The sequence below is a fragment of the Dermacentor albipictus genome, chromosome 8, assembly GCF_038994185.2.
Source record: "Dermacentor albipictus isolate Rhodes 1998 colony chromosome 8, USDA_Dalb.pri_finalv2, whole genome shotgun sequence".
Taxonomy (NCBI): Eukaryota; Metazoa; Arthropoda; class Arachnida; order Ixodida; family Ixodidae; genus Dermacentor; species Dermacentor albipictus.
The window spans coordinates 34,128,085-34,200,173 of record NC_091828.1 but is presented as its reverse complement, the minus strand read 5'-3'; the positions used below and the strand labels follow the sequence as shown (position 1 = coordinate 34,200,173).

General features: G+C 46.4%; 1 long non-coding RNA gene across 1 annotated transcript; it reads left to right on the top strand.

The window, feature by feature from the left end:
* The first annotated feature begins 12,770 nt into the window (after positions 1–12,770).
* Positions 12,771–42,708, top strand: LOC135901540 (uncharacterized). Its single transcript, XR_011507674.1, has 3 exons — positions 12,771–12,843; positions 34,242–34,332; positions 42,614–42,708. It is a non-coding gene; the product is annotated as an uncharacterized lncRNA (long non-coding RNA).
* Positions 42,709–72,089: the final 29,381 nt, after the last annotated feature.

Below are 72,089 nucleotides of genomic sequence, written 5' to 3'. Positions count from 1 at the left end.
TACTGATGCGAAAAACAACGCAGTCCCAAAACATTGAATCACGAATCCAACTCAATATTTGGTTTACTTGAGCTGCGTTAGAAATAACACTCAAAGCAAAACGATGGCTGTGATTACATATTACCCAGCCAAACGATTCTAAGATATTAACTTCATCTGAAGTACTTTTAGGGCTCAGTTTCCAATTCCCTAAATCAGACGAGGACATGTGTGACTCGTCCGCCGTCGGAATCTCAATTATGGATTGAGGCATCACTGCATCAGATTAAAATCCTCCTATTTGCAGTATTTTCATATATGCAGGTATTTTCAAACATTGGTGAAGAATACGTGACATACAAGCAAATAACGCATGCAACTTCATAACATTTGCAAGCATTTTCAAACATTGATAAGGAATTCTGGGTAACAGTATCAGAATTAAGATTATTCCAATCTGTTATTGTCCTAGGAAAAAAATTAATATTTCAAACAGTTAATCCGTCTTTTCTTAGCGGTTATTGATAAAGCACGCCTTCGTCTCGTGTTATAACCTGATGAGCAAGTAAAGAACTTGGAAGTGTTAACCTTATAATGGCCGTTTACAATTTCAAAGAGGAACTTTAATCGACAGATACGATTGCGCACAGTCACCGGGAGTAATCCACTGCCTTTTACGAGCTCGCCAACAAACGCATGGCCGTATGAATTAAAAACAAACCTAACTACCCTATACTGTACTCGTTCCAGTCTTTTAATATTCGTTAAAGTGAATTGGTCCCAAATAATTACGGCATATTCCAAGAGCGAACGAATGTAGGAATTGTACGCCAGTAAACGAACATTAGTCGTAGATTATTTCAGTGAGCGCCTCAAGAAAAACAGTTTACGCAAAGAATTTACAACAGTATCGATGTGCTTTGTCCAGGAAAGTTCATTGGTTATCCATAGGCGCAAATATTTGTACTCTCTTAGTTCTGATAGAGATCCGTTGTCAACGTTATATGCAAATTGAAGAGGTTTTTTCTTATCTGTTATTGTAATAAAAACAGTTTTTTTTTCGAAATTAATAGACATTTGCCATTGTTCGCACCAAGCAGTGACCATTGCCAGGTCATTATTTAGACGCACTTGATCATCAACAAAAGATATCTTCTCATACAAAATACAGTCATCTGCGTAAAGTTTCACGGAAACTGAAAGTTCTGCGACTATGACATTTAAAAATAATAGCAATAAAAGTGGTCCCAAAACGGATCCCTGGGGGACCTCAGAAGCGACCTGTGTATTTTTAGAAGAAGTATTGTATAAGGTGATGAATTGATGTCTGTTAGTAAGATGGTGGTCTGTTAGTAAAATGTTGTCTGTTAGTAACTTAGGCGCAGCTGATATTTAAGATGACTGTAGGTGTGTCAACATTGAGCGTCATTGCCCGTACCTATAGAAAAATAATGACCACCAGTTTACTACGACTGAAGTCGAACATGCTATGTCCTTAGGTAACTCTCGTGCAGCATCGGGGATCGATGGACTTACCGGAATGTCTCGCAAACATATGTTACAGTCATACCCTCACTTCTTTCTGTCGATATTTAATGGCGCTCTGAACTTGGGCCACCTCCCTACCTGTTGGAAAGTCGAAAGAATCATCTTTATTCCAAAGCGTGGCGGTCTTACTTACCCTCTGCTTGCAGACCCATTGTGATTAATTCTTTTTTTGGCAAGCTTCATGCGTGATTAATAAATTCCCGGCTGAATCATTTTTGCACTCCTGCTATCTTATTTATTATTATTTATTATTATTACCCATGCACATAGTGCCCTCCTGGCGCTCTATGCCCTGCGGCAGCGGTTGCACGAGCTCAAATCTACAGACTCTCCCTGTATTGATTTCGCTTGATGATACAGGGCGCTTTAATCACGTATGCCATGGCGCGGTTCTCTTTTTCTTCCGAAAACATCGGTGCGCTTTCAACCTTTTTTTTTTCCTGCTTCAAGCATTGCTGACGGGTCGAAAAGTCCGGTTTCGCTCACATGCAGGAGAGGTGTCAGTATGTCAATCGATTAGCAGTCCTCACCGCTCACCTGTCACTCCTCTCCTGTGGAATGCCATTATTCATTCCCTGCTCGATCTCGACTTACCAGAAGGCGTCCGCATACAAGCACATGCGGACGACACCATTCTTCTTATTGCTGGCACTTCGCGTTGGCAACCTCAGGCTTTAGCTGAATCGCTCCTTCTGTGGTTTACATGTGGACACAGCAGAACAAGCTCAAAACCAGTCATCAAAAATTGTTTGTTGACTTTTTCAAGAATGGCCACATTGGTGCGTCAAAATGGCGGCCGTCCATGCGATTGGGTGGCGCTTTTCTAAAGTGCGAAGGCCACATAAAATTACTTGGTGTGGTTTTTTTATCACAAGCTTAGCTTTTTCGCCAACGTCGACAGTATTAAAACTGAACCTGAGATATTGGTCGCTATACTATTAAATTTCATCCGTTTACATGAATCAGTGGCATAAAACCAGTGGCATCAATCCTGGCACAGGGAGGGGAAAAGCACCTGCCTTTACAAATAGGTGCATAGTGTCCATCCAGTACCCTGTTGTTTTCCCCCAAACCGATTACTGGTACATGTGCTCCCCGGGCATAGGCACTTCCCCTATTACCTGCACAGACTCAACCTTAGTGCCACGAATCTGTGTACGTCCGGTGCAGAGTGCAAGGGCGAGGACCATTATTTCTCCTCGCGCCCGCGTGCTGCGCAAATCGTGGCTCTGCTGTGTGCGGCCTCCCGCATTCACACTGTGACACCATCGGCATATCCCATTTTTCTTGAAAACAAAAGCCAGAGAGCCTTGCTGTTGCAGCTGGTTCACGCCTTAATAACAACTGTGCCGTTTAACCCTAACAATTCTGTATTTCCTGATGCACATTAATTCTATCTGGTCTCTCATGCCTTTTTTTTTGACTCGCCTTTTCTCGCTTCATTCATATTATTCATGTTATTTTTTCATGTCTGTTAGTCGCCATCTGCCCTGATTTAGCCTACCGTGGCAGAGTATGGGGGCATGTTCCGCCATTGGAAAAGCAGGCGCCACCGTTGGCGAGACGTGGCATGAGGGATCACGTAGACAAAGCGGCCGCGTCGTCTCCTTCGGAAGCGCCGAAGCGATCTGAAAAGAAAAGTTTAAAGTGCTACCGGCGCTACGCTTCTGATTAAGTGGTGAGGCTGGCCCGCCTTGGGTGCCTGCTTGACAACATTTGAAATCTCTATAATAGGTAGTGGCTGCCCTTGGAGGCGTGCAGCCTAATAGGCTACTGCTCGTTGCCGCAGTGCCGGACGTAGGCAACGGAGCCCGGTGTCAGCCTTGTTCACACGTAGCCGCAGGATAAGAAGCTCCGTGAAGCTTGGCTCTCGAAACTTAGAACCGGCAAACAGCCATCGTCTACAACTCGGGTATGCAGCAAGCACAGGCGCGAGGAATATTTCTGCTACGGCACCGGGACTGCGATGTTCGGTGAGTAGCAAAAAAACGTGCACTGAGACGTTTGGCCGCGCTCCCTGCCCGGCTTATGTCACCACTTATGAACTTCTTGATGCTAGACACTGCAAGTTCACTGGAAAAGAAAGGGAATGATAATAAGCACATTAAATAAAGCATGGCCAACGGTCATGTTTATGTTATGAATTAACGCACTGGATTACGAAAGAAAGGCAGTGCGAAATCGGCCGCTGACTGCATACAGTACGACGCAACTTTATAAATAATATAAACACATCATAAATTTAGAAGAAAAAAGAATATTGAATCGTCGCGACGGCACATCACCGTCGCCGTAGTCGTCGAAATCCCTTGTTAAAACGAAATTGTTTCAACAGCTTTGATAACGTCCACGCAACAATGGTTGCTTGTGGACTCTTAAATGCTTATATGCTGCCGCCTAAAGTTCACAGCGCGGTGCGACAACGCTCTCAGTGACAGCGGAAAATTGTGCGCGGACATGCATGCAGACGCGCAGTCAATCGGCGCAAACCCATGTGATCACTGCATGCATTATTGCTTCGTTCGGTTATGGGTCATTTGGCTATACAGACCGCCCACTGTAAGAACATATTTCACATAGTTTGCGCTCAGCGATTGTTCACCTTTCAGGCAAGAAGCCGGTTCGGGAGACCCCATCGCGGAGACATCGCGCAGTGGCTTTCACTGTGCGTATTCTGTAAAGAGATAGCGTCTGTAAACGATTCTGTGCTTTTAGTCTACCCAGGATTAATATTTCGATAGTACAAAGATCATTCGTTTTGAGAGTACTTACGGAAATGTACAGGAGGGCTGCCGCATGGTGTTTTTATTAGGCGTCGTAAGCCAAACTAATGAGGAGCACGCCGCCTAATCTTTCATACAACGCAGGGGAGGCGTTTCCGACAGATGGCGAGTTCTTAAGTCCTCGACCCCAACACCCCGCGCCTCATGGAGTTAACTGCATGCTTCATCTCCATATGTTACCCTCTCTTCACTGCTCTCTTTATCAGTTGCCCTCACCCAATCCGATTACTGCCATTTTCCGGTTTGCAACAGCCCGTAACCACACTGTCCATCCGCTATGAGTTTGCATTTGGCACTCGCGCTCTCGGCGCTTGCAGGCCTGCTGCCCGCAACTTCTCTTTCCGACCGGTTCACTTCACCCTGCTGCCTGGACACTGTTCACGGACCAATACGGAATGGAGCGTGGGCCCTCTCTTCTTCCTGTAATGGCGCCGGCAACTCCTCATCTTGCCTATAAGGAAATGAAAATACAGAATCAAGATGAATGGAACTCACTGCTGAAAGAATGCTTTATATTTAATCTAGAGAAGCGCGAATCTCGGTGACGTCGTGTCCCGTTTTACTTATTTTACTTTATGCTCGTAAGTTCTCCTTCTTACCGGTTCACATCACCCTGCTGCCTGGACACTGTTCACGGACCAATACGGAATGGAGCGTGGGCCCTTTCTTCTTCCTGTAATGGCGCCGGCAACTCCTCATCTTCCCTATAAGGAAATGAAAATGGAGAATCAAGATGAATGCTAATCACTGCTGAAAGATAGCTTTATATTTATTCTAGAAAAGTGGGAATCTCGGTGATTCTGCGCGGCCGTTATGTCCTCTTTTACTTATTCTCCCATCACTTCGTCATCAATCATTGGCTTTGGTTCCGGTCCATTTTATTTTACTTATATTGGCTTATGTTACTAAATTTCTTTGGTATTGTTGGTAACGACGACCTTTTTTCTGTTATCTGTAATTTGCCTTCTATTCCCGTTAAACCCATACGGTGGTGCGGGCTTATCCCGACAATTTGTTTTTTGCATTATTTTGTATCGGGGGAGAAAGCTAAGCTATGAACATCACCTAGAGCACTGCGTATGTCCGAGGATCCGAGCCCCGCATGTGGTTGAGCAGCTTAGCCTTGTGTGTTGCGTGTACCCGAAGCGGACGGTCCTTTGGTCTCTACTGGGAGCGACGCAGAGCGACGCAAGGAGAAGACCCAGAGTACAAGGAAAGTGTTTATTCGACGACTACCTTTGGGTTGACTGTAAGAGCTACACTAGTATCGGCGCGGGGCTCACTAGCCGAAACTCCTCGCAAATCATGCGTGGCACTCAGTGTCACAGAACTGTAAGACGTCGGGACACGCGAGAATGGCTCCTAACGACAGTGCTACCAGATGAACGTTGCTTCAGCTAGGTGTAGCCTCCGAGCGCCAGCCGAGGCTGAAAGACCATGCAGATACCGGGAGCCGCATCTCTTTAGCGCAGCCTCCCGAACAGCAGCAGCAAATAGGTGTGCACCAACCTCGGGTCGAAGACGTTCGCCAAGACCGGCCAACAAAAAAGTGACAGGGAAAATCCGTATTCAGTATGCACCGCTTCACTCTCAAAGAGCTCCTCCCACGTTCCCGCTGCCCGGTCGGCTGGAGCCGAAGGGAGAGAGGGAACTCGACTTCCCACCCGAACATGCCAATCGGGTGAGCCCATGGAAGCGATATTCTAAGTTCGAGCGCGAAGTTCGAAACCAACGTATCCGCAATTCGCTCCCTATGCCCAATGCCCAAAACGTGCTACGCTATGGCATCGCAGTGAAATCGATAATGCAATCGCCACTACCACCACAATTCTAACACACGAAGAGCACATGCCAATACGCTTGAACACAAGACACTAATCGTAGGAAGGTCTGTGCAATGCGACAACGCCGTCCAACAGCTTAGAACGCAGAAATGCTTAGATTATTTTCGCTCGGATATAGAACAAGCACTTGGGAAGCATGTTCTTAATATCAGTAATGTGAACGTGGGTGCCAACGCTTTCATGTTCCCTTTCTTATCGATTTACACAAGGGTATTTACCAGAAATGACTGTAATAAAAACAAAAAAATATGGCAACATGTCTAGCTTTTTGGGACTAGAACTTACAGCGCCGCAAGCCGCCTCCGCGAGATGTTTCCGAGTTTTCAATAGAACGAGTGAGTTTTTCGCCAACAAATACAACTGCAGGTCGTGTGCTCAAAAAAAGGGAGGTGGCACAGATCTTGTAGAAGACAATCTGCACGGCGAAAATGTAATGATTAAGCTGTTGAAAGTTTGAATTTTGTTCGCAAAGCGGTTCAGCAATGGAAGCTTATGGAAACGACGAAAATTTGTACTCGATTTTCGAGGCAAAACGGTGGCTCTGATAAAACAACGGCAGCTAGCGTAATGCACGCTACGCTGTATGTATTCAGGAAAGACAGGTTTCGACTGATTTCAATCTGGACTTTCTACACATGGCGTAAGAGTGTTTTCAAAAGCGTTTTTTTTTTAAACGCAGTTGTGCCAATTAACGCGGTATCTTCAAAAACCCATGCGTTTCACCACGAAAGCTTTGGAAGCCGCGGCCCAATGCTTTAACAGCTCGCATCTATTATTCAGTGGTTTTAATGCCATGCTCCTTCATTTTTTAACGCCCATAGCACTCAGTTCCATGGTTTCCCACCCCATAGCAGAAACCAAAAACTCAAGATTTAGTTTCGGTTTTGGCTTCATCAGTAGTGCTTTTCAAATATTACATTTTACGTTTTTACTTCCTTAAACGTAGTAGTGTGTTGCTCGTTTCCTAAGTCATCGCTTTTATCAACAGATATTGTTCCTTGGACTCCATATCTACAAGCATGCACATGTCTTTCTGTTACGTGAAAAACAAAACTGCCATGCCTTATAGCATCGATATTATTATAGCCTGTGCTTAAACGGTAATTGCAAAGTGACTGTCTATCAATTTCATTGCATGGTTAAGTTTTTAGAGGCAGCAGAGAGGGCGAGGGTGTGTATATGCATGTGCGCATTATGAGCATGCGTGCGTGCGTACTTACATTTGTATGGCCGCGTGTATTTCCATCCTACGCATTTGGATTTGCGTGCACACGAGTGCATGTATGCGTGTGCTAGCAAACGAGTGTTTCTGTGCATATGCGTGTGCACGTCATCAGCATGCGTCCGTACTTACATTTGCATGCACGCGCGTATTTGCATCTACGATTTTGAATTTGCGTGCCAACGAGTGCATGTATGCGTTTGCTTGCAAAAGCGTGTTTGTGCGCATTTCTGTGTGCGTGCGTGCGTAAATTTCAAGGAGAAAACCTCATATGCCCCATGAAGCGGAAACTCCGGCGAGCGTCCGACGTTAGCATCTGATGACCAGGAAACCACGTGACCAAGTGACGACGTCAGGTTCCCGGCGCTAGCCCTGCTGCATCTGCTACTGCAGAGTCCCACGGTGAACCGCAGACGCCGTGGCAGTCTGGTCGTACGGATGGCGTCCGTCGGACACCGTGGTTCAGTCCCAAAATTGACTTTGCCTGATTCGAAAATTGAGTTAACCATGCTCAAAATCGACTTGGCCCAAACCCAAAATCGACTCGGACCGCCGCAAAAATTTCAGTGACCCATCCCCAAAACTGATTTCGCCTAATTAAACTAGTGAGTTGACGCACGCTCAAAACCGACTTGGCACACTCTCAAAATTGACTTGGCCCACCCCCAAACTTTCGGAGGCCCACACTCAAAATTGGCTTTGCCCAGCGCGAGCAGATGAACACGCGATCACATAGTCCCATCACCAACAATGAGGCTTAAGTTGCAAGACCACATGAGCAAGTGATGAAGTGATGTGGCAATGTCACGTGAGATGGTTGTCGGAATATTACACTCTTAAAAATGTTTACACCATATAGTCTTATCGTCACCGAAAACGATCATTTTAATCTATTTTACTGGCGCTTCCTTTCTTACAACCCCTGTGCTCGCTACTTTCCTGTCGAGGATACTTTGTCACGCTGATAACGCTTACGCCGTACGTGAACTGGAGGTACTGGGCTTGGAGCCTTGAAGAGAGGAAATGCAGGCAGAGTGTATGGACGTTGATATAGTCGACACGCCCAGAATACTTTCGTATTTAGTGCGTGTTAGGAGACTTAAGTGCCGCTGTAAATTTTGTGCACGTGTGTAGGCGTGGGCGCATGTAAATTTGTATGTGGGCGAACACGTGCGTGTGCGCGTGCGCGCGCGCGCGTGTGTGTGTGTGAAAGAGAGAGAGAGAGACAGAGAGAACGAACGAGCGCGCATTTGCTTGCTTACGCCTACCCTCGGGGACGAATGATATATCGAGTTTATTGAAACCCATATTTAAGTACGCGAGACATGGACCAATGACTACATTTATAGCATTAATTATTTGAACGCGAACCCCACGAAAAAAAGCACTGGGCTCGTCAAGATTACCGGCCCATATTTCGTCGCGATGGCACCATCACAATTTACACGCTCCGCAAGGAGGTACCTAGCTGTTCACCATCGTTACCTGACGGCAACTAAATAGGGAATTGCAGCTCAGCGAATACAACTGGCCAAGCCGGCCAGCGTAGAGGCCACTGCGCTGTTGCGGTACGCTGGGGCGGCCAGCATTTTTACGGATCGCGTCGCTCGCTCGCTATCTCGTCTCATCAGCGTAGCGCGTGCAGCGAACCAGCGTTTTTTTGCGAAGCGAATGGCGAGCATGCGCACGAACAGCCGTGGGATCTCGTCGCCGTCGGCTTCAGACCCGGCGCTGGCTCACCTGCAGGGGAAGAAGCCTCGGAGGTGTTCCACCGTTTAAGAGGACCTATGCATCTTGCGAGAGGTTGCTGCAACGGGGGCATTTGGTGGCGATTTGAAGCGGAAGACCGCGGTTGAGAACCTGAAGTCAGCGTACTGATCTTTTCTCAGAAAATATAATCTTGTTCGACAGGTGGAGCAGCCAAGCGCTCCGCTCTAGTCTCCCAGTATGTGCTCCCGCAGAGAGTAGAGTTGCGCATAGGTCCGCTAGTATATACTAGCTACGCTTTGAATCCACTCCTCGCGCGCCCAGGAGGCTAATGCCGTGCGGTGTTCCATTCGCTTTTCTTTTCCTCTGCAGGGGCATGATCAGAGATATTTTGTTCGATACGCGTTCTGTTCGGTTGCTGCAACGTCACAAAGTGGCAGTATGCAAAATGTCTAACAGCGAGGTGGAGAGAGCACCCAATCAGGAAGCGGTGACCTCCCGGGAAGTTTACTTCCGTCCTTTGTCGTCTGCTTGCAGACAGTATACTACAAAACTGAATGTTTCTCGTCATCCAAATGAATGAAATCTTTATGTAAAAAAATTTATTTTTTCTTCTCAAGCCCAAACACGTTTTCAAGTAGTAGTACGTGTGACTACTGCAATTTATAACTATTAGTTTCTTTGTGTCGTCCCTAGGTGGTGTCGCGCACAGCGAAAAGAAAAGCCAAAAAGAAACGACGGGAAGAGTGGCGCATTATTCAAGAGGCAGCGACAACATTCCAGTGGCTCGCTGGCACCGAGGATGCGATCGATTTCTCTGTACAACCAACGAATTATTTGTTTTGAGAAACAAAAAAAAACGGCTGTGGCTTAGGTAAGGTTAAGCCCAGGATGCGAAGCATACTAGCCTTTATTTTAGTTGTTGAACCACTGTTTAGCCTGGTGAACTGCTGTTGCTTGGCTATATTTGGTTCGGCTAGACGAAGAAACAACTCATGCATTACTGCTTCGCCTTCAACAGTGGAACGCGACAGCGTTCCCGTCGACCCGCCAAGGGGTGTAAGACAATGGGCTACAGGGCAGCGACCATGCGCCCCACACCGGACGCGGTGAGCGTCGAGCAAAGCAGCGTTCGGCGCGGCAACGAAATGTGCGCCTGGGCAAGAGACGCACGCCTTAGAAACAGCTCGTTTCTAAGGCAACACCGCATTCACTAGAGGCGCTTTTGTACCGCTTTGAAGCATCGTACTCGTGGCTCAGTGGTAGCGTCTCCGTCCCACACTCCGGAGACCCTGGTTCGATACCCACCCAGCCCGTCTTGCAAGAGTTGAACCAAAGCCACTTCTCCTCTGTCGTGACGTCACGGTGTCACGTGGTTTCAAGGCGACACCACCGCCCCTGAGGAGCTGGGTTGAGCTCTCGTAATATGCTTCGCATAAAACGACGCCGGAATTCACTTTCTCCCATTTCTTCAAACGCGTTTCGCACCGCCACCCGCTGTCCTCCTTCCTCTAGAAACGCCAGCGCAACAACCTAATGGCGTTTTTCACTGGTCAATTCGGAGCAGGATTTTTCGCTCCGCGGCAACGAATCCGAATTTCACTGGTCGATCTGGAGCGGGTTCGCGCGTTCCACTGGTCGTTTCGGATCAAATCGATCCGCGCCGGATCGCTCTCACTTGCTCCGCCGCCGAAACACGGATTCGGGCGGAAATAGAACGCGTCACATGGCGTCACTTCCGTCTTCAAGCGAAATCGGTACCCGGTCGGTACGCACAACCAACGTTACTAGTGCGCACAATATTGTGTTGGCCATAGTTTGCGGAACCGGATTGTGTCACGTGCACGCAGACTTCCTGTGTGATCTCCCGCGGATATACCGCGGAGCGTTCGTGCGCTCCACTGGCAGACTCGGATTGGTGAAAGCCGAGCGCTCGCTCGAGGATTCAGGCGGCTGCTCCAGATCGACCAGTGAAAAACGCCATAAGTTCCCAACGGAAGCGCCATTTTCTCGAATTAAACTACGGATTGCATCCAAACGTGCCATGCCGCAGCCGCTGGTGGGTTCCATTCGAATCCACGAGACGCGCCATGCGAAGACGTATCATCGCTCCAAACTTCCCAGCTCCCGTCGGGTTTTGGCGCCTAGCAGACGAAATGCTCGGTGGGAAGATGATTGACAGGAGCGTGTCGTCATTTTGACGTCACCAAAAACGTGGCCGCGCCCCGCGGCTGGCGACGTCGGCGCGGAGTAGGCCAGTCGCGCGCGCCGGTAACCGAACGAACTCGCCGAACAACCATCTCCGATCGCGCCCCAGGTCGTGAGCTACATGCGCCATCGTTCGCAAGCGCTGAGCAAGGTAGCACTTTTTAATGTAAGCTACATTCGAGCCATTGACGTAGCCGTAAAGGGGCAAGGTTCTAATTCCCCGAAATTTGGTTTGTATGTACATATATGCGCACATACACATGCACGCGCACGAACGTACATATAGGGGGTGGGACCGCCCCTCGATTACCGGAAATAAGGTCCTGGCTATGCCCGTGGCAAACGTGTTGTAGTTCGTGTGCAAACGTGTTGTACCTCGCAAGAAAAGCGATGACAATGTTGACAAAAAGCGCGACAAAGTTTTCCAGCATGCATATGACATTTTCTCACCGATGGCGGAAGACAGGTAATGACTTAAAGGGTGTCTGAAGACAACTTCACATATGTAAGGTGGATAATTATGTGAGCGCATTTCGGCTGCCGAAACCAGCCGATTACTGATCGTGGCCAAGAGAACTATTGTGCCTGCAGTCATGTCAGGGACCGTCAACAGAGCGTCATTTATCCCTAACCGTCGTTCACAGCAGCTACACATTTTTCATATATGCGGTGCCAACGCGTAGATTTCAATGCATTTTAAATGTTCACATGCGCACATTTCATGCAGAGCTTATTTTTACGATTCATTTATACCGCAGACTTGCTAGCTGTTTCGTAGCAGCGTATCTTTAAGTGGAAAAACATTAAACATGGAAGAGCATCTAAATCAATTTTTTTTTTCGTCGCAGGGAATGGATGACGAATGGCTGCTGGCAGAATGGCACGAATGCTGGTTCTTGAAGCCTTGAGGGGCATAATGCAAAGCAACTGGAAAGGCAACAAGCTATGTAGAGTAACAACACTATCCCCTAATCACGTGGAGATGGCAAACATGTAAAGTAATTATTCACTCATTGCAGACTGTATTGTGACATATTTTCTTTATCTTTTCATACTTCTCGGGTCAACTTGCTCTAACGGAGCGCATATTAAACATAACGGGATAATTTTATATTGCTCAATTCGAGTAAGGCTGATCGTACAAACAATATATTGCGGTGGTAAATGCTGAAGCTATGACAGCTGTCTCGCAAGCCGTAGCGCGCGATGTTTTCGCTTACTAGAAAACAATGAACACTTACACCACAATCAACCTTACATGGAAAATCAGAATGGCGACAAAACAATTTAAGAATAATAACGGGAGGGAAAAACCAGGGAGCAGCGGGCAAATTGTATCCGCTAGTATTTACTCTGTTTTGAAAACTCTCTTCTAGAGACTCATAGTCAGAAAGGTCGTACAAGCAACGCAGCGAATTTGTATGTTGACATTTCTGGCGTATATGTGCAGCGCGACACAGACGTGTCGTTCATTCTTTGTCCCGTGTCAGCTGTCGTTGCGTTCCATATACGCGCAAGAGATCGTACAACTGAGGAACCTTTCATGCCACTGGTAAGCATCTCAGCATTAACAGGGGTGTTACTCGAGATGAATGTTTCTTTAGTGTAAACAAGGCGAACGCATCTCACATAATCTAATGCCTTTCTGAGCCGGCTGGTCTCGGCTGATACGCAGTAGCCGCACTCGTCGCCGGCTCACGTTTGCCTGCCTTCGCAGCGCCAAGTAAGAAGCTTTGCCACTTTCCGTACAGTTCGTGCAGTTTACAGCGCCGCACCCCGTCGTTCCAGAATACCAATGTAAATATGATATGTTTCGTATATCACTTCACCCAGGTTCTCGACACAATATCGTTTGACTAAAACTCTTTCCTTTCGTACGGCACTCCGCTGCCGCCTACGCTCGCCCGCTGGCCGGAAAACGCGCTCAACTGTAACTCTGTTCGTCTCGATGCTGGCGACGCACTATATGTGCAAAATCTTTGGATCATGCACCGCTGCAGTGAACAAGCGAGCTTTCGGCGGAACACGTACGTGCATAGCTTCGCAGAATACTTATCGGAAAACGCTGGCGGTGATTGGTGTGCACGAAGGAGAGCATTTTTGTAGAAACGCGACCTCTAGCCATAGCAAAGTAATGCGTTGGACTCAATCCCTAAGAAAGTTCCACATTCTAAAAATATGCGAAGCGACACGGTGCCACGAAAAGGCGAGTCAACTGCACCGGCGCAGAAGGAACTGTGCGCTACAAAATAGAAGGCACATCACAATGCTTGCCCGATGCGGAGCTTTGTGAGTGGGTTTACTGGTGCCGATCTTCGGCCGTGCACGAAATGACTCAAAGGTGTTCAAAATCTTCTTGGTCATGGAAAAGTGGTGAAACTCCAATGTTCGTGAACTCTAGAATTATATATACGCTTGCCTGGTTTTCGCTCAGACCAGTGTATGTACAACCATTTAACGCCACCACACACCACCACACAGATGCCGAGCTGGAATGGTAAACTCTGCGCATGCAGCCCTAATGCCAGCCGTCGATGTCAGAATGCCTAAGCGCTCCGGCAGCGCCAATTGAACGGAAGGTCGTGAGAATCCATCTTGATGCACAGCGTGGAAGAAAACCAAGTGTCACATTGTGGCTGAGTACGATATTGCGTGATTCACTTCGACACTGTTGTAGCTAATCCCCTCCGCTTCTCAATACACTCCTTGCCACCCTACACGCACGAGTCGCTCTAGCGCGTGGATATTCTTACAGCATGGCCGTGGCTATACTAACGCTCCTCTAGTGTTTTTATTGCTATCAAAATAATGTAAACCTTGTAAAATATACTTTCAGCAAGAAAAGCCTTCAGATTACACTAGGTGCGAAAGCACCTGGAAGTTCTAACGCGAATATCGTACCTCCGGCGGAGAGAAAATCTAAGCGGGATTTTGGCTGCTGCAGCACGGAATGAAACAAAGGCAAACCTGCGGAGATAAAAAAAAACCGTATGAAAGAATTCAGGAGGGCCAATGTCTGTGATTTGCAAAAAGCAGTGATTTGCAATTGGAAGCATGGGCTGGCTGCCTGAGGTGAAATACACCCCGGAGAAAATATACGCCACAGCATTTATCAATATTACCTCAACACGTTTGTTGCAACAAAAGCCTGAGGATGGCTCAGTACATTGTAATAGTATGCTAAGATATTGTCACGTGGTAGTGACGGTTAAGGCATCAAAACTGTGATTAACGAAATAAGCGTTTTACTGGGCGAATTTGTGCCCTCAAAAACAAGCTACGCTTAAAGAACAACGGTAGCGGCAAACATGATGGCGGTAGCCGAAATCTGATGAGTGCGGCAGGCACGTCGGCTTTTATACATCAGTCGTCGAATGTTCCAGAGTCTTCGCTGGGACCCACGTGTCTTCCACAAAGTTCAACATTATTCGCGTCGCAGACACATGCAATCAGATTACACCAGGATCGGTCACAAACAGCGGATGGAACCATCGATAACCTTGAAGAACTTCCAATACATGCAGGCGGGTCCTGCGCGGTGCGACATTTGTTAAGCGGTGAACCCTGTCGCTCGATAAAGACAAGTACACGTGTCAATATTCTCATTTGAGGTTAGTAAGGAACGTATGCCATTACGAAGCATCATCATTTAAACAAGATGAAATATTCAAGTGGTCAGCTTGACCAGGAATGGGGATGAATATGAGCTATGAAACGAAGCAGGGACAAATCGTCAGCCAGCCTGGTCGAGTTACCCAGACATGCTATCAGTGCATTTCTCTCCAGCGTTCTTTTATATATATATTTTAGAAAATCTGCGTCCCATCCTTGTCCTTACCGTGGGTGTGATTACCCCTTGCTCCTAAAATCCAGATTGAATCGCCGTGGGGGTTATTGCCGACTGCTCTTTCTAGGAACCGATGCTTCTGCCCTATTGGGGCGTCACCACTTCCACTATGCAAAACAGCTTCTACTTTTGAATAAAGCCGGCGGACTCTTGGATCTCACTTTGTAAAAGCCTGCATTCCTTGCCTCCGCCAAACATAGCTCTGAACAACCTCGTTAACCCTCGCTATCTACCACGTACCCTTGCGTATGCCTGCAATAAGTCCAGTCGTTTCAGTCTCTTTCCTCCTTATTTTTTCACCAACACTCCAAACGACCTTTGTTTATCTTGACTGCAGACCACGTGATACTTCCGGCTACTTTAAATCTGAGCCCTTCGTCTCTCTGGTGGACTCGTTCGCATTACAACACGACTTACTGAGTGGTCTCCAGAATTTCGCTGCACCTTACACATGCCTGTTATAATTGCGAATATTTACTCTCCTCGGTTTCTGTCCTTAGACAGCCAGCTCAAACCTCAAATAGCAAGGCACTTCCCCTCGCATTATCCTTGAGATTGTTCATCCTAATTTCTTTTTTCTCATTCATATAACTCTCCATGGTATTTCCGTTTGCATTCTTGCAGCTAGTTTGCTGCCTCTGTTTCTCTCACTTTCCTTCTGAATACTCCTGGCTACCTGCAGTATCAATAACCCTGTACTTGGCTGCCAACATTCTTGTCCTCTTTCTAATTGAGGGTGCAAATTTCAGGTACAGATATTTGGGCAATTTAGCCACTGATTTATTTTCATCCATGTTTGTGATTCTTTCTTCAAAACTAATCTCGCTGTGCACTTCTCTGACATTGAACGAGGCCAAACACATTTCCCTTTGCTTTACCTCATTTGTGGTTTTGCCGTCAGTTCCCAAGGCCAACCAGCTCAGGCATACTCGGTTAACTTCGATATTTCGAACGCTGATAATATTGACACGTGCACTTGCCTATCTTTATCGGACGACCGCGTTTCGCCTCCTAACAAATGTTATCGCACAGCGCGCGACGCGGCTGCATGCAACGGAAGTTTCTGGAATGTCATCGATGCTTCTATCCGCTGTATGTTGCCGCCGAACCTTGTGTTATCTGATTTCATCCCGTGACGCGAATGGTGTAGAACTTTCTGGACGACACGCGGGTTCCAGCGGTTAGCCTGGAAAATTCGACGACTGCCGTATAAAAGCCGATGCGCTTGACCCTATGTTTTTCGGCGATGCCGAGTGTGTTCACCGCTATCGTTGTTCTTTTGAGTGTAGCCTGCGTTTGAGGGCACAAGTTCGCCCAATAAAACGCTAGTTTCTAGAATCACTGTTTTGCTTTCTTCTTTACCGGCACTACTATGTGACAATACATCCAATTTTAGGCACAGAATTTCATTTTCGAACGAGAACGCTGATTTTATGACTCCTTTCCTGATTACACGCACCACGGCATATTTAGTGTGGCCCCAAAGTCCCCTATTTTTCACTATGGCTGCATTAAAATCCTATTTATTTTCAGGTTATCTTGGTGGGTGCTTGAGTCTTTCCTTTCTTTTATACTCGCTGAGGGAGTTATATTGGTTGACTTGGTGTTGAATCACCACACGGCATTTCTTCATCCGTTTATTAAAGATCATATTACTCGATTTCTCATACTTAGGGACATCGCAAAACAGCCACTAGCGGTAGCTCCGGTATACGTGCGCGTTTTCTAAGAGACAGCCTTATTTATGGCCAAAAAGTAATCGTGGAAGCTAAGTTTTAACGCATACCCGCGGAAATATGTTCTATGCACCTAACCGGAAATCTATTGCAAGTAGTACCAATAGAGACGGCTGAAAAACAGATACAAATTGCGGGCGAAGCTTGAAATATGGGAGTCCATGGAAATATTGAATATTTTGGACGCCTTCTTGGCCAGTAAATAGCGATTTCCAATGGCACTTATGACTCGATTGTTATATTCGCGGGAACTTAGCAAACACAGGCTCAGCTTGCAGCTGTTGTAGGAGCGGCTCCTGAAATCACAAAAATGTCGTTCTAATGTCAGGGTTTTCATAACCACGTCGTGGAGATTGAGGCAGATAATACGGAAGCCTTGAGTTTGGTTCTAGCAGAGCGTCAAAGCGAATCACCGAGGAGTCTGAACAATAACAGAACATCGCTCACACCACGAGGGCGAGTTAGAACGTTCGAGGCGGGTTGCGCCTTGCTTATTTTGTCACTTTTATGCTGCTGACCTTTCATGCTGCTGACTTTTCATGCTGCTTCCTTTCGAAACGGCGATTGATGGAGACGCTGCTAAGAAATGTTTTCGCCTCTGCAGCTGTGTTTTCGGAAAGGCGCGTATGTGCGACTCTTCTAGTGCTTGAAACGTATAAATAATTCGGGCCAGTTTACTCAAATGAAACACACAGAACTAACAAAATTGCCAACCGTAGCAGACGTAGTATTCGCACAAAGGAATGCAGTGGAAGCATTTGACGGAGTACATGTGCATTATAACAAAGCAGGGGCCCTATGACGTAAAACTAATTCCATATGCTTTTATTCGAGTCTCCTGACGTCAAATTTGGCTAACCGCCGACGCAAGCATGGGGCGGTGACCCGAAGGGCTGTGTAAAGAGATCTATCAAGCGCTCTCTTCGTTTATAGCAAATCACTTTGCTTTAAAAACGAATGAGATTGCCTACATTAGGAGCCCCTCTTTTCTGATTGGCTGACAAGAAGGGAGGTGCTCGCTCAAGTGAAGAGAGTTTCGATGGGGCCGAGCCAGTGCACTGAAAACTGATAACTTAATGAAGGGGGTAGTGCCGCCGTCTGTGACTGGTCCGCTTGCATTTACATAGCTTGCGGTGGGTGGTCGAAAGTCGCGGTGGCATGCAACAAAAGGTTAAGAATGTCGCTATAACGGGCCCTCAGGAAAGATGAGTTGGCAGAGCGAGGTCGTAGACCTGCCAAAAGTCCTCGAGAGCGCTACGCGGCTACGCAAAACATTTTATTGTACGGAAATAAACCCATGCTCTCCGGCAGGTGCGAGTAGGCATTGCCTGAGCGATCGGTGGCAGCCATCTTATATTCCTTTCGAAACGGGGCAGCCTGTGGCTATTCAGAGGAAAATTCAGTTTTGTTCGGCATAATGATGCATCTTTAACGCGTACACGTCGCTTTGACGCGAGGAGTGTTCGTGATTTTTTACGTCGCGCGAGATTCAGGTGAATTGGGTGCAGTCCCAAAACATTTCACCAATAGCAAAGGGTGTATTGGAGAAAAGGCGTCGAATCATGAATAACCATTCTTCTTTCATTCGGTACAATCATGCATAGTAAGTGCCACACGTCACGTCTGATGGGGAGCGATCGTGCTTTTCGCGATGACACGTGACAGGCAGGCCAAGTGGGGGTGGCCTAAGAAAGTTTTTGAGGAATCGTGGAGGATACTCTAGTGTAGTGACACGTGAACACTCCCGTACACGCCACCAGCCATTTCATCTCTCCTGAATGTCGCATAATTATTTGGATGAACACTAATAGAACTCATGTCAATAAATATGGCACGAATGCAAATATATATACGCTGGTCTATTGACTATCACGAGTACCATATATACGACCACGAGAAGCTTTCTTCTTTGAAAAGAAAATGGTAATCCGCAAGGCTAACGTTCTTCTGGACCATCTTTTCACTTATAACATGCTATTTTATTGCTTTATTTGGCGTCTTTATATTAGTGCCACTTTTTGTCGATAATCTGGCATCCTTATTCCGAAATATATGCAGATTTCTACTCTCTCTAGCTTTGTTTCATCGCAGCGCACGTATAACTTAGGCTCCGTAGTTTATTCCCCGTAAAACTAGAATATCATCTGCTTGTTTTATCAAAGAAATTCGTAGCGAGCCACCTAGCGCAGGAAAAAGATCCAATGCAGTGAAATCGAGGGATGAGCCTTATAACTTGTAAAAATAGCACTAAAATGAAAAAGTCACTGAAACAATAAAATTTTCTGCGTTCTGTTTACTTTTACGCGTCTCTCTCACCAAGCTTGAGAAAATATGCAGCATCCGCGTCAGAATATACATCCAAAAACATTGAATATATGGGTGTATATTTCATTAGTAGGACTAAGTGTGCGAGAAACTATAACAGAATATTCAAGTCGCTTGAAAAAAAATTATCAAGGAAAATAAATGAAGCTAGTAGTGAGTTTCCGTAGGTCTTATCTAGAATAAAAGTTGTAAATTTGTGTTACATGTGTATTTGCTTTAACATTATTTAGGTTGTCTAACAACTGCTGGGATATTTATTTAATTTTTCATTTTTATTGAAATCATCACGCACAGGCAGTGCACCGCTGTCGACAACCTGCGTATTTTTGTGCACTAGCCAAATATTGGAGATGTCACTGCCTCTAGGCACGTTACCTGCTTTTGAAAAATGCAGCCAGATGCATCAAAAGTCATCTCACTGATTTCCTTTGAATTTGTAATCCGAACGACAGCCTGGTTGCCTGAAGAGCGTCTAGTGAATTCTGTAGCAGGGAGTCTCGCACCAATGACGTAGGTTCCAATATCTTAAACTCTACTGCAATGCAAGTATCTTTCTAACTGTTCGTCCTTTTGATTAAACTCTGTGATGTCCAGCAACTCTTCAAGTTTGGCTTTCGCCACTCCCCATCGCTTCAGTATGCTTCCCGGGCTTTTTGATAGACGGGCTGCTGTCGAAATCCCTGCGCAACCTTCATCGAGTGTCGGCTTTTCTGTCTCCCACCTGAACACTATAACCTCTAGAAATTCGAGGTCTTAATAACCTGCGAAGAATGTTCAACAGAGATTTTAGTGTCGGCAACCGGCATATATATTCCGGATGAACCCATCTTCAGATTACCATCGAAGTTACTGCGATTAGCGTTCCCGCATTGTAGTGACCACGTAGTGACATGCCACATTGACTAGGACACCTTTGTTTAGAATCTGTATTCCTGAGATTTTCAAGTGATTCGGCTAGATGCGACATACACTGTCTCCGTAGTCTGTCTGCTTTGTTATGACCATCGTTCGCCAGGGTTATCTGTAGTAAGAGTAAGGTTAACTATAGTAAGAGGGCCGCACGCCAATGGCGCATGCGGTGACGAACATGCAATTACGAAGACAGAATGATGTTGATAAAACAAGGAAGGCGTTATGAGCACGACGGCATGAAGATACGACGATTCTGAAGCGGTGGCAATAAATAAGCACGAAAAAATTACAATGCAATGATCATGGTGGCATAATAACGATTGATTGAGGATGGCACACTTGTAACGGAATATAGGAGAAGTCATGTTGGCGGGAGATCAAGCCAGTATGGCGACGATGAAATGTCAGCATACTGGATCATCATCATCATCATCATGGTTAGGCCCACTGCGGTGCAAAGGCCTCTCCCATACTTCTCCAACTACCCTGGTCGTGTACTAATTGTGGCCATGTTGTCCCTGCAAACTTCTTAATCTCATTCGCCCACCTCACTTACTGCCGTCCCCTGCTACACTTCCCTTCCCTTGGAATCCAGTTCGTTACCTTTAATGACCATTGCATATCTTTCCTCCTCATTAGATGGGCTGCCCATACCAATCTCTTTTTCTAGATTTCAACAAGGATGTCATTACCTCACGTTTGTTCCCTCACCCAATCTGGTCTTTTCTTATCCCTTAACGTCACATTTATCATGATTCATTCCATAGCTCGTTACGTCGTCCTCAATTTAAGTAGAACTCTTTTCCTAAGCCTCCAGGTATGTGCCCCGTACGTGAGTGCAGCATGCTGAATGGCACTTCTCTGATGATGGCGATCGTCTTAAAACAGCATGGTGACGGTGGCCAGACAACAGTGAAATGAGCACATGTGTATGACGATGATGGTGTGGCAATCACTGTATGACGAAAATGACGGGTCGTCTGCAGTATGACTAGAATCAAAGGAGGAATGTGGAATGACGATGACAGAACGACGACGACGATATCAAGCACGCAGTATGAGAACAAATGCATCACGATGACCGTACGTTCACGATGCACTAACAATGATTGCACGACAACGGCGTCTGCGTCAGCAGGCGTTTGGTGTTTTGCGACACCACGTACCCGAGCACACGAGGGTTGGAACCACCCACGTGTAGCTGTGCGTGGCTTAGGCGTGTTGGGGAAAGGGCATTCTAGGGGTTGAGCTGATGCCGGGTGTTCGGACCGGCTTTCTTAGCGTCTCGTCACTGTTGCAAAGTTATCGCTTAGCTCAAGACGCGCCTGCATCCATTTTCAAATATCCAGAAGTGTTTTGGATACAGTGCTTCCTTTCTAGCTCCGGTTTGTTTCTGTGCAAATCTAAGTTCATCTGCTGGTCCTCGCTTGCTCAGTCGTGATGGAAGTGAACCACCATGCACGTCTGCCGGCGACTGCGGTGTCACGGGTGGCCGCCTGCAGAAGGCGGATCGGTCAACAGAGCGACAGCGACAGCTACAGCGAGGACACTCATGTTTATTCTCTCCGCAATGAGGACCATTCAAATGATGACTTCTAGCATGCGCAGAACAGCAGAGCGAAAAGAAGGAACACCAGGACCTCTTCATTGTCGAGCATGCAAACACTGTGACACACGCAGAAGCAGGACACCAATACCATCATATTTCCTCCTCGACTACCCACCATCAACATCAAGCCACTTAACAGGCAATCTTTGTCGATGTCACATACAGCCCTGGTGTCAAATGAAATATCGGACATTCCAGTGAATATCATTGAAATTCTATTGGTGGTTGATGACGAGCATGCAGCTACTAAGACCACTCTACGCAGCGTAATGGACCTCATTGGCACTGAGGTGCGCTCTCACATCCCTCTAGGATCTGATGTAGTCACAAGCGTTATCTGCGACGTACACGTCGCCATCCTTAATGATATGTTAGCGATTCTTTTCAAGCAAGCAAATGATGAGGTCATGGTTGATGTTAAGCCGCTAAGCAGTTCACGATGCCTGAAGATTGAATTCAAAGGTAAATATGTACTCTTCCATGTTAAGGTGGCACACTTCAGACATGCAGTGCGGCCTTTCATTACGAAACCTCTTCAGTGCCGTAAATGCATGGAACTGGGACACGTGAGCAGCGTCTGTGAAAATCAGGCACCATGCCCCCACTGCGCCAAGCCCCATGCTGCAGGCAGACGTGGTGCGACAGTAATAAGCTGTTCGAACTGTGGAGGGTCTCAAGAAGCTTCATCGAAGAATTGTCCAGCTATTAAGAAGGAAACAGCCATTTTGAAATAGATGGCGAGAGATCATTCATCTCCTCGATAAGCTGACGATAGAATCAGAAAGCGACGTTCCCGTCACCTACGCTTCTCAAAGAAGGATGTTGCCTCTGCGACGTGCATGCCAATTCCTACAACAGCACCGCCTCCACTACCGCCAAGGTCACGCACTGTGAAAAGGACCACGAAGAGCAAGGCGACTGAGAAGACCACATCTGCCGAATCTTGGCCGGCATTCACCAGCACCATAACAGCAATCTTTTCTTAGACAGCCCATTACAAGTACTGTCAGTTATTTGTGCGATCAAGACAGGCAGTTGGCTGTAATGCTGCAATCGCTAATTAATACTATGCGCATTAAACTGAACAAGCTGCGAACACCAGCAGCTCGTAGTGCTCTGTGACTACTAGATGCACTAGATCCAGTGCTTGCTAGCATGGTTTAAGCATCATGGCTCGACCAATAGTTCCCTTCCGCACTGAAGTTAAAAGTGCATCGTTCTTTCAATGTAATTCCAGAAGTCTAAGGACCCATATTGCAGACTTCCGCCAATTCATCTTTAAAAATAGGTCCCATACTGGCCATTTGGGGACCAAATACATCAACTCTACTACTACTGTCCGGTTACGAATCTTTCGTCTCGTCCACGTGCGGTGCGAGCACGAAAGTAATCATCTACATCCGCATGGACTTCACATATATCTCTAATGCGGTAGAGCCTCATGCCGACAACCAATATGTCTGCCTGAATGTCAAAAAGAGGACTGTGCTATTTACACTAATTGGAGCCTACATATCCCCAGTGGGGCACATGGACGGAAAACGACTTAAGAACTGTTTGTAATGAACAATGGCCCCTTGGTTATCACTGGGGATCTTAACGCGTATCACTAGCTATGGGCGAGCACTAAAATTGACTCCAGAGGCGGGAGTCCTGCCTCCTTTGGTGCCGACCATCATTTGTGCAGCGTGAATGACAGCAACCCTACATCTCAGTAGGCATGACCTATATTAGCTGCTTGGATTTAACTTTGGTGTCACGGCGCTTTGCTTCGAGCGTCCAATGGTTTACAGGCATAGAAACACATGGAAGCGAGCATAGTTCAACATACATAAGGATTAGGTGAGTTAAGCAACGCTCCTATACTGTCTTACGCACAGTTGATTGGTCAAGATTTAACAAGGATAAGGATGACGCATGTCGGGAAGGCTTTTCATACACTATTGAAGAGGCAATGACAGAGGCATAGAAAACATCCATCTGGTCGCTTACAAGGCCAGCAAGGCGAATAGTTTTGGACATTGAGCTGGAGGGGCTGCCTGCGACATGCCTACAGGCGGAGAGAAGGTATGGGCGCACGAAGTCCGCCTTGTATCAGAGGGCTTCAAGACGCATACAGAAGAAAGCCCAGCGTCGTACGGATGAGTTGGAAAACTGCGATGGAAAACATTCTATCAGTCGCTTGATCCCCGAAAACCGCTCTCGCATATATGAGATCGCTTTAGGGTCTTCGCTCATTTCTGCATCAAAGGAAGCCCTTTGCTGCTCTGGCCCTCTACCAACTCCGCTCGCAACTTGAAGTGGCTGAAGAGTTCTGTGCACGGGTTGCTGGGTCCATGGTCATCATTACTGACGCAACAGTGAATGACATCCCTGAATGAACGTGCTAGCCCACTCGAAGAAATTGACGCCGCGTTGGCGACCTGCAGGCGTTCTTCGTCACCCCGACGTAAAAAGCTATGGAAAGAAGAAGTAAGTGCGTGTAACGTTAAGGAATAAGAAAAGAGCAGATTTGGTGGGGGAACAAACGCGAGTTAAAGACATCTTAGTATAAGTCAAGAAAAAGAAATGAACATGGGCAGGACATGTAATGAGGAGGGATGATAACCGATAGCAAGTAAGGGTTCCGGACTGGAGTCCAAGGGAAGGAAACCGTAGCAGGGTGCGGCAAAAAGTTGCGTAGGGCAATGAGATTAAGAAGTTTGCAGGGACAACATGGCCACAATTAGTACACGACCGGGGTAGGTGGAGAACCATGCGCGAGGGTTTTGCCCTGGAGTGGACGTACCCAGAGTGATGATACATAAATATATGTATATATATATATCATCACTCTGGAACGTACCCAGAGTGATGATATATATATATATATATATATATCATAAGAAGCCAACAAATACTTGCACCAAGGACAGCATAGGGAAAATTACTTGTGCTGAATATATGAAATAAAGAAACGATACATTATTGGATGTTATAGTGGATGAAAAAAGAACTTGCTGCAGGTGGGAACCGAACCGCGAAGGTTGTGCGATCGGTTCCCACCTGCGGCAAGTTGTTTTTTCATCCACATTTTTTTATTAGTGTATCGCTTCTTTATTTCATTTATTATGCACAAGTAATATCCCCTTGTGTTGTCCTTGTTGTCAGTGTTTGTTGGTTTCCTGTGATATGACTAATAAAAATCTGGCCTCTCGATTAACCGCCTGTCGTCTCGTTTATATATATATATATATATATATATATATATATGTAGCGTTCCTAACTAGAACGGCAACAGAAATGACATCATCTAAGTGAGACGGGTGTCGTCCGCCATTTTATTCCAACTTCTTCCTCCTCACTTCTCCCCTAGCACCTTCCTTCGTCTTCTTTCATGCGTCCAGCGCAGACCGCTTCACTCTTCCGGATTTCTTTTAATTACACCTCCTGGGGTAATACTTGAATACGTTTCCAATAGCGGCGCACTCCGTTTGGCCCGAGGCTCCGGCGTACCAGACATTCTTCAATATTCCATGCTGGCATGCAGTCTTAATAACTTGAAATGGTCCGCAATATTTTGAATTTGAGGGCACAGCTCCTTTCCTTACAAGGACATAGTCTCCAGGCTGTATGTCCGGTATCTCGCTACTGTGCCTTTTATCAAAGTTTCGCTTCATGCGGCGCTTGTAGATCTCCTGTTCTTTGAAAGTTTTCCTTACTTCCGCAAGTTCGAGGTTCTCTAGGAGACCTAGCTCACGATCTGCAGGAAGTATGGACGCTGTACCTGAAGTTACAAAATGAGGGCTGCAGCCTAAACTCGTGGTGTATGATCTGTTGTGATGCTTCACAGCGGCCTCGAGACAGCACTTCCAGCCACCGGCAAAGTCTGGATACATCTTCAGATACTGTTTGATGTCTCGTATGGCACGTTCCGCTAGGCCGTTTGCTGCCGGGTGGTATGGAGAAGAATACTTTATCATGATGCCGTGCTCCTGGGCCCACTTTGATAATTTGGCACTCCGAAAAGCCGGCCCGTTGTCGCAGACGAGCGTCTTTGTGTGTTTAAAACACTCAGCTTTGAGGAGGTCTATTACGCTGTTTGCGTCTTCTTTGCCAGCTTTAGCCGCAATCGTCCGTGTGCACTCATCTATGGAGAGCAAGAAAGCTTGCGTTCGCTTGACTCCTTCCCCCTTCTTTTTGAGCTCCGCGAAGTCCAAATGAATTACTTCGAACGGGATGCTTGAATATTCAGGGTTTGTCATAACGTCTGTCGATTGCTTGAATTTAACTTTGTTCACCTGGCAGAGGTGGCATGTGCGGATGTAATGGCTGATGTCGTTTTTCATGCCCGGCCATGTGAATCTCATGAGCAATTTCTTATAAGTGCGCCAGAAGCCATCATGTCCACCCGATTCAGGGGTGTCGTGGTATAGATGAAGAATCCTTGGAATCATAGTAGGTGGTACGTGATACCTTCCATTGATAAACTGGAGCTCTTCTGTACCTTCCCATAGCTTAATATGATTGATTGTATCTGGATTATTGCTTGATTCCTGTACAAGTAATCTTGATAGTGCGTCAGCGTCAGTGAGGAGTGGGCCAGGACGGTGCGAAATTACGAAATCAAATTGTTGCAGATAGTTCACCCATCTAGCAATGCGGCCTCTTGGCTGGGCCATGCTCAGAAGTTGAGTCAATGCTTGATGGTCCGTGAAAAGTATGAATTTGGCACCTTCCAGGTAAGTACGAAAGTACTGCACAGCTTTTAAGACGGCCAGAGCTTCCTTTTCTGTGGTACAGTAATTGATTTCGGCGGGTTGCAGGGTATAGCTGTAGTACCCCACGACGTAGTGTTTGGTTTGATCAGCTTGTTTGGATGGCTTCTGGTATAGAACTGCACCGGTAGCATAATGTGATGCGTCCGTGTTCAGCACGAAAGGCAAGGAAAAATCCGGTATTCGCAAGATGGGGTCCGACGATATTAGTTTTACAAGCTCACGATAGACAGCTTCGCACTTCTCGTCCCAATGAAAAGGCACGTCTTTCTGAGTTAAACGTGTGAGGCACCTTGTTCTCAGTGCGTAGTCTTTGATAAACGCCCGGAAGTGTCCTGCAAGGCCAAGAAAAACGCGCAGGGAGTGCACATCATAAGGCTTTACCAGCTTGGAGATTCTCTCTACCGATTCTTGCTTGGTGCTTTTAGTCTGTCCATCAAACACCCTGCCAAGAAATACTACGGTATCTTGAAAGAACGCACTTTTCTTGAAGTTGACTTTGAGTTGGGCAAGACTGAGGGCATGAAGAACTTTTGAAAGATGACTACGGTGTTCGTCCTTTGTCTTTGAGTAGATGATGATGTCGTCGATGTACACATTGCAAAATGTGCCCAGGTAAGGTTTCAGAATGTCCGTCATAATCTTCTGAAACCACGCAGGGGAGTTTTTCCAACCAAATGGTAGGCGGTTGTACTCAAACAAGTCAAATGGGGTTATGAACGCGGTGTACTTCTTCGTTTCTTCACTTAGTGGAATCTGCCAAATGCCCTTGCAGAGATCTATTCGTGAAAACCAATGGCAACCACCGGTTTCGTCAATGATGTCGTCGATTCTCGGCATTGGATAAGGTATCAATTCAGTTTGACGATTGAGAGCCCGGTAGTCTGTGCAGAGGCGGAATGTCCCGTCTTCTTTAGGTGCAATAGTGATAGGAGAAGCAAATGGGGATACAGAAGGCCGGATGATACCTGCGTCTAACATTTCTTGCAACTCCTTTTTCAGCCACACCTTTTTATCTCTGGACATATTATAGGGGGTTCTACGAACCACTGTTTTATCTGCGAGCTCGAAAGGAACGACATGGGATTTCATTGCTGGAGGGTAGCTTCCTATGCATATAAGCTCTGGGTACTTAGTCTTGATGTCTTCGTGGTGAAAAATTAGCCTTGATACACTAGGTTCTTCACCAGGGTCTTCTGTTCTTATCGTGTCTTCGGCCATTACCTTGTCATCCCAATAGAGGTTCATCTTAAGTTTTTTCATGTCTGGACGGGACAAAAGAAAATCGTAGGTGACATTGGGAATGGCCAATACGTCACTGGTAATAGCATTTCCTTGAAATTCAATAGCCAGGGTTACCCATTCGCTATGCATGGTCACTGACCCATCGTAGGCTTGGACACGCAATGTTCTACCAGCGTGCAGACGACTGGCATCCACTCGAGTCTTGTTGATAATAGATACCGAAGCTCCACTGTCAACGAGAACCTTCACTTCAATGCCATCTACCTTAATGGGGGCGTACAATAAGCTTGACGACACCAAATATACTGTCTCACTGAAGCTCTTTTTCTGGGGCTTGTGATGCACGGTAGACAGATTATGTGGAAGTAGGTTGCCGTGAACTGCGGTAATTGGTTCTTCACCATCCTCACAGTCATGATTTACGCTTCCCAAAGATTTGTTTATGAAGCTGTGTTCACATTCAGTTGACGGCAACGACTCTAGATTGGAATCAAGTTGCTCTGTTCTACCATCTGGCTGTCTTCTCGATGTAATTCTTGGCACTGAGGTCTGTAGAAAGTTCAGAAGGTCATCAAACGTTCTTGGACCTTTGAGCTGGACATGACTACGGATCTCGATACACAACCCTTGCGTTATCAAAGCTACAACAGCAGAAGACGACAGCTTCGGTTCTGCAGAATACAACAGGCGACGCTTCTCAAGACAGTATTCAAGCAGAGAGCCACCTGTATAACTGAACCGCAGTGCCGCATCCCATCTTTCTACTGCGTTGCCTTCGAAAGCCCCTAAAAAGTTGCTTTTCCACAGTTCCGAACATGTTGTTCCATAATCCATGAGTTGCACGTCATACCATTTTCTGGCTATACCGCCCAAATAGCGGCGCATATGCAAAATCTTTGTGTCGTCGGAGTGCCACAGATTCTTGTCACAGGCGTACTCGAAAAAACACAGCCAGTAGTGTGCATTTTGCGATTTTCCTTCAAAAACATCTGGTTCAACAATACTTCGTGCTGACTGCTCTCGACTAAGCGCTTGGACGAAAGTTCTCATTATTTCGATCTGTTGTATAATGTTCCTTTGCAGTTCCATAACACTCAAGTCTAGGCTCACCTTCCCGGCAGGCGTTTCCTCTTTGAGGGTGCCACGTCGTATGGGTTCCAGAACGAGTTCGCTCAGTGTCTGCAGTTGTAGATTCACTGTCACCGATCCTGTTTGCACGAGGGCTTGGCGGCTGATTGCAGCTTGTTGCAGTACCACGTTGATCAGCGCGGTAGAACTAACTTCAAGAGGAAGGTCCGTCGCTGGCTCACCGTGCACTTGGTATCGGGTGAACACAACAGACTCTGATGACGCCTGGTCGACGAAAAACGTCACCTGCATCGCTGGTCTTCGAAAACTGTCGGCTGCGCCAAAATGTAGCGTTCCTAACTAGAACGGCAACAGAAATGACATCATCTAGTGAGACGGGTGTCGTCCGCCATTTTATTCCAACTTCTTCCTCCTCACTTCTCCCCTAGCACCTTCCTTCGTCTTCTTTCATGCGTCCAGCGCAGACCGCTTCAATATATATATATATATATATATATATATATATATATATATATATATATATATATGTATATATATAGGTCTCTGTGTGTCCTTTCCTTAGCACCCCCTCTCTTTCTATTTCTCCACCTTCCCATCATGACCAGCTTGCGAAAAACAAAGAATTAGGCTGTAGCGAGGGTGAACACACTCGGCAGACGATTGACCGCTAACCGTCACAAGCATTCGTACACACAGTGAAGCCGCCTTGAAGAAGCACATTTGGTATTTTGTGGTCTTAGCATACCATAGAGCTTAGGAAAACATCTCACGATATATTACTCTTGAGGGGAATTCCGCCACAGAGGCTAATAGTTGCTCACGGAGCAGAGCTTTCAGTGTGGACGGGGGCATAGAAAGTGGTATAGTTTCAAGAGCCGCAGAAATTGCATGCCGCGATGTTGGCATTCCTAGGAAAGTATATATGCGACGCTCAACCATATGCACCAGAGCAACATTGTTTTCCGATCGAAGAGTCCAGTTGACGGACAGCGTGATTATGGAGAAGTAGAGACGCTATTTTGTGCGGCAATTTCGGTTTGATTGAATAAATGCCTTAAGAAAAAGGAGAACCAAGTGTCGGTGGAAGCTCGTCTACGCAGATCCGTGAAAGAGCGAGGGACAAAAAGAGTATCTATAGAGTCCGAATGGCACGTAAATTACCAGTTAAGGGTCAAGAGAATATAATGTGAAACTGGTTGAATTTCAGAGCAGATGTTCGTTGTAGCGAGCAAATGATTGCAGTCAGTGCCTGGCATCCGTCGTTTGCGGTGGCGTAAGCAGCCGCTGTCCTTGATAATAAAGCTTTACTGAACACGAATCTTTAAAAATTACTCATTCGTCTGTTATAACTCGCGGCGTACTCCTCAATGGCAGGCTCTGTGGATTACAATTGCGCTGTCGCCACAAGTTATGACAATACCGTGACTCTTGCGGTTACTGTTGACAGACTCGCGTCTTTTCTGAGTGCGGGAATGATAAAGATATACATTTACTTAACAAGTTAGAGAACAGACAGTTTAGAACAGCATTTCTCGCCATATATACACTCAACGCAAGCACCTCTGCAGTATGTTAGTGTGTGCATCCCTTCGCGACAGAGTTTAATGTCATCATCAATATCATCAGCCTGGTTACACCCACTCCAGGGCAAAGGCCTCTTTTTTACCAGGAATAGGTGGGCTACTTGGTGGTCGATAGTTGGTGGTCGATATTACATGATGCATTCCAACAAAGACTTCTCCCATACTTCTCCAACTACCCCGGTCATGAACTAATTGTGGCCACGTCGTCCCTGCAAACTTCTTAATCTCATTCGCCCAGCTAATTTTCTGCCACCCCCTGCTACGTATCCCTTCCATTCGAATCCAGTCCGTAACCCTCAATGACCATCGGTTATCTTCCCTCCTCTTTACATGTCCTGCCCATGCCCCTATCTTTTTCTTGATTTCAACTAAGATGTCATTACCTCGCGTTTGTTCCCTCACCCAATCTGCTCCTTTATTATCCTTTAAGGTTGCACCTATCATTCTTCATTCCATAGCTTGTTGCGTCACCCTCAATTTAAGTAGAATCCTTCTCATAAGCCTGCAGGTTTCTGCCGCGTAGGTGAGTACTGGTAAGACCAAGCTTTTATATAACGTTTAATGTACCCGAGCGCAACATAGTAACGCGTCGGAAGACGGGGTGCCGTCTTGAGCCTCGTCCCAAACATATCAAAGCCAAGCTAATCTATTGGAACCCATGTTCTCGTTTCTGTGCACGGAGGTTAGACACTAAAAATTCTGGAGTTTCTGTCCCCGCCTACTCCTATGGGAGCGCGTCAAGCCGCAGGCTGCCTTAATGGTAGAGGTTGAACGCGGCTCCAGCATATGCGCAGTCACGTTATAAGTGCCACACTTCTTGAGATTGCAGATCCGCGACCAAAAATAGAAATAAATCCCTTTAAGAAGTGTGTCACTACGCCGTTGTATGTCGCTATTATCGAACAAATGTGTCTTGTTGGCGGATCCCTTGTATTCTTTATATAAAGGTCACATTTCCTACTTTAATCATTCATTATCCTGCCGCGTGCATTGGCTGTGCGATGCCCTTTGGTCGATACGAGTTGCCGGGCCGTATTGGCGGCGACACGAGTTCGAAATACAGTGTATTTAAACCATTTCCTAAAAAATTAAACATTGCGTATATGAATGTCCGAGTCTGATTAAGAATCTGCTGCTGTTTTAAAATTAGCACTGAGCCTTTATAGCTTAAGCCTAGAAAACAGGAAATAACTACAACGGCATGTCTGTAAAACGACAGTGTAAAAGAATAGGTATGCATGCAAGGTCACATTTTAAGCGAAAAATATGTTCAGGGTCTTACACTCGCATGTCACCACTACGACTGGCGACTGTACGCAAACATATAAAGAAATTTTTTCAGACTGCGAAATAATATACTTTAGAATGGGGAGCACAATTCGAATAGTTTCTTTCAAAGAGTAAAAACGCGGCTGTCCTGTCCACGGTAAAGTTCACTTAACCCTTTCAGGCGCCACTTGCAATTATGCATAGAAAAAAATCTTTTTATATATAAACATTCTTTTTGGGACCTAAGAAACACAAAACCATCGAATTCTTGAAAGTTATTATGAAACTTTATTATTTGCAACATCGTACACAATTGTGTACACAGCGCCTCGGTGGTCACAAAATTCACTTGTGGAATGCGAGCTAGCAATTGCTCTCTTTCTTCAGGCACAGTTGCACGGCGCATTTCATGCAGAATATCCGGGTGCCTCATGTGCACTTCTCGAGCTTGCACCTAATTCGCACGTTCTGGTCGCGGGATTCGGACCAATGGTCAAAGGAGTCGTAGTGCGCGTCGGTGCAAGGACGCGATATTCTTGCTTTTTTGCCATATCTTTGGTTGTGGTGCTTGGATCTCTGCAATAGAAGGCCTTCCACGCTTTTTCTCGGGTAGTACCGATTTAATTAATGCTTCGGCAGCTTGCAAGCAAGCGAAAATTCATCAAATATAGGCGTTTAGCTCCAGGCAGCGTTTGATTGTCACGGTGGTAGTCCAGCCAAGAATTGCCGATACCCAGGTTCACAAAAGGAAAAAAACACTCTGTGTCCACTTCTTCAGCTTGCGTTTCCCCTGCAGCAGCGTCTTCCTCTTCTGTGAGGTTGGTGAACGCAGCTGCAACGCAGGCGTCGGTCGCTTCGCACGTGGCTTCTTCTTCGTCACTTTCACCAATGTCTGAAACATTTATGAGCAATGAGCTCCAAAAGCCTTTCAGCTGTCTTTTGGGTTTTCTTATACTTGTTTGCATTGTAGAAATAACGACGAATGGCCAAAAAACCTGGAAAGAAAATCAAAGCAACTCTCAGCGTTCTTCATTTCTGCAGCGACCACGGCGCTTTGTACACAATCGTGTACACATGCGCGTGCGAGCGTTAGCGTTCGGTCATCTCCTCAGAAAGGATAAAATTATCACTCCTCGGTACTTCATATGATGCACAAGCGCGTCTAATTTTTTTTCGCTTGCCACAATAAAAAAAGTGGCTCTAAAAAAATAAGAACTTGACTCACCGCTCTTTGCGGCTCCGGCGGCCGCCATTTCTTGTTTTGATATGAACATCTTCACCGAAATGCGACAGATGGTGCCCAAAATGCACATGGTTGTCAGTTTAAAGTTTGGGAATGTGCTAAAGCCAACCTAATAGAAAATTGCGCGCCCTAAACGCGAAAAAAACACCAGAAGTACAATGTACACAATTGTGTACAAGGCGCCTTAAAGGGTTAAGCGACTTCAATCCCATGGCCGTTGCATCGTTGCGGACTTTTGTGGGATCGTAGTTGACAAAATTGGCCACAATAGACACTGAATTCCGGCGGCTGATGAACGGCAAGAAGGCCGAAGCTTTCAGAAGGCCTCAGGGAAATAAAAAGAATTTTCGAGCTGAACGATTAGGTGGCATGCTATGGTTAAGACATCTATCAATATTATCCCAAAATTCTAACAGATGTCGACAAAATGTGCACCAACTCCCCTAGAGTGGTCTGAGTATGCGGATAAAGTAACGTAGTAAACGTAACGGGTGGACATTCCCTCAGGCCTCTGCTACTGTCTTTGGCTCTTACCGCACCAAGTGGCATCGGCGAAATGCACCTGCCTCAGAGATGGCCACGGCATGCTTGCGTGTGTGCGTGTGCGTGAGCAGTAACCTGTCCTGCATTTCATGGAGCCGCTTGCGCGACTGGTTACATATGCCGAAGACAGGCGCACAACGCTGTTGTTTCACTTTGTTAGCTTTATTTGAATTGATATTCGTTATGTTTCAAACTATAACATAGCGCGATAATCATGCCAACTGGATCTGAGGCAGTAAAACTTTATTTTTTGTGATACTGTACTCAAACATTCCCTCCAATATTTATAGCCTTGTAAATAAATGTGCCATGTTGCTTCAATATCATCCAGCCTTGCACGACAGCCAAGTAAACGAAAATAGCGGACAAGAATTCGTTTTGTGACTTTTATTAGCGCAAAGGCCAGCTATGGCCAAAGAACGCCATGACATATGATGAGGATCTGTGTAAGTAAAATATATAAGTTAAGTTGCCGATGTAGATCTGTTGCGGCTTTAAGGGAGGCCTAAAAGCGGGTCGCTGTAAACTGCGCAAAATAGGAAAGCATCAAAATAATGAAAATAACGCAAGATAGAAAGGGCCTAATGTTTCGCTCTGAAGAAGTTATATATTAAAGGACGCATAAGGCAGCGCTGCCTCCGCAGGGCTCTTTAAGTAATGCAAGAACTGAGACGCGCGCTGTGTAAACTTATGTCAGTACAGGTGAAGCCTCAAGGTCAAGGCTGCGCTACGCATTACCCAGACAAATTATTTTAAGATATTAACTTCATATAAAGTGCTTTTTACGCTCAGTTTCTATTTCCCGGTACTGGACGAAGACATGGAGAAGTGCATGGCTGTTGCCACCCCTTGGACGTGAGTGAGGGTCACTTCCAGTAAGTAGGTAAGAATGGGTGGCGAATGTATGACCTGTTATTAATCGAAAACGAGCACTTCCTTTTATCGTGTTGCTTTGTACGACATCCAATGCTATAATTTTGGACAAAAGGTCACCTGTGAATAATAAATTATTTCGGTAAAAGTGTAAAAGCATACGCTAGTGAAACTCCTACTAAATTTTACAGTGATCACTCAATGCAGATGTAGAAGCTTGACGTGGGCGAGTTGGTTTTGCATACATGAAGAATAGAGCGCTACAAAGACGCGGACTGCAAGAGGAACATGTAGCGCCTCGTCCATCGTACATGTTCCTCTTTTAGTACGAGTCTTCGTAGTGCCCTTTACTTCAACAACGCATATGCAGCCCGTGCATACTGTCTTAGTATAGTGATGCGAAAAACAAGGCCGTCCCATAAGAGTCAATCACGAATCCAACTCAATATTAGGTTTACATGAGCTGCGCAAGATATAACACTAACAGGACAACGATGGCAGTATATACACGTGACCCAGACAAAGGATTCTAAGATAATAAATTATTCTAAAGTACTTTTTACACTCAGTTTCTATTTCGCTGAGCTGAACGAGGACATGTGTGGCACGTCCGTTGACGGAATCTGATCTACGGAACGAGGCACGGGTGCATCTCATTTGAATGCTGCCACGTTGAAGCGCAATCGCTGGCGCTCGCGCGTGATTGAGAGTGTATGCCAGTGTTTGCGTCACGACGGCAATCCGATAACACAGCGCTCCTTCCCTGCGGAATCACTGGCAATGTTCTGAATATTCGAAGTACATTCAGGTGGGTCTTGAGCCTAGCGATAAATTCGGAACTGTGGTTAGGTCTGAAATAAACATAAACAAGGAAAGAAAGAAAAGGAATAATAATTAAATTATGGGGTTTTACGTGCCAAAACCATTTTCTGTTTATGAGGCATGCCGTAGTGAGGGACTCCGGAAATTTCGACCACCTGGGGTTCTTTAACGTGCACCTAAATCTAAGTACACGGGTGTTTTCGCATTTCGCCCCCATCGAAATGCGGCCGCCGTGGCCGGGATTCGATCCCGCGACCTCGTGCTCAGCAGCCTAACACCGTCGCCACTGAGCAACCACGGCGGGTAGAAAAGGAATATTCGTGCTCTTGCTTTAAGCATCAGCTCAAACATGGTGCTCCTGGCAGAAGGGGTCCCCAAAACGACACAACAACACCGACATATCGAAAGGGGAAAAGCTGAACACTCTTCTATAACTGGCATTTCATAAACCGACGTTTCAATGATTATTTTGCAATCCGTCCTCGAGATTATCTGGCGGAGCGAATTAACGTTTATTGAACATGCTCCTGTAAGAGCTATGCGAACAAATGTTTGCCAATTATATGCTCTCTGAAAACATAACTAACGGTAAAAAATTGTCGGTAAACCTACTGCGTCACGCTTTCTGTGATGCCATAAGTGTTAAACCAACACGAGCATGACCCTTAATTACAGTCCGCATTAGATTTTTATTGACGTTATTTTTGGAAAGGAAGTAGTTTGAAATTTTAATATCAACGTGGTAGCAAACGTGTGCCGCCGAAAGCAAGGTTTAGCAAAGCAAAAGATCGAGCGCTTCCATGGATTTAAGACATTGAGCTGGCGTCCAGGCAAGGAAGACGGCGAAGCGGAACTGCTTAACAGCGTCTCATAGGGTCGTGCCCACAGTGATGGCTTCATCGTAACCAAATAGGGGGCTGGTATTGACGTCAAAGGCGGTCATTTTTTTAGTCGGTTTCGGTTTCAGAAGCAGATAATGCTATAAATACCATTTCATTCCATTTTTTCTCGTGGATTTAAACATGAGTTTAAATGAAATTCATATCCCATTTTCTTCGCCAGTACGTTTAAGCAAGAAAATATTTTGCTCACAAACACACCAGACAAGTTTGCGCGCATACACATTGCCAAGCAGCCACGTATTCACACATGCACACGTTGTACGCACGTACGCACACGGAAACACATGCGTACACAAACACGCGCGCACGCGTAAATGGAAGTACAAGCTCACCCACTCTCAATATGTGCACACGAATGTGTGCTTATATATGCTTTATCCCACTCATTGCTGCCTCCCGCAGGAAAAGAAACTGGATTGCACTCACTCTGCAACTACCTTTCCAACGCGTGCTCTAATAAATCCCTTTATGCTTTAGGTTTCGCGCATCTTCGAGTCAATGCGCGCTCTGCCGCGACGGTGCAATGCTATTTGCTCCTGTCATGTGACTTCACCACCCATCCTTGAACAAAACATGGCTTTTACGGAGCACAAATTTTCCGACTAAGCGTCATAAATGCACATGCTTTTAAAATTGTTGAAACTTAGTTGAAACTTGTCGACAGTCAGTCGATATGTTGAAATATAGGTTTGTAAAGGTTCTGCTCATTGTGTTAAGCTCTAGCATTGCCGTGAAATTACACACAAAGGCCAAGAGGCAATGGCTATAATGTGTGCAGATGTTCATCGCTGCAGCCGACTTAGGCTCTCGCAAAGTTAATGTTCCATGACCTTTGTAGCGCAGTCAAAGCGTTTTGAAATGACTACGTGTGGACAGGCTCAGAAATCAGCAGAAGGAAGCGAGTAGAAAATGCATTCCTTTAATCGTGACGCATCCAACACGGCATGTGTAGTTCGCTGAAGTGACGTTTTTTGCTGAGTACGATGATGACGGTTAAGCTAAATATATTTTTTACACTTCATGCGTCAATAAGATGACTGAAGTAAAAATATGTGAAGTCTGCTTCGTGGAACGTGGAACGCTAATTCCGTTTACGATGTTATAGTCATGAACATAATATTTTTACAACTGGTATTAGATTTATTCAGGCATGCCCAGATATACACCATGGTTATTAAAGATTCTCCGAAATGTTATTTCTGCCATGAGTCTGCTACTGCTGCTTGAATATTTACAATAGCATTCTTACTGAAGGTTGGAAAGGCGTAACTAAACAACTATGACAATGATACCAGCAGCAAGTCTTTTTCTCATCACTTATTCACCAATCAAATGAAGTTCCTTAGTCGGCAAGCTGTAGTAAAGTATGCCCTATGGCAAAACTGACTCACAACGATACTGAAATATACGGAGTAGCAAAATATTTATTGGGACACCTCCATCCCAACGCTCAAAACTTTACGACGTGGCCGCTCATAGTTCAAAACACAGCAGATAATGTCTTTGATGGAGCAGCACCAAGGAGCAAGGCGTCGAAGAACAAGACCTCAAATGCGCTTAGGATGATTCTTTCAAGAATGCATTCTTGACACATTCCTTACACGGACAATGGGGAAAATATCTTTCAGTGGATTCAGAGTTACCGGTTGCAAGGAACATTTTTGTTATTTTCACTCAAAGTATCCCAGCTCCCAAGCGCTCCACATGTCTTCATATTTAATAAAGGATGCGTTATAAGTCCTGTTTCGTAATGTATTCCAACGTATAGGCCCAAAGAGAAAGGCATAGCTGAGTAATTCCCGTGAGAAAGGTATTAAAACAAAATATCTTGATTGATAAACGTGATGGAAGGGTAAACATTATCTGTAAAGGGGAAGGTGGTAAGGATAATACGAGCTCGTACGAGTCATTTACTGTCACAGTGTTGATATATGGAAGGACCATGCATGTAAAAAAAATTGGAGCTCTCCGAGTCGCTGATGAAACTGGCCTGCTGCGGGAACTGCAGAATGGGTACAGACAAGACAGTCATTAAGATTTTAATGGCATTTCTTTCAAATTCAGTGAACAGATATTTCAATAGCTCGGCACAGATATTGATAGTAAAGATTTCTAATTAGTGAGGGAGCTTGCCAATATGTACGCCGGGAATTACTATGCGATATTCGCAACAGCGAAGTAATTGACGAGGCTATCGTGGAACTGCTGAGGGAGGTAGGCTGAGACAACCAAATACAAATTGAATTTCTTGGCAGGAAATGCAACGAACTGGTGGAAATGTTTTCAATGACTGGGGTAGGACTGCCTTCATCGCCATTGCTGGTTGTTCGCGCATTAGGTTTGGGCATTGAAAGACGACTGAAAATAAGGGAATTAGGCTTCAACTTAGCTTACATTCATATACACCAAACGGCGCAGCCGCACATCCCTGGGCGGACGCATGCTGACGGCATAGTGATACTAGCGGACAGAGCAAGAAATTCACAAAGTCCGGCAAATACAACCTTTAATGCACTGACGAATATAGGCTGTGAGCTTACCCCAGGAAAGTCTGCTGAGAAAAATTTTATTCATTGTACGAGAAGCGACATGGTATCCGTTCAACTGGAATTCACACTTATAGTCAAGCAATATAAAATACTGGGTGCGCATAAAATCATAGGAAAAGCCAAATCGCGCATCCACCCATATAGACGGCTGCAGGTGTCGAAGTTATTGTCCCGGACCCAGCATAGGTCCACCGTTCCGCGACCATGTCCCCCCTGTACCTGCATTCTCAGGCGTGGTCCCGGCCTGCCAAGTAAAAATATGATTGTGTGCCTGGCCTACCCCAAAGAATTTCAAATAAAACAAGGCGAGAAAAGCCTTTTCCGAAGGTAGCAAAGGTGTGGCGAAAAATTTCCAGCAATATATGTTATTTAAACGTGCTGTATCCGCTTTTTGTCGTTAACGCCAAGCTATCCGCACACTTCTTTCATAAAGTGGCCGTTTCGACGACATTTCATGTAATTGGTGCCATAGCAAGGACATGCGTAGGACTCAATCCGTAAGAAAGTTGCACATTCGAACAATATGCGTAGGCGACATGGCGCCACCAACAGGCGAGTCAACTGCACTGGCGCAGAAGGAACTGCTCGCTACAAAATAGAAGGCACATCATAACGCTTGCCCGATGCGGAGTGTTGTGAATGGCTTTACCGGTGCCGCTCTTCGGTCGTGCACGAAATGACTCATAGGGGTTCGAAATCTTCTTGGTGATGGAAAAGTGGTAAAACTCCAGGTGTTCGTGAACTCTGGAATTATATATACGTTTGCGCTGTTTCCGCTCAGACCAGTGTATGCAGGAACGTTTACCACCACCACACACCACCAGACAGATGCCCAGCTGGAATGATAAACTCTACGCATGCAGCCCTAATGCCAGCCGTCGATGCCACAATGATTAAGCGCTCCGGCAGCGGCAATTGAACGGAGGGTCGAGGGAATCCATCTTGATGCACAGCGTGGAAGAAAACGAAGTGGAACACGCGCTAACTCGGCCTCCCATTGTGCCTGAGTACGACATTACGTGATTCGCTTCGAAACTGTTGTAGCTAATCCCCTCCGCCTCTCAATACACTCCTTGCCAACCTACACGCACGAGTCACTCAAACGCGTAGATATTGTTACAGCACGGCCATGTCTGTGCTAACGCTCCTCTAGTGTTTTTATTGCTATCGCAACAATGTAAACCTTGTAAAATGTACTTGCAGCAGCAAAAGCTGTTAAATTACACTAGCAGCCAAAGCACTTGGAAGTTTTAACGCGAATATCATACAACCAGTGGAGAGAAAATCTAAGTGGGATTTTGGCTGCTGCAGCACGGAATGAAACAAAGGCAAACCTACGGAGATTTAAGAGAACAGTAAGAAAGAATTCAGGAGTGCCAATGTCTGTGATTTCCAAAAAGCAGTGATTTGCAATTGGAAGCATGAGCTGGCTGCCTGAGGTGAAATACACCCCGGAGAAAATATACGCCACAGCGTCAGGCATGCGTTCGTTGAAACAAAAGCCTGAGGACGGCTCAGTACATTGTAATAGAATGCTAAGATGTCACGTGGCAGTGATGGTTAAGAAGGCAACAAAATTGTGATTAAGGAAATGAACGTTTTATTGGGCGCATTTGTGCCCTCAAACAGAAGATACACTCAACGAACAATGGTAGAGGCGAATATGATCGGCGGTCGTCGAAATCTGATGAGCGGGTCAAGCAGGTCGGCTTTCATATATCATTCGTCGAATGTTCCAGAGTCTTTGCTGGGACCCGCGTGTCTTCCACAAAGTTCTACATTATTCGCATTGCGCACACATGCAATCAGATTACACAAGGATCGGTCACAAACAGCGGATGGAACCATCGATAACCTTGCAGAACTTCCAATACATGCAGGCGGGTCCTGCGCGGTGCGACAACATTTGTTAAGCGGTGAACCCTGTCGCCCGATAAAGACAAGTACACGTGTCAATATTCTCATTTGAGACTAGCAACAAACGTGTGTCATTACGAAGCATTATCACTGAAACCAGATGAAATAGTTAATTGGTCAGCTTGACCATGAATGGAGATGAATGTCAGCTATGAAACGAAGCAGGGACAAATCGTCAGCCAGCCTGGTCGAGTTACCCAGACATGCTATCAATGCATTTCTCTCCAGCGTTCTTGTATATATATTGCAGGAACTCTCCGTCACATCCTTGTTCTTACCGTGGGTGTCATTACCCCTTGCTCCTAAAATCCAGATTCAATCGCCGGCGGGGGGGGGGGGGGGGGGCGGGGTTATTGCTGACTGCACTTTCTAGGCACCGATGCTTCTGCCCGACTGAGGCGTCACCGCTGCCACTCTGCAAACCTGATTCTACTTATGAATAAACCCGGCGGTCTCTTGGTTCTCAGTTTGCAAAAGCGTGTATTTCTTGCCTGCGCCAAACACAGCTCTCAACAACCTCGTCAACCATTGCGTATGCCTGTAATAAGTCCAGTCGTATCAGTCTCTTTCCTCCTTCTTTTTTCTGCAATACTCTAAACGACCTTTGTTTATCTCGACGGCTGAACGCTTGATACTTCCGGCTACTTTAAATCTGAGCCCTTGTGGAAGTTGTATGTCACATAATCGCCTCTCTGGTGAACTCGTTCGCATTGCAATTTCGAAATTCGCATTCGCAGTTCGCATTGCAAGTTCGTTCGCAGAATTTCGCTGCACCTTACACATGGCTGTTCTAATTGCGAATATTTACTCTCCTCTGTCTCTGTCATTAGACAGCCAGCTCGAGCCTCAAATAGGAAGGCACTTCCCCTCGTGTTATCGTAGAGATTTTTCATCCTAATTTCTTTTTTCTCATTCATATAACTCTCCATGGTATTTCCATTCGCATTCTTGCAGCTAGTTTGCTGCCTCTGTTTGTCTCACTCTCCTTCTGAATACTCGTGGCTACCTACAGTATCAATAACCCTGTACGTGGCTGCCAACATTCTTGTCCTCTTTCTTTTTCATGGTGCACAATTTTAGGTACAGATATTTGCGCAATTTAGCCTCTGATTTATTTTGATCCATGTTCCTGATTGCTTCTTCAAAACTAATCTTGCTGTGCACTTCTCCGACTTTAAACGAGGCCAAACGCATTTCCCTTTACTTTACCTCATTTGTGGTTTTGCCGTCAGTTGCCAAGGCCAACAAGCACAGCCCCCCCCCCCCCCCGTATTCGTTTAACTTCGATATTTCGAACACTGATAATATTGACACGTGCACTTGCCTGCCTTTTTCGGGCCACCGCATTTCGGCGCCTAACAACTGTTATCGAACAGCGCGGGATGCGCCTGCATGTATCGGAAGTTTCTGTAATGTTATCGATGCTGCTATCCGCTGTCTGTCGTCGCCGAACCTTGTGTTATCTGATTTCATCGCGTGACGCGAATGGTGTAGAACTTTGTGGAGGACACGCGGGTTCCAGCCATTAGCCTGGAACATTCGATGACTGCTGTATAAAAGCCCACGCGCTTGACTCTCTGATAAGATTTTCGGCCATTGCCGAGTGTGTTCGCCGCTATCGTTGATGATGTGTGGTTTTTATGGCGCAAGGGCCAGGTTTGGCCAAAGAGCGCCATGACAGGTGGTAATGTTGACGATGTATTGTGGATGACATGCACAATGAACTCATCATGGTAGATGTGATATGGCTGTAAAAGGGCCTAAAATCTGTAGCTGTAAGTGGCGTAGAATATATAGTTGCTAAAACAATGACGGTGACTAGGCAGGGATGTGGGCTATGGCAATGGGCTGTCGTTAAAACATCGTGCAATAAAACAACACTGACGCCAGAGTTTTAACAGAGCCCTTGAATGCAGGGCTGTTAGTCACGTGCTAAAAATTGCCTGGCCAAATGATTTTCAGGATGTCAGTTTCATCTAAAAATCTAAGAATGTTGGCAGTTTGAAAAACGGTTCGTCACTAAGAAAAAATGCAGGATGGAGAGGTATATTTTCGCGATATGCAGAAGGGAAATACTTTTTTCTCTCCGTTTCTATTGCAGGGCACTGGATAAGAACATAGATGACTGTCTGGCCATTGCCGCACCTACTACAAGTAGGAGGGTCCCCGCCAGTCAAGAGGTAGGAGTGAATACTGTAAGTGTGTCGTATTCTTAATCGGCAAAGAATTACTTCTTTGTACCATGCTGTTTTGTCACTTATCCAATTCCGCAATCTTGGTTTTGTAATATGTAACTTATTCAATGTTTGTGTATCCCACTCTGCTTGCCAATGTTTCCTCAATTTACGGCGCAGAAAGGGCTTTAGGTCTGTGGCAGGAATAGGGATATTTCCATCTGTGTTGCTAAAACTCACTGACGTAGCGTTTTCGCCAGCAGCTACGTTGCCTTTTATGCCTTTATGGCCAGGTACCCAGCATAGGATAATCACTTGGTTGCAGATATATGCGGAGCACAACGAACTATACAGTTCATTCAAAACGGGATTCTTTTGCTTTCGTATGCTAATCAGGGCTTTCACGACACTTAGTGAGTCTGTAAAGACAACAGCCTTAGCGACATTTCTGCGCCTTATGTGTTAATAGCCGAAAGTGTACCGTATGCTTCTGCCGTAAAGATACTGGTGTGTGGGTTTAGTGGCCCTCATATTGAAAATGAGGGTCCGAGAGCTGCGTAAGCAACACCAGCAGGAGACTTCGAAGCATCTGTGTAATATTCGTCACAGGAATACTTCTCTTTAAGTTCAATAAAATGTGATTGTATGTGAGCTTCAGGTGCTTGTTTCAATAATTCTAAGAAAGAGAGGTCACATTAGATAGTTTGCCACTCCCAAGGCGGTGGAAGTCGAGAGGGCGCCATTAAGACATTCTCTAAAAGAGAGACCCCTCTTTCTTCTGAGAATGCTTCCAACCGGAGGGACAGAGGAGGCCGGACACCTGGGTGGTTACGGAAGAGCCTGGCCGTGGAGGAGTCGTGAATAATTGAATGACATGGATAATCCACAGCTGATTTTACCTTCAAGGCATACGAAAGACTTAAATATGTCCTTTGGTAGTATAGGGACCATTCATTAGATTCGACGTAAAGGCTTTGCACAGGGCTAGTCCTAAAGGCACCTGTAGCAAGGCGGATGCCTAAGTGGTGGACAGGATTTAGTATTTTTAGAGTACTAGGTCCTGCAGGGTTATAGACTATGGCGCCATAGTCAAGGCGTCTTAATATTAGACTTTTGTACAACTTTATTAGGCATCTCCTGTCGCTTCCCCAAGCTGTGCGTGACAACAGCTTCAGAAGATTCAGAGTCTTGAGGCACTTTGCCTTAAGATACTTCAGGTGTGGCACAAAAGTTAGCTTACTGTCTAGAAGGATACCTAAGAATTTGTGTTCACAGCTCACAGATGATCGTTCTCCATTGAGATTGATTACGGGTTCCGCCAGCATACCTCTCTTATTAGAGAACAGGACGCACGTACTTTTTCTCGGATTTTGCTAAAGCCATTTTCGTCCGCCCACTTAGACAATGTATTTATGCAAAGCTGTACATGTCGCTCACAGATACTTAGATTACATGATTTAAAGCCTATCTGGATATCATCTACATATACAGAATAAAACATACTACGTGGTATGGCAGTCTGGATGGAGTTCATTTTGACAATAAAGACAGTGCAGCTCAGCACACCTCCTTGTCCAACAGCAGCCTCTTGCGTAAATGGACGAGACAGTACGTTACCAACTCTAACACGGAACGTGCGATCGGAGTGGTAACTCTGAATGACGCATATCAAGCTGCCTCGTTCTCCCATTTCAGACATATCACGGAGGATTCCAAAGCGCCAGGTTGTGTCGTATGCCTTCTCCATATCTAAAAATACGGACAGGAAAAACTGTTTGTGGACAAAGGCATCACGGATATTTGTCTCGATGCGGACAAGGTGATCTGTTGTGGATCTACCTTCTCTAAAACCGCACTGTAAGGGATCGAGTATCTTGTTGCTTTCAAGAAAATGGATGAGGTGACGGTTAATCATTTTCTCAAACAATTTGCATATACAATGTGTCAGCGCTATAGGCCTATAACTGTCGGGTGAGGAAGGGTCCTTGCCCTCTTTGAGAATGGGGATTACAATTGCTTCTTTCCAGACAAACGGAATGTAGCCTGCGGAGAACATAGAATTGAAGAGTGACATTAGTGTTTCTTGGGTTTCAGGGTGTAGGTGTTTGATCATGTCATACATTATTCTGTCACTTCCTGGGGCGGACTTGTTGCAACAGTTCAGTGAGGCCTGGAACTCAGCCATTCCAAATGGACGATTGTATGCTTCATTAGATGAGCTGTTGCGACCCAATTTCATCTGTTCTGCAAGTCGCTGGTATTTTAGGAATGTATCTGTGTAATGAGATGCACAAGAAATGTGCTCAATCTGACAATCTGCCTGATCCTCCAGGGTGTCTCCTTGTGTATTTAATAAGGGTAAGGGATGAGTTTCGCAGCCATTTATTTTGCTAACCCTGTTCCAGGCTTTTCGCTCGTCTGTATACGAATTGATGCTGCTTATGTAGTTTTTCCAACTTTCTCGTTTAGCGCGGCGGAGCGTTCTTCTACCTTGCGACTTGATCGCCTTGAAATTAATCAGATTCTCTGTGGTTGGGGAGTTACGGAGGAGGCTCCAAGCCTTGTTTTGCTTTTCCTGGCTTCCCTACACTCCTCATTCCACAATGTTATACGCCCTTTCGAGGGCGACCCATTTGTTTGGGGAATGCATACTGATGCAGCCTCAATTATGAACGCTAGTATGTATGCTACTGCGTCGTCTAAGCTAAGTTCAGAGATATCATTCCAGGGCAGCTGTGTTTGTTCGCGAAACTTTGTCCAGTCGGCTGAGTCAACTTTCCATCGAGGAAGATGTGCATGACACTCACTTTGTTTTTTAAGGTTTAGAACGATGGGGAAGTGATCACTTCCATAAGGGTTATTTATGACATCCCACTCCAGATATGGCACAATTGTACTAGACGCTATGCTTAGATGTATCGAAGAAAATGCTTTGTGTGTAGAGCTTTAAAATGTTGGCTTTTTCTTGCTCAGCAAGCAGGAACTTGAAGAGAACAGGATGTTTTCTAGAAGCCGTCCTCTCGCATCACAGCGAGAGTCGCCCCACAGTGGGTTATGCGCGTTTAGATCACCGATGACTATGTAAGGGTGATGCAGCTCATCAATAAAGCTTTGAAATGTTGTGCTAGAGAATTGATAACTTGGGGGGATGTATACGGACGTGATAGTAACTAGTCTATTGAATAGTACAGCTTGGATAGCAACTGCCTCAAGAGGAGTTCGGAGTTGCAGTTGCCGACAAGCAACGCCTCTGTCTACTATTATTGCTACCCCGCCGGACGGTGAAACAGCATCATCTCGGTCCTTCCGGAAAATAGCGTATTGCCTAAGAAAGTTTGTTTCCGTAGATTTAAAATGTGTCTCCAGAACACACAGCAGCTTTGGATTGTATTTGTGTAAGAGTTATTTGATATCATCGAGGTTGTGGATCAGACCTCTCACGTTCCAGTGTAATATTTGTGTATCCATATCGTTTGTGTTTATGTGCTGTGTGTCAAGAGATATAACTTAGGTTGGCTCAAGGGACCTTTCCAAGCCCCTTGATGCGGAGTATTTCTTTTTTCTTGGCGCGCTCCAGGGAGCAACGCCGTTCCTTGGGTGTCTCAGACGCCGGAGAAGTTTTTGTTACATCCATCGCTTTGTCAGAGGCGCTGGATGACGCCCGCTCAGCGGGCACGCGCGGGGGTTTTTCGGGCCTGTCTGCACGAGCAGTGGCCCTGGGACCGGCAGGCTCAGAGGTCTGCTGGTCCTTCGTGGTAGGGGGCGGTAGAGCCATGGCTGCTCCCGCCAGGGGGCTGGCGGCGTAACCGCTGTCAGACTCCGTGTGACTTGCGCGGCCGCCTGAAGATGTAGCGCTGCCCCCCGGCGCGCCACATCGGTGTAGGAAGGACTGGACTGATTTTGGAGTGAGAAACGCTTACGTGCCTCTGGAAATGATAGGTTGAGTTTTACTTTCAGTTCTATGATTTGTTTCTCTATTTCCATGTAGGGCACGAGCGCGAGTAGGCGGGGTGGTCTCCTTCACAGTTGGCACAGTGGTTCATTGATGTACAGATGTCAGAAGCGTGTTCAGAAGAACTACACTCGGCACAAGTGGCCCGCCCTCTGCAGTTCTGCGACCCATGCCCAAAGCGCTGGCACTTGAAGCATCGACGCGGATTTGGGATATAGGGTCTGACGCACAGCCTATAGTAACCGGTTTCTAATGTTTCAGGTAGGTTGCAGGTTCCGAAAGTAATGATTATGTGTTTGGTAGGTATTTGCTTGTCATCTCGCCTCAATGTTATTCTTTGAACTTTGACTACGTTCTGGTCTTGCCATCTTTCAAGCAGTTCACTTTCACTTAGTTCGAGGAGGTCACCTTCTGAGACGACCCCACGCACTGTGTTCATTGACCTGTGTGGGCCCACTGAGATGGGAATTTCCCCAAATGCTACAACTTTCGACAGTTTGTCATACTCCACTTTGTCGCAGAGTTCGAGACGAAGATCGCCACTTCCCATCTTCGTTACTTTATAGCCTGGGCCAATTGCTTCAGTGAGAGATTTCGCTACAACAAATGGTGAGATCACTCTGACTGATTTTTTAGCGTTCTGACTATGTACAACATGGTACTTTGGAAAAGATTGTTTTGGCTGCATTAAGAAAGTGAATGTTTCATCGGTGCGCCCCTTCTTCAGGGAGCGATCAGGTAGCGGAGGGAAGTTATTTGCCACATAGAGCAGGAAAATTCGGCGGCGATGGTGGCCACCCACCACCAAGCCCAACAAGGGGATGCTACAAGGTTGGAAGAATACCTACAGACGCCAGCCATGCATCGCCGCTACAACCTAATATATATATACCCAAGGTAGGATATAACATATTACACACGGTTAACCCTTGGCGCCAGGAAATACGAAAGTAATAACAAGTGAAGAAAAGACCGGAAAGATGTAAAACTAGGAGAGAAACACGAAGATTAATTTAATAATTATGGGGTTTTACGTGCCAAAACCACTTTCTGATTATGAAGCACGCCGTAGTGGAGGACTCCGGAAATTTCGACCACCTGGGGTTCTTTAACGTGCACCTAAATCTAAGTACAGGGGTGTTTTCGCATTTCGCCCCCATGGAAATGCGGCCGCCGTCGCCAGGATTCGATCCCGCGACCTCGTGCTCAGCAGCCTAACACCATAGCCACTGAGCAACCACGGCGGGTAAACACGAATATTGGAGAGAAGAACAGGAAAAGGCGACTGCCGATTTCCTCCAGGTGGGTCAGTGTGGAGGTGCCGTCTATGTGAAGCCGAGGCCGAAGAGGTGTGTTGCCTCCGCCGGGGGGCCTTAAAGGTCCAAACACCCAGCATCGGCTCAACCTCTAGGATCCCCTTTTCCAGACAAGGCTAAGCCACGCACGGCTACACGCGGGAGGGTCCACCCCTCGTGTGCTCGGGTCGCGTCGCTGTCGTTGTTCTTGTTTATTTCAGCCTGCGTTTGAGGGCACAAGTTCACCCAATAAAACGCTAGTTTCTAGAATCACAGTTTTCCTTTCTTCTTCACCGTCGCTACTATGTGACAATATATCCAATTTTAGGCACAGAATGGCATTTTCGAACAATAGCGTTGACATTATGACTCCTTTCCAGATTCCACGCACCACCGCATATTTAGCGTGGCACCAAAGTCCCCTATGTTTCATTATGGCTGCATTTAATTCCCTTTTATTTTCAGGTTATCTTGGTGGGTGCTTGAGTATTTGCTTTGTTTATATACACGCCGAGGGAGTTATATTGGTTGACCTGGTGTTGAATTAACACACGCTATTTCTTCATCCGTTTATTAAAGATCATATTACCCAATTTCTCATACTTAGTGACATCGCAAAACAGCCTCTAGCGGCAGCTCAGGTATACGTGCGCGTTTTCTACGAGACAGCCTTATTTTTGGCCAAGAAGTAATCATGGAAGCTAAGTTTTAAAGCATACCCGCGGAAATAAGTTCTACGCACGTAGCCGGACATCTCATGCAAGTAGTACCAATGGTTACGGATGAAAACAAGCTACAACTTGCGGGCCAAGCTTGAAATATGGCAGTCCATGGAAATATTGAATATTTTGGACGCTTTTTTGGCCAGTAAAGAGTGATTTCCGATGGCACTATTGACTCGATTATTATTTTCCCGGAAACTTAGCAAATACAGACTCAGCTTGCAGCTGTTGTAGGAGCAGCTCCTGACATCACAAAAATTTCGTTCTAATATCAGCGTTTTCATAACAACATCATGGAAATTGATGCAAATAATATGGAAGCCTTGATTTTGGCTCCAGCAGAGTGTCAAAGCGATCACCGAGGAGTCTGAACAATAACAGAAAATCGCTCACACCGCGAGGGCGAGTTAGAACGTTCGAGGCAGGTTGCGCCTTGTTCATTTTGTCACTTTTATGCTGCTTACTCTGGCAATGTTCCGCCAGATGGTATACTAAGAAATCCAAGGCTTTGAGATAACGCGTTTTGGAAGGTCCTTTCCTTTCAAAACGAAGATTTATGGAAACACTGCTAAGAAATGTTTTCGCCTCTGCAGTTGTGTTCTCGGAAAGGCGCGTATGTGCCACTCTTCTGGTGCTTGAAACGTATAAAAGATTCGGGCCAGCTTACGCAAATGAAACACACAAAACTAAAACAATTGCCAACCATAGCGGACGCAGTATTCGCAGAAAGGAATGCAGTCGAAGCATTTGACGGAGTACATGTGCATTATATCAAAGCAGGGGCCCTATGACGTAAAACTAATTCCACATGCTTTTATTCGAGTCTCCTGACGTCAAAGAATGTCGCTGAAGCGGGCCCTCAGGAAAGATGAGTTCGCAGAGTGAGGTCGTAGACCTGCCGAATGTGCTTGAGAGTGCTACGCGGCAACGCAAAACATTTTATTGTACGGAAATAAACCCATGCTCTCCGGCAGGTGCGAGGCATTGCCTGAGCGATTGGTGGCAGCCATCTTATATTCCTTTCAAAACGGGGCAGCCTGTGGCTATTCAGAGGAAAATTCAGTTTTGTTCGGCATAATGATGCATCTTTAACGCGTACACGTCGCTTTGACGCGAGGAGTGTTCGTGATTTTTTACGTCGCGCGAGATTCAGGTGAATTGGGTGCAGTCCCAAAACATTTCACCAATAGCAAAGGGTGTATTGGAGAAAAGGCGTCGAATCATGAATAACCATTCTTCTTTCATTCGGTACAATCATGCATAGTAAGTGACACACGTCACGTCTGATGGGGAGCGATCGTGGTTTTCGCGATGACACGTGACAGGCAGGCCAAGTGGGGGTGGCCTAAGAAAGTTTTTGAGGAATCGTGGAGGATACTCTAGTGTAGTGACACGTGAACACTCCCGTACACGCCACCAGCCATTTCATCTCTCCTGAATGTCGCATAATTATTTGGATGAACAGTAATAGAACTCATGTCAATAAATATGGCACGAATGCAAATATATATACGCTGGTCTATTGACTATCACGAGTACCATATATACGACCACGAGAAGCTTTCTTCTTTGAAAAGAAAATGGTAATCCCCAAGGCTAACGTTTTTGTGCACCATCGTTTCACTTATACCATGCTATTTTATTGCTTTATTCAGCGTGTTTATATTAGTGCCAGTTTTTGTCGATGATTTGGCATCCTTATTCCGAAATATATGAAGATTTCTACTCTGTCTAGCTTTTTTTCAGCGCAGCGCCAGTATAACGTAGGCACTGTTGTTTATCCCCCGTAAAATTAGAATATCATCTGCTTGTTTGATCACGGAAACTCGCAGCGAGCAACCTAGAGCAGGAAAGAGATCCAATGCAGCGAACACGAGGGATGAGCCATAGAACTTGTAAAAATGGCACTAAAATGAAAAAGTCACTGAGACAATAAAATTTTCTGCGTTCTGTTTTCTTTTTCGCGTCTCTCTCACCGAGCTTGAAAAACATTGAATATATGAATTTAAATTTCATTAGTAGGACTACGTGTGCGAGAAACTATAACAGAATATTCAAGTCGCTTGAAAAAAAATTATAAAGGAAAATGAATGAAGCTAGTAGTGATTTTCCGGAAGTCTTATCTAGAATAAAAGTTGAAAATAATTTTACATGTGTATTTGCTTCAAAATTATTTAGGTTGTCTAACAACTGCTCGAACATTTATTTAATTTTTGATTTTTATTAAAATCATCACGCACAGGCTGTGCACCGCTGTCGAAAATGGACGTATTTTTGTGTACTAGCCAAATATTGGAGATATAACTGCCTCTAGGCACGTTACCTGCTTTTGAAAAATGCAGCCAGATGCATCAAAATTCATCTGACTGATTCCCTTTGAAATATTAATCAGAACGATAGGTAGGTTGCCTGAATACAGTCTAGCGAATCCTGTAGCAGCGAGTCTCGCACCAGTGAAGTAGGTTCCAATCTCTTAAACTCCACTACAATGCAAGTATGTTTCTAACCGTTCGTCATTTTGATTAAACTCTGTGATGTCCAGCAACTCTTGAAGTTTGCCTTTCACCATTCCTTATCACCCCAGTATGCTTCCCGGGCTTGTTGATAGACGGGCTGCTGCCAAAATCACTGCGCAACCTACATCGAACGTCGGCTTCTCTGTCTCCCACCTGAGCGCGGTGACCTCTGGGAATTCGAAGTCTTAATAACCTGGGAAGAATGTTCACCAGAGTTTTTTAGTGTTTGAGCCAGCATATAAATTCCGGATGAACCCATCTTCAGATGACTATCGAAGTTATTGCAATTAGCGTTCCCGCATTGTAGCGACCTCGTAGTGGCATGCCGTATTGACTAGGACCCCTTTATTTAGAATCGGTAGTGGCCTTCCTGAGATTTTCCAGTGATTCGGCTAGATGCCACATACACTGTCTCCGTAGTCGGTCTGCTTTGTTATGAGCATCGCTCGCCACGGTTCTCTGTCGACTACAGTAAGAGGGCCGCACGCCGATGGCGTATGCAGTGGCAATGCAATTACGAAGAACGAACGATGTTGATAGAGCAAGGAAGGCGTTATGAGCTCAACGGCATGAAGATACGACGATTGTGAAGCAATGGCAATAAATAAGCACGAAAAAATTACAGTGCCATGATGATGGTGGCATAACAACGATTAGTTGAGTATGGCACACTTGTAACGGAATATAGGAGAAGTCATGTTGACGGGAGATCAAGCCAGTACGACGAAGATGACATATCAGCATACTGGATAATCATCATCATCATCACCATGGTTAGGCCCACTGCAGGGCAAAGGCATCTCCCATACTTCTCCAACTACCCTGGTCGCGTACTAATTGTGGTCATGTTCTCCCTGCAAACGTCTTGATATCATCCGTCCACCTCACTTACTGCCATCCCCTGCTACGCTTCCCTTCCCTTGAAATCCAGCTCGTAACCCTTCATGACTATTGGTTATCCTCCCTCCTCATTAGATGTCCTGCCCATACCCATCTCTTTTTCTATATTTCAATTAGGATGTCATTAAATCGCGTTTGTTCCTTCACCAAATCTGCTCTTTTCTTATTCCATAACGTTACACCTATTGTTCTTCATTCCATAGCTCGTTGCGTCGTCCTCAATTTAAGCAGAACCCTTTTCGTAAGCCTCCAGGTTGCTGCGCCATACGTAAGTACAGCATACTGGATGGCACTTCTCTAATTATAGCGATCATCTTAAAACAGCGTGGCCACGGTGGCCAGGCAACAGTGAAATTAGCACATGTGTACGACGATGATGGTGCGACAAGCACTGTATGACGAAAATGACGGGTCGCCTGCAGTATGACGAGAATCAAAGGACAAATGTGCAATGACGATGATGGAACGACGACGACGGTATCGAGCACGCGGTATGAGAACAAATGCATCAAGATAACCGTATGTTCACGATGCAATAACAATGATTGCTTGACAAGTGCGACATAATCACGATTTTATGATGAAAGTGTGATTACGACGGAACAACTTCGACGAAACTGCAAAGGCGGTATCATGACGTGCATACGATGATAATTAGATGACGTTTCTGAAATGATGAAGCTGGCACGACAGCATAAGGAGAACGAGACGGCAGCACTCGTTGAACATGACTGTACGATACGGAACTGTAGGAACTACCATGACCAAGTGGACACACGTAGTGGCTCAAGTGAGTAGAAAATTATTCGGTCACATTGCGTAAGACACAGATAGATAGATAGATAGATAGATAGATAGATAGATAGATAGATAGATAGATAGATAGATAGATAGATAGATAGATAGATAGATAGACGGAAAGATAGATAGATAGATAGATACATAGGCAGATAGATAGATAGATAGATAGATAGATAGATAGATAGATAGATAGATAGATAGATAGATAGATAGATAGATAGATAGATAGATAGATAGATAGATAGATAGATAGATAGATAGATAGATAGATAGATAGATAGATAGATAGACAAAAGTACCTGAAATGCAAAGAATGCTGATCGCATTAAAACGGCAGGCGTACAGCACTCATGCTTTGTAAGAAGCACCGTTTTTCCACGGCCGATAAGCGCCGCTAATATTCTCTAATCTGTGCAGCGTAAAGCTGCTGTGCTTTGAACCACCTGTCTCGACTTTTCCGTAAACCGACAGGTCCCAGGGACATAAAACTTGAGTAGGGCAGCTGTTTTTATAGTGTTAAGTTTTCTGAAGTTACAAATTGCATGTCCGGGACCGACTGATGTCCGGGCCCAACTGGCGCTCAGAGCGCCCAAGTCCGATCCCGGCCTTCGGGCAGCACCGGGCCCCCGCAGTGGTCTAAATTCCGAAACCACGCATTTGTTTTCTGGCGTAAAGAACACTAACCTAAACTTAGGAGGTTCCTATGCGGTACTGATCTTTCAATGCGATTAGCATTCTTTGCCTACTTCTGGCATCTTCAGTCTATCTATTGTATCTCTCCACAATCTTTGGCAAATGCAATGGCCGCAGTTGTCTAGCTGCTTGGGCAATTAGGTGTACGATCATGGTCGTGATGCCGTCATGGTCGTTCAATCACCGGAATTCGAGCTTCGTTATCTGAAACTCGTCATGACGCCATCGTCACGCCTATGACGCCGACCCAGTGGGCGAAGTTGTCTAATAGTCTCACTAGGTATGTGTCCTTGGAGGTGTTGCCATCGTCGTCATTTCAACATCGTCACCCCATTTTTCTCATACAGATTTCGTAATACAGTCACCGATACGCCATTCTCGTCAAACCCCGCAGGGGTGTCTGCGTCAGCAGGCGTTGGGTGTGTTGCGACACCACGTACCCAAGCACACGAGGGTTGGAACCTCCCACGTGTAGTCGTGCGTGGCTTAGCCCTGTTGGGGAAAGGGTATTCTGTGGGTTGAACCGATTACGGGTGTTCGTACCGGCTTTCTTAGCGTCTCGCCACTGTTGCAAAGTTATCGCTTAGCTCAAGACGCGCATGCATCTATTTCAAATATCGAGAAGTGTTTTTGATACAGTGCTGTCATTTCAAGCTCTGCTTTGTTTCTGTGCAAATCTAATTTCATCTGCTCGTCCTCGCTCCCTGCTCAGTCATGATGGAATTGAACCGCCATGCACGTCTGCCGGTGACTGCGGTGTCAGGGGCGGCCGCCTACAGGAAGCGGATCGGTCAACACAGCGACAGCTACAGCGAGGACACTCATGTTTATTCTCTCCGCAGTGAGGACCATTCCAATGATGACTTCTAGCATGCGCAGAACCGCAGAGCGAAGAGAAGGAACACCAGGACCTCTTCATCGTCGAGCATGCAAACACTGTGACACACGCAGAAGCAGGACACCAATACCATCATATTTCATTCCCGACTTCTCACCATCAACGTGAAGCTACTTAACAGGCAATCTTTGTCGATGTCACAGGAAGCCCTGGTGCCAAATGAAATATCGGACATTCGAGTCAATATCCTAGAAACTCTATTGGTGGTTGATGACCAGCATGCAGCTACTATAGCCACTCTACGCAGCGTAACGGACCTCGATAGCATTGAGGTGTGCTCTCACATCACTCTAGGATCTGACGTAGTCACCGGCGTTATCTGCGACGTACACGTCGCCATCCTTAATAATATGGTCACGTAGTAGACACGTTAAAGAACACAGTAGCAGTACTGTGAAAGACAAAACTAGCTTTTATTGGGCGAACCTATGCCCACAAAACAGGCTACACTTAAAGCGCAACGATAGCGGCGAACACAGTCGGCGATCGTCGAAAATCTGATCAGCGGGTCAAGTGCGTCGGCTTTTATACAGCAGTCGTCGAATGTTCCAGTCTAATCGTTCGGACCCGCGTGCCTTCCACAAAGTTCTACACCATTCCCGTCACGCGATAAAATCAGATACTACAAGGTTCGGCGACAACAGAGAGCGATAGAAGCACCGATAACTTTCCAGAAACTTCGGATACATGCAGGCGCGTCCCGCGCTGTGCGATAACATTTGTTCGGCGGCGAAATGTGGTCGCCCGATAAAGACAAGTACACGTGTCAATATCTTAGCGATTCTTTTCAAACGAGCAAATGATGAGGTCATTGTTTATGTTAAGCCGCTAGACAGTTCACGATGCGTGAGATTGAATTGAAAGTTAAATATGTACTCTCGCATGTTAAGGTGGGACACTTCAGACATGCAGTGCGGCCTTTCATTATGAAACCTCTTCAGCGCCGTAAATGCATGAAACTGAGACACATGAGCAGCGTCTGTGAAAGTCAGGCACCATGCCCCCACTGCGCCGAGCCCCACGCTGCAATAAATGTGGCGCGACAGTAATCAAGTGTTCGAATGCGGAGGGTCTGATGAAGCTTCATCGAAGAATGGTCCACCTATTAAGGAGGAAGTAGCCATCTTGAAAGAGATGGCGAGAGATCATTAATCTAATCGCGAAGCTGCCGATACAATCAGGAAGCGACGTTCCCGTCGCCGACGCTTCTCAAAGAAGGCTGTGGCCTCTGCGACGCGCATGCCACTTCCCACAACACCACCACCTCCTCTACGGCCAAGGCCACGCACTGTGAAAAGGACCACGAAGAACTAGGCCACTGAGAAGGCCACATCTGCTGAATCGTGGCCGGCGTTCACCAGCACTATAACGGCAAACTTTTGCTGGACAACCCCCTACATGTACTGTCAGTTATTTGTGCGATCAAGACAGGCAGTTGGCTGTAATGCTGCAATCGCTAATTAATACTATGCGCATTATACTGAACAAGCTGCGAACACCAGCAGCTCGTAGTGCTTTGTGAATACTAGATGCACTAGATCCAGTGCTTGCTAGCATGGTTTAAGCATCATGGCTCGACCAATAGTCCCCTTCGGCACTGAAGTTAAATGTGCATCGATATTTCAATGTAATGCCAGAAGTCTAACCACCCTTATAGCAGACTGTCGCCAATTCATCTTTAAAAATAGCTTTCCCATACTGGCCATTTGCGGACCATATACATCAACTCTACTCACACTGTCCGGTTACGAATATTTGGTCTCGTCCATGTGCGGTGTGAGCACGAAAGTAATCATCTACATCTACACGGACCTCACATATGTCGGTAACGCGGTAGAGCCTCACACCGACAACCAATATGTCTGCCTGAAAGTCAAAAAGAGGACTGTGCTATTTACACTAATTGCAGCCTACAGATCCCCAGCGGGTCACTTTGACGGCAAACGACTTAAGAACTATTAGTAATGAGCAATGGCCAATAGGTTATCACTGGGGATCTTAACGCGTATCACTAGCTATCGGTAAGCACTAAAATTGACTCCAGAGGCGGGAGTCCTGCCTCCTTTGGTGCCGACCATCATTTGTGCAGCGTGAATGACAGCAACCCTACATCTCAGTAGGCATGACCTATATTAGCTGCTTGGATTTAGCTTTGGTGTCACGGCGCTTTGCTTCGAGCGTCCAATGGTTTACAGGCATAGAAACACATGGAAGCGAGCAAATTTCAACTGAGAAAAGGTTTATTGGCGGCTCCTAATGTAACGGCACAGCAACCGGGAACGGCGAAGCAGCCCGAAGCACTGTCCAAACGGACGCCAGCAATCAACAGCGCGAGCCGAGACGAGCCGCGCGTTGGCAATGCGGCTGTGCCGCGAGGCGCGTCTTCTTCTTCACAATCTCCCCGTGGCGTCGGTGCCGTTTGGGAGGAGCTGTCGGTCATGGCGGGTGGTATCGTTCGTGATCTCAGCTCCAGGGTTTCAAGCGACGGGGTTTGAGTCCCCGCACCTCCACCAATTGAGAAAAGGTTTATTGGCGGCTCCTAATGTAACGGCACAGCAACCGGGAACGGCGAAGCAGCCCGAAGCACTGTCCAAACGGACGCCAGCAATCAACAGCGCGAGCTGAGACGAGCCGCGCGTTGGCAATGCGGCTGTGCCGCGAGGCGCGTCTTCTTCTTCACACAACATACATAAAGATTAGGTCAGTTAGGCACCGCTCCTATACTGTCTCACGCACAGTTTATTGGTCAAGGTTTAACAAGGATAAGGATAACGCATGTCGGGATGGCTTTTCACAATCTACCGAAGAGCCAATCACAGAGGCATAGAAACCATCCATTTGCTGACTTACAAGGTCAGCAAGGCGAATAGTTTTGGAAGTTGAGATGGAGGGGCTGCGTGCGGTATGCCTACAGGCGGAGAGAATGTATCGGCGCACGAAGTCCGCCTTGTATCTGAGGGCTTCACGACGCATATAGAAGAAAGCCCAGCGTCATATGGATCAATTGGACAACTACGATGGAAAACATTCTATCAGTCGCTTGATCCCCGAAAACCGCTCCCGCACATATGAGAACGCTTTAGGGTCTAAGCTCATTTCCCCATCAAACGAAGCCCTTTGCTGCTCTGGCCCTCTAACAAATCCGCTCGTAACATGAAATGGCTGAAGAGTTCTGTGCACGGGTTGCTGGGTCCGTGGTCATCATTATTGACGCAGCACTGAATGACATCCCTGAGTGAACATGCTAGCTCACTGGAAGAGATTGATGCGGCGTTGCCGACCTGCTGGCGTTCTTCATCACCAGGACCTGGTGGCATCACGTATGCTGCCCTGTGCCACCTTGGACATGATGCACGTGATGAGCCGCTCAACTACTACAATGTGTCTTGGTAGAACGGCGCCACTCATAAACAACGGAAATCAAGCCGCTTGATGCCCATCTTGAAGCCTGGAAAGTCTCCATTTGATCTACCATCATATCGTCCGATTGCGCTTTCGAGCTGCATCGGCAAAATGATGGGCAGAATGATTCTTGCTCGTTTGGAATGGTACCTAGACCGATTCAACATGTATCTAGGCGCCATGACGAGCTTTGGTCGATGTCGCTCGTCCACTGACAACGTCATTGACATCGTAACGTGGGTCCATAATCAAGAAAGGCTCAAGTGCCTATCAGAGGCGCCTTTTCAAGATATAAAAGGAGGAGCACACGACAACGGTGCCCATGAGGCCATACTGAACTTATTTGAGGCTGTGGGATTTGGGGGCCGTGTGTATCAATGGATTCGGGACTGTTTGAGAGGTGTTCTTACAGACCAAAAATGGCCCAAGTTCGGAACACATCTGCCGTGGTGGGCCGCAGGTTGGAGTGTTGAGCCCTATTTTGTTCAACCTCATCCTCGTAGGACTCAATATACGCCGACATTTTGCATCTGGGCCTCTGTGGTAACGCGCCATCAGGTAGGATCCAGGCTTCAGCGGGCGGCAACCATAAGGGCGTCCTATCTCCGAGAACAAGGCCTCAGTGCTTCTTCTGAAAAGTGCGCGTTAGTTTGATTTACGCACAAACGAATGTCATTGTATCCTGTTTCAATCAATGGTCAAGCTTTATCCTATGTTAACACACATCGCTTACTGGGTGTCGTCATTTACCGCAACATCTCGTGCAACACTCACTGGGTCTACCTAAAGAATTTAGCTGACATTGCTCAGGTCTTCAAATTTCTCTGCAGCAAACACTGGGGTACACCAGTCCATTCTATATGTAACTGTACAGGGAGCTGTTTCTCAGACACCTACGTTACAGTCTGCCTGTGTTGCCAAATACATGGGAGACGAACTTTCGCACTTTGGAGAGCAGACAAGGTTATTCTTGTACTAGGCACATGTTTAGGGTTGCCTTTGTGCACCTCAACAGCAGCAACAATTGCCATCGCGGGAGACCACATGGTCCAGACACATGTTGCTGTCGCCTCTCTCAGAGCGCACATTGACCATCTGTCAAGGATCCCCGACCATCATTTAGCCTCCCTTCAAGCCGAGAGACCCCAAGTGACCTTTTCAAAAGTGATTAGCGCTCATCAAGAGCGCATCCCGTCACCTTTATTTTTGCGCCGTCGGCAAAGCCTTATCTCCCCTGTGGTGCCGGCGACAGCCTCAATGAATTTTGCTATTCCTGGAATGACAAAGAAGGCCAATCATCCATCGCCGGCCTTGAAGCAACTGACGCACCTGTTACTGCACCAGACGTATCATGACCAGACACACACAGACAGACACACACACACACACACACACACACACACACACACCTAATATATATATATATATATATATATATATATATATATATATATATATATATATATATATATGTATATATATCCCAGCTAAGCAGGTTACAGATAGATTCAAATTGTCAAACTTGACTACAGCTCTGTTGTCAGAACACACAGCTTACCACGCCGCTATGACGTACGGCACCGACGAGACAGCAGAGAAATGGATCGTATTTTGTGATTCTAAGGCAGCTCTTCACAGTATCAAATCTGCATTACGTCACAGAACTTATGAGCGGATGATATGTGACATAAGGAAAGTGCACCACCATGCTCTGGAAAGAGGGCACAACATTATCTTTCAATGGATTCCTGCTCACTGTGGCATTGTCGGCAACAACATTGCTCACAAGGGTGCCCGGTCTGCCAACAAAGACGCCCAGACGCGTCCAACCCTATTGGCGAGGTCGGACGTTGCCAGGAAACTTCGCCTACTTGCACGGAAAAAGTCACAAAATCTCTGGAGTTGCAGTGCTTTCATTTGCCGATTACACAAACTGAACCTAACGATGCGGCTACAACTGCCGTCTAGCCTTTCCCACGGCGAAACGTGCAGCTTGCGGCTCGTAGTGGCGTTCACGAATGCCTACTCCTATCGTTTGGGAATGGCCGACAGCCCGATGAGTGACTCCTGTGGGTGCGAGGAAACCATCGAACACATATTGTGTACCTGCCCTCACTACTGTGTGTAACGCCTCCCTCTGCGGGCAACATTACGCCGACTATACACAAGACCGTTCACCGAATCAGATACTCGAATTGTGACCACACTCGTCAATGGCCCGAAAAGTGATTCGTGCACTAGTACTATACTTGAAGTGCACCGCCTTAAGAGACCCTTTACATTGTCCCTCCCACAAGCACTCAGTGCTTACTCTCTGCCTTCTTTCCTCTTCCTACTCCCCTATTCGCCACCTCCGGTATGGGGTAGCAAACCGGGTGCTCGTCTGGTTGACCTTCATTCCTTTCCTGTCCTTGCTCTCTCTCTATCACGAATATTGTCACGGGCTGAATAGCAAAACAGAGCTACCAAATCATATTGCGCGCGTGAAGAATTTACTGGCGAATGGATTATCGGTAACATTTTAACTCCCGGAACTGCGCACCAATTTAGAACCACTAAAATCTGATGAACCGATCTATTAATCCTTCGATCAGATTCCGACCAAGGACGACCTTCACGCAGCAATGGTTGTGCTTTTAGCGCTATTATTTTCCAAAGAAAGTTTTCCTTACATTGAGTAAGAATGGCGGCTTACTTTTTCGGAGCTACATTTTCATTGAGTGAATGCCGGAAAATACCGACTTGAAAGTGGCTCGTATCGGGGGCACTTGACGTATGTCCAACCGTCGAACAAAGAGCTATTCCGAATGCTTCTATTTGGTGAACGCGTGTCACCCTCCTGGCTCTCCCTCTGGCTCACAACCACGCACAGGGCGTAATTTCTGTGTGAAGAGCATCGTTAGTCCAAACCCACTTAGCTACCGTAGCTCACCTGTCCTGTATCGCTCACATAATTCTTGGATACGAAGTGTCGATTCTAAATCTACGTCTCATGAATGCGAAAAGTGCTGCCCTTCACTAGTGCAGCTAGCTTTCTTTCATTAGGTTCTTCTTGTGAGACATGAGGCAGGCCACCTAGAAGAGAAAGCGCAGCATCATAAAGAAATGGACCGATAATACGAGCGAGAGAGGAAAGGAGGTTAACTATGGACGCGTCCCATTGACTATCGCACGCGGGCATGCAGTGAAATAATTTACTCGTAATTTTGTGGTAAATGTGAGACAAATACAGTAGGCATTGCGTCGCACTTCAGTGAGGTCTCGTACCAAGTTACAAAGCGTTATTCAAGAGCTCCTCCTGAAACCTCCTGTCTCTTCGAAGATCTGAGTTCAGCCGACGTTGCGGACAGACAAACACACACACGCACCCAAGAACACGCACACGCACACTCGCACGCACGCACGCACGAGCACACACATACTACACCATGAGGTACTGGAAGTTAAAAGGCAATACATCTACTTCCGGCAGGTAGTCACAGCGGATCCGGATCATGAGACTGAAATAATCAAAGGAATAAGAATTGCCTCTGGTACGTTGACAGGCATTCTCAGATCATGAACAGCAGGTTGCCATTATCCCTCAAGAGAAAAGCGTATAACAGCTTTCTCTTACCAGTACTCACCTACTGGGCAGAAACCTGGAGGCTTTCAAAAAAGTTTCTACTTAAATTGAGGACGACGCAAAGAGCTATGGAAAGCAGAATGATGGCTGTAACGTTTAGGGATAAGAAAAGATTAGATTGGGTAGGGGAACAAACGCGAGTTATAAACATCTTAGTTGAAATCAAGAAAAAGAAATGAACATGAGCAGGACATGCAATGAGGAGGGATGATAACCGATAGAAATTCAGGGTTACGGACTGGAATCCAAGGGAAGGGAAGCGTAGCAGGGTGCGGCAGAAAGTTACGTGGGGGAATGAGATTAAGAAGTTTGCAGGGACAACATGGCCACAATCAGTACACGACCGGGAGTTGGAGTAGCTCCCCCCTCCCCCTTTTTCTCCACCTTTCCATCATGACCAGCTTGCGAAAGACAAAGAATTAGGTGGTAGCGATGGTGAACACACTCGGTAGAGAAATGACCGCTAACCGTCACAAGTATTCGTACACACAGTGAAGCCGCCTTCAAGAAGCACAGTTGGTATTTTGTGGTCTTAGCATACCATAGTGCTTAGGAAAACTTCTCACGATATTTTACTCCGAGAGGGGAATTCCGCCACAGAGCCAAATAGTTGCTCACAGAGCAGAGCTTTGAGTGTGGAAGGGGGCACAGGAGATCGTATAGTTTCATCACCCGCAGAAATTGCATGCCGTGATGTTGGCATTCCTAGAAAATTATATATGCGACGCTCAACCATATGTACCAGAGCAACATTCTGTCCGCTCGAAGAGTCCAGGTGACGGACATCGTGATTGTGGAGATGCAGAGACGCTATTTTGTGCGGCAATTGCGGTTTGATTGAATAAATGCCTTAAGAAAAAGGAGTACCAAGTGTCGGTGGAAGCTCGTCTTCGCAGATCCGTAAAAAAGTGAGGGACAAAAAGAGCATCTATAGAGTCCGAATGACAGGTAAATTAGCAGTTAAGGGTCAAGAGAATGTAATGTGAAACTTATTGAATTTCTGTGGAGATGCTCGATGTAGCGAGCAAATGATTGGAGTCACCACCTGGCATCCGTCCTTTGCGATGGCGTAAGCAGCCGCCGTCCTTGATAGTAAACCGTTCCTGAATACGAATCTTTAAAAATTATCCATTCGTCTGTTATAACTCGCGGCGTACTCCTTAATGGCAGGCTCTGTGGATTACAATGCGCTGTCGCCACAAGTTATGACCATACCGCGACTCTTGCGGTTACTGTTGCCATACTCGTGTCTTTTGTGAGTGCGGGAGTACAAAAGATATACATTTACTTAACAAGTTAGAGAACAGACAGTTTAGAACAGCGTTTCTCGCCATACATACACTCAACGCAAGCACCTCTGCAGTATGTTAGGGTGCGCATCCCTTCGCGACGGAGTTTAATGTCATCATCAAAATCATCAGCCTTTTTACGCCCACTGCAAGGCAAAGGCCTCTTTTTTACCTGGGATAGGCGGGCTATATGGTAGTCGATATTGGAATACATCATGTAACTGCGCAAATAACAAGGGACAAAGATGGAAACACACAAGACAGGCGCGGAAAGGACCGGAAAGGACCGGAAGGGACCTTCGAAATGAAAGGGCCGATGAAAGGAAAGGACCGCAAGGGAACTTTGCCCTTCACTCTTTTACCGCGCCTGTCTTGTGTGTTTCCTTCTTTGTCCCTTGTTGTTTGCCCGGTTACATGATGCATTCCAACAAAGGCCTATCCCATACTTCTCCAACTACCCCGGTCATGAACTCATTGTGGGCACGTCATCCCTGCAAACTTCTTAATCTCATCGGCCCACTTAACTTTCTGCCGCCCCCTGCTACGCTTCCCTTCCCTTCGTATCCATTCCGTAACCCTTAATGAACATCGGTTATCTTCCCTCCTCATTACATGTCCTGCCATGCCCATTTCTTTTTCTTGATTTCAACTAAGATGTCATTACCTCGCGTTTGTTCCCTCACCCAATCTGCACTTTTCTTATTCCTTAACGTTGCACCTATCATTCTTCATTCCATAGCTCGTTGCGTCGTCCTCAAATTAAGTAGAACCCTTTTCGTAAGCCTCCATGTTTCTGCCGCGTAGGTGAGTACTCGTAAGACCAAGCTATTATATTACGTTTAATGTACCAGAGCGCCACATAGTAACGCGTCCGAAGACGGGGTGTTGTCTTGAGCCTCGTGCCAAACATATAAAAGCCAACATTATCTATTGGAAACCATGTTCTCATTTCTATGCACGGAGGTTAGACACTAAAAATTCTGGAGTTTCTGTATCCGCCTACTCCTACGGGAGCGCGTCAAGCCGCAGGCGGCCATATTGGTAGAGGTTGAGCGCGGCTACAGCATATACGCAGTCACGTTATAAGTGCCACACTTCTTGAGATTGCGGATCCGCGATCAAAAATTGAAATAAATCCCTTTAAGAAGTTTATCAGTGCGCCGTTGAATGTCGCTGTTATCGAAAAGATGTGTCTTGTTGGCGGATTCTTTGTTTTCTTTATATAAAGCAACTGAAAAAGAGTCACATTTCCTACTTTAATTATTCAGTATCCTGCCGCGTGCATTGGAGGTGCGATGCCCTTTGGTCGATACGAGTTGCCGGGCCGTATTGGCGGCGACACGAGCTCAAAATAGTGTATTTAAACAATTTCCTAAAAAATTAAATATTGCGTATATGAATGTTCAAGTCTGATGAAGAAACTGTTGCTGTGTTAAAATTAGCAATGAGCCTTTATAGCTTAAGCCAGAAAACAAGAAATAACTACAACGGCATGTCTGTAAAACGGCAGTGTAAAAGAATAGGTAGGCATGGCAGGTCACATTTCAAGCGGAAAATATATTCAGGGTAGTACACTCGCATGTCATCACTACGACTGGCGACTGTACGCCAACATATAAAGAAATTTTTTCAGACTGCGAATTTATGTACCTTAGGATGGGGAGCATAATTGGAATAATTTCTTTCGAAGAGTGAAAACGTGGCTGTCGTGTCCACGGTAAAGTTCCCATAAGCGACTTCAATCCCGTGGCCGTTGCATCGTTGCGGACTTTTGTGGGATCGTAGTTGACAAAATTGGCCACAATAGACACTGAATTCCGGCGGCTGATGAACGGATGGAGTCCGATGCTTTCGGAAGGCCTCAGGGAAATAAAATGAATTTTTGAGCTGAACGTTTAGGTGGCATGCTATGTTTAAGACATCAATCAATAATCTCCCAAAATACTAACAGAGGTCTGCAAAAATGTGCACTAACTCCCCTAGAGTGGTCTGAGTATGCGTATAAAGTAACGTAGTAAACGCAGCGGGTGGACATTCCCTCAGGCCTCTGCTACTGTCTTTGGCTCTTACCGCACCAAGCGGCATCGTCGAAACGCACCAGCCTCAAAGATGGCCACGGCATGCTTGCGTGTGTGCGTGTGAGCAGTAGCGTGTCATGCATTTCATGCAGCCGCTTGCGCCTCTATTTACATCTGCCGAGCCGAAGACAGGCGCACAACGCTGTTGTTTCACTTTGTCAGCTTTATTTAAATTGATATTTGTTATGTTTCAAAATATAACATAGCGCGACAATCATGCCAACTGGATCTGAGGCAGTAAAACTTTATTTTTTGTGATACTGTACTCAAACATTCTCCCCCCCCCCCCAGATAGCCTTGTAAATAAATGTGCCACGTTGCTTCAATTTCAATCAGCCTTGCACGACAGCCAAGTAAACGAAAATAGCGGACAAGAATTCGTTTTGTGCCTTTTAATGGCGCAAAGGCCAGCTATGGCCAAGGAACGCCATTACATATGATGAGGATCTGTGTAAGTAAAATATATGAAGTAATCAACTCAAGTTGCCAATGTAGATCTGTTGGGCCTTTAAAGGGAAGCTGAAGAGCCTGTCGAATTCAATAAGACGCTCATGTACGCATGCGATAACCTTATAAACCATGTAGGTAAAATTTGGGGGGGGGGGGTTCAATAACGAGTGACGTAATCGTCGGTTGAAATTGCGCTGTAGCTCCGCCCCCCCGTCGAAGGCCGCGCGCTGCTGCTGACGCTGACGATGTGAGCGGAGACCGGAAACCGCGGTGTTGTGACGTCAACTCTAGTGTTTCGTTCCTTCGCAGCGTCCGCAACCGTGCCTGACCGCGCTTGCTTCTGCGCGCGTGCCATCGTAATCTGCTTCGATCGACCCTGCATTCCTTTGTTGGTGCGTCGGCGTGTATGTAGAGTGGTAGTCAACGTGTGTGGTAGTCAACGTGGTAGTCAACAGATGAAAGTCACTACACGTACTGCATAAACCGGGAAGCTTTTCACGTGTTTAAACCCTCTTTGTAGGTTGGCGACAGCATTAGACAGCGCAGAAATGCTGACTATCGCACCCACGCTTACGTTCCACGAGGAGGCATGCAGGAACACAACACTGCAGTTGTTTGACCGGAAACGAGCTCACTAAATCGGCGAAAGATCGGCGAGATCACTAGATCGCTTTGCAAAAAACATACTCACCAAAGAGCATTTCTAACACGAGGAGATCCCAAGACTTTGCTTTCGTTCGCGTCGGAAGCACTGCTCGCACCAGCATCGTTTGCTTCTTCGAGCGGCCGGCTCTTCGCAGTCGGCACGTGCATGTAGGGAGTAATGCCGAACTCCTCAGAAAAACGCAGTCTCTGTAAATTTTCCATTACCGTCTCAGAAAAACAGCACCAAACTACCTGGCACCATGCTTCATGTGTAGCGGCAGCGGTCGGTTACTAGAGTTGACGTCACGAGGCGGCCGACCAATCACAGGCGGGAACGAGACGTGCGAGCTGGGCATGTCCGCTGCTGCACTTTTCGGCGAAATAAGATATGTTTGCGCTTTCGTTCGCTCAATTTCGATACGATATTCGAATTCGGAGGGTTGAAAACCATTATGTACAAATGTTCATTCATTTTTCCTGGAAAACCTTGCAGCTTCCCTTTAAGGAGGCCTAAAAGCGGGTCGCTGTAAACTGCGCAAAATATAAAAGCATAGAAATATTGAAAATAACACAAGATAAGAAAGGGCCTAATGTTTCGCTGTGAAGAAGTTATACATTAAAGGACGCGCAAGACAGCGCTCCCTCCGTAGGGCTCTTGAAGTAATAGAAGAACTGAGACGCGCGCTGTGTAAACTTGTGTCAGTACAGGTGAAGCCTCAAAGGCGAGGCTGCGCTACGCATGACCCAGACAAATGATTCTAAGATATTAACTTCATCTAAAGCATTTTTACGCTCAGTTTTTATTTCCCTGTACAGGACGAAGACATGGACAAGTGCATAGCTGTTGCCACCCCTTGGACGTGAGGGAGGGTCACTTCCAGTAAGTAGGTAAGAAGGGGTCCCGAATGTATGACCTGTTATTAAACGAAAACGAGCACTTTCTTTTATCGTGTTGTTTTCTACGACATCCAATGCTATAATTTGGGGTAAAAGGTCACCTGTGAATAATAAATTATTGCGGTAAAAGCGTAAACGCATACGCTAGCGAAATTCCTACTCAATTTCACAGTAATAACTCAATGCATATGTAGACGCTTGATGTCGCAGAGTTGGTTTTGCATACTTGAAGAAATGTGCGCTACGAAAACGCGGACTACAAAAGGAACATTTAGCGCCTCGTCCGTCGAACATGTTCCTCTTTTAGTACGAGTCTTCGTAGCGCACTTTACTTCAACAATGCATATGTAGCACGTGTATACTGTGTTAATATAGTGATGCGAAAAACAATCCAGTCCCAAAAGAGTCAATCACGAATCCAACTCAGTATTAGGTTTACTTGAGCTGCGCAAGAAATAACACTAAAAGGGCAACGATGGTTGTATATACACATGACGCAGAGAAATGATTCTAAGATAGTAAATTATTCTAAAGTACTTTTTACACTCAGTTTCCAGTTCGCTGAGCTGGACGAGGACATGTATGGCACGTCCGTAGACGGAATCTGATCTACGGAACGAGGCACGGGTGCACCTCATTTCAATGCTGCCACGTCGAAGCGCAATCGCTGGCGCTCGCACGTGATTGAGAGTGTACGCCAGCGTTCGCGTCACGAGGGCAATCCGATAACACAACGCTCTTTTCCTGCGGAATCAGTGGCAATTTTCTGGATATTTGAAGTACATTCAGGCGGGTCCTGAGCCTCGCGATAAATTCGGAACAGTGGTTGGGTGTTAAATAAACATAAACAAGGAAAGAAAGAAAAGGAATATTCGTGCTGTTGCGTTAAGCATCAGCTGAAACATGGGGCGCCTGGCAGAAGGGGTCCCCAAAACAACACAACAGCACCGACATATCGAAAGCTGAAAAAGCTGAACACTTTTCGATTACTGGCATTTCATAAACCAACGTTTGAATGATTATTTTGCAATCCGTCATGGGGGCACGCTACCGCAACGAGCAGGGTCTCAAAGATGCCTATTCTGCTGCAGGTTTTCCTGCTTTGGATGTTCCCCTTGGAATTCAGCAATCTTCGGCCGGCCGAGCCCACCCAGGCACTACCTTTCTGCGACACGGACTGCCGGTTTCCTGAACACCGCCCGACGAACAGCAACGGCACTCCGCACGCACCTGGTCTTGGCATCGACAACTTCTTCGCCTGGCAACCGAGCGCTCTTGGCATCGACAACTACTTCGCCTGGCAACCGAGCGCTACTATCAGCGCGCGTGATCCGCCTGGTCTACATAAACGGCCGCAGTCCGGAGGCCAGTTGGGGCACGCTACCGCAACGGGCAGGATCTCAAAGATGTCTATTCTGCTGCAGGTTTTCCTGCTTTGGAGGTTTTCCTCCCTTGGAATTCAGCAATCTTCGACCGGCCGAGCCCACCCAGGCACTACCTTTCTGCGACACGGACTGCCGGTTTCCTGAACACCGCCCGGCGAACAGCAACGGCACTCTGCACGCACCTGGTCTTGTCATCGACAACTTCTTCGCCTGGCAACCGAGCGCTCTTGGCATCGACAACTACTTCGCCTGGCAACCGAGCGCTACTATCAGGGCGCGTGATCCAAGGTCGATTGAAATAGGTTGCGAAGCTTCGGGCGAAAAGCGGTTCAGGGGTTCTATTCTGACAATGCATGGCGGCTGCACGGCCGCCATTATCCGCCATGTTTACTCTCTGATTGGCTGTCGAGAGGTCACGTGTTTTGAAATTTGTGCCGGGAAGCGGAAGTATTGCAAAATGCAATTTTGCGTTTTCATCAAGATGACGAAACGTGACGTGGAGCTGCAAATTTTATGGACTAATACATTTTTGTGGTCCTTGGCAGATATATTGTGATGTTAGCGCTTCAAAAAGAATGCGAGCGGTAGCGTGCAGAAGCCAGTGCAATGCATCTGAAATTGCGCGAATATGTGGTGGCGATCCAAGATATGTGCCATGCCAGCTTGCTGATTGGCTGAAGGAATATCTCGTGAGGAGCGTCACAGGAAGGGCTGTTTCGTAATCGTCATTTTGACGATGCGTGACGTTGCGCTGGGCCGCCATTGCTGAAATTTTCCGCCATAATTTTTACTGCGACGAGCCGCGCGAATTATGCTAATGGGCAGCCATATGCAATGGCAGCCGAGACGAATGCGTATCGCCACATTTTCCCCGTCGTTTGGCGCCACGAAAATCTTTTGTTCATAACGCGTGCTCATAGTATTCGCATCGCTCTCGGGTGGTGTTCGCATTTGTGTTTGGGGCCATCGTTTTTTAAAAGAACGCGTTTATACGAAATAATATTGGTTGAATATAGCAAACTTTCAGCAATGTTGTCCACTTTTCACTGCTGCATCTGTATTGAAATCGAGATTAATGCCTTTTCGCACAATCAGACGTTATGACAACGGCCTCTTTCTAATTTTTAAAAAGAAATGTACGCAAGGTGGCGCCTTGAAGTTTCCTCCCGCGGTGCGAGAAACCAGTGAAATCAACAAGAGATGGCAGCGCCGGCGCTTGCGTCGCTCTAGTGGATATCTCTGGCGCGCGCAACGCTATCGGTGATATTCGGCCGTTTCTCAGCCAGCTGAGTCGGGCTGAGTCACTTGCGTTTCACGAAATAGCGATAACGTGGCCTAGAACGTGCGCGCATCACCACTGGTAGGTCGCGTATGTTGTCTCAAGAAAGAAAACAAGCGCGTTGGCGCCAACATGCGATGACTCATTCCATTTTCCAGGGACACGCATCCTAGCTATTGAAGCAGACGACGGCTTGTACGCAGCAGACGACGGAAGCGAGAAGCGTTTTCGACGTAATAATCATACGCTTTGAGATAGCTGCTTTATTTTTACTGCGGAGGAAAACTGTTTTGCTTTACCGATAACGCTACATTCAGTGTCTTCATTTCAGTTTCTTAGGCGAAACGTCAAGTTGGCGTCACGTTACGTAAGCAAAACTGGGCCACCAGCGCCATTTTGTTTGCGTCGCACCTACGTCACGCACCGAAGAAAATGGCGGAATGTCCAGAATAACGCCCCAGTACAGATTGTCACCGACATCAGGGGCCGAATCTTATAACGGTTCGGAATACGAACCGTTCGCTTCGCCGCTTACGTCACTATATGTGCCACTCCCAAGCCGGCGGTGCAAGAAGGGGAGGACGCGACCAATAGATGAGAGGGTGCCACCTCTAAAGCGTACGTCATTATATGACGAGCTAATCGAGGAATTGCAGAATGTTTCCGCTTGCTAAATAAATGTAAAATATAAATTTAATATTTTACGCCAAGTTCTGAAGTATAAACGTGTGGTGCCGGGCATTTACGCAATGCAGAAGTAATTTATTAATGTCATTCTTTTTTATTCTCAGCCGACAGGCGGTATCGCAAGCGTAAATGAGTTGGCAGAGCGCAGCGCTATGTCGTCTGCTACCAGGAGCTCGCAGGATGCACGCAACAGGAACGCACTGCCGGCACTTCTCAAGTAGCGAGCGCGACAAAACCATGAACTGTTTCTTAGGGACACCTTTACTAGCCGACTATATCAATTTTCCATCTTTTTTCGCCCTTCGTCATCGGCTCGGACATGACTCGCTCGCAGCCGCGCTGCCGCTGTCCCTGCGATAAGCCCCACGGCGCGTCGCGTGATAAAAGCAATAGAACTTGAAATCGAACATTACGATACACGGGCCCTGCATTGCCTGCGCGAAGTCAAATCGAACAAGTGTGGTGCTGACGGTGCGCGCTGTGCCTTAAAATTGAGTAACAAAGTGCGGCACTCCCGAACCAGAGAAAAAAAAGGCAGCCAAATAAGAGATCTCCACAATATCTTCCCGTCCTGACTGTATAGTTTTATCAGCCGAACGATGGAAGTGCTGAAACAGCCTAGGTTGAACCCTTCTGACTGCTGAACGGCGATCTGCAAGCTATTTACGCTGGCGATAGCACTGAGAATTCGATCTCACCATGCAAATATCTCCTTGGCATTGGCTTTGAAGCTGAGGTCACGGGAAAGCTGACCCAGCCCTTCAACCGGCCAACACAGTAATTGCGGGAGCAACTTTATGGACGGTGTCGGCAGCAGAGATCTAGGTCATTCCAATGAATGCTTCACGTCCGACCGACCTCTGGGAGCTGCAGGCCAGTGGCGATGAACAGCAGCGCGCAATATTCCTTCCTCTGCGTGGAATGGCCACTCGTACGCTTGCACCTGAGTCCCCTACATTTGATAGCGTAGCCTGCAAAAGGTTTACTTAGAAAGCCAGCAAGGGCGGTGAAACTCATTATCCGTCACTTCTTCGAACGCGTATCGCGCTTCCAGCCGTGGTCGACACCGAAAGAGGAACGCCACGCAGACTACGAAGGCAAGTAATAGCCTCCGAAGCAACCAACGCACGCGCGCGCGACGTCCGCGTGTCTCCGGAGTCGCGCGACCGGCGCGCGCGGCCAGGGTCACAAGCCAAAGCCAAGCCACAGCAACGGAACCCAAAGCGGACTACCCCTTCGCCGGTTCCTACGACCGGTTCGCTTTGAAGATGATTGACAGATGCTTGAGGTTGTCATAAATTGCGGTACCGCCCCGTTGCCTCTGACGACCTGTGACGTAATGAAAATTTTGGCCAATCAGGTGAGGCCAAAGAAACGGTTCCCCAAGCGAACCGTTATAATATTTGGCCCCAGCATGGGGTGTTATGGGAGCAGCGATTGAAGCGTGACTATGTTTGGAGGGAACAAACATTGGGGAAAAAAAACGTGCTTTTTAATTCAAACAAGACACAGTTAGATTATTTCAACGAAAATAAAATTCCTACTCATTTTTATATATTCGTGACGAGTTAATAAAATACAAGTTTAATTTTATTATTATTAATAAATGCATTTCTTTTTATCGCCCATCGCTACAGGGGGCGTTGACGCCACTATCACTCGCAATGCAATGCACGTCTTGAAATTGGCAGAAAGGCGCACTCGTAAAGTTCACCTGTTGAAATACGCCCCCCTCACAGTTTATGCTATCTTGCTTGTCAAAGTTTGTCTGAATTTGGTGACGCGGGTAGTTTCATCGCTTTTTAAAAGGAGTGGGTTACGACCACCTGATAATTGTGTAGTTGTTTTCGTGAGACTGCGCTGGCCGACGGGCTTGGCATCCGACAATA